General features: G+C 47.4%; 1 protein-coding gene and 1 long non-coding RNA gene across 2 annotated transcripts; one reads left to right on the forward strand and one right to left on the reverse strand.

Moving 5' to 3' along the window:
• Positions 1-1,240: 1,240 nt before the first annotated feature.
• Positions 1,241-40,725, reverse strand: LOC310842165. Its single transcript, XR_014562952.1, has 3 exons — positions 40,525-40,725; positions 4,390-4,457; positions 1,241-2,570 (listed from the first exon to the last, which is right to left on the reverse strand). It is a non-coding gene; the product is annotated as an uncharacterized lncRNA (long non-coding RNA).
• A 3,998-nt stretch (positions 40,726-44,723) lies between these two features.
• On the forward strand, positions 44,724-51,447 carry SIX3 (SIX homeobox 3). The gene is made up of 2 exons (XM_083733995.1): positions 44,724-46,126; positions 49,531-51,447. The coding sequence occupies exons 1-2, from the start codon at positions 45,300-45,302 to the stop codon at positions 49,721-49,723; spliced, it is 1,020 nt and encodes a 339-aa protein (XP_083590121.1). The 5' UTR covers positions 44,724-45,299; the 3' UTR covers positions 49,724-51,447.
• The last annotated feature ends 19,975 nt before the right edge of the window (positions 51,448-71,422 follow it).

A 71,422-nucleotide genomic window follows, 5' to 3' on the forward strand; every position in this document is an offset into this window, starting at 1 on the left:
ACTTGGCGGTTGGTAATGAGGTAGCGTTGGTGGTGGCTGGGGCCTATTGGGACTGGTGGGGTGGAAAGCAGGGAGACCAACGATAGATGAAGCCACTTTCAACGAGAGGTAGAGCCAACCAGCCTCCACTGGCCATGTCTTTCACCCTACCTGAGGCCATCAGACAAGTTTAGGGGGTACGTAGGCAGTTGCCTTACTCTGTCAAATGGTAGGGCCATCACGTCGTTCCTTTGCACCTCTCCACTTCCTCCTGTGTGTGTAGCCGCATGACATCTGGAGCAAGAAGGAGGGGGGAATGCCATACAGACTCCTGTTTTACTGTGGCAGGAGTTTTTCCCAGCCAAAAACCTGTATAAAATTGCGTAAGGTAAGTTGGGAAAACCCTAAGGGATAAACTAAGTTAACAAGCTGCCTGGGATCAGGGTATACTAATCTTCTTTAATCCAAGTACTTTTGCTTAATTGGGCTGTGGATAATGCGTGTATTTGTACCTCTCCAAAAAGGCAATGTGGGATATCATCATCACTACCTCCACTGAAAACTATTGCACTTGCTGTTTATCTGGCACATCAAGGTATTTGAGGTGTTGCATGTATCTCAGACATTCTAACATCCTCCTTGTAATTAGAGGACAAAATCCTCATTCCCTTATTGCAGTTGGTTGGGTGGGAATGATGAAGAAGTCCCACTGTGTTCAATGGGGCTTAAAGGTAAAGGTAAAGGGACCCCTGACCATTAGATCCAGTCATGGCTGACTCTGGGATTGCGGCGCTCATCTTGCTTTATTGGCCGAGGGAGCTGGTGTACAGCTTCCGGGTCATGTGGCCAGCATGACGAAGCCGCTTCTGGCAAACCAGAGCAGCGCACAGAAACGCCATTTACCTTCCCACTGGAGCGGTACCTATTTATCTACCGTATTTTTCGCTCTAAAAGATGCACCAGACCACAAGACGCACCTAGGTTTTGGAGGAGGAAAACAAGAAAAAAAATATTCTGAATCTCAGAAGCCAGAACAGCAAGAGGGATCGCTGTGCAGTGAAAGCAGTAATCCCTCTTGCTGTTCTGGCTTCTGGGATAGCTGCGCAGCCTGCATTCACTCCATAAGACGCACACACATTTCCCCTTACTTTTTAGGAGGGAAAAAGTGAGTCTTATAGAACAAAAAATACGGTACTTGCACTTTTGAACTGCTAGGTTGGCAGGAGCTGGGACAGAGCAATGGGAGCTCACCCCGTCGCAGGGATTCGAACCGCCGACCATCTGATCAGCAATCCTAGGCTCTGTGGTTTAACCCGCAGTGCCACCCACGTCCCTGTTCAATGGGGCTTACCGCCAGATAAATGCACAAAGGGTTTCAAACCTAAGTTTTCTGATTCGCAGCTCACACTGGGTTGTATCCAATGTTAGTGTTGCTCATAAGGGACCCATTGGAATCAGTGGACATGATGAACTTAGGCCCATTAATTTCAATGGGTCTGCTCTGTGCAGGACTTGGTGGTAGTGTTTGGAGTTAACTTGGAAAATTAATGGAACAGAGAATCTGTGCTGGAGGAGCACACTTTATCCTTCAGATAATCACACTGAGACTCGGAGCGTAGTAAAAATAAGAGAGCTAAGTTTATTAAAGGAAATACATACTTGATAGGAAAGTTCCTGAGGTGGAGATACAAATAGCCATGCTTGCATTTTGTCAGAAGCACGAGATTCCCGAAAAAGATGTCTCCTCTTCCAAGATGAGGATGAAGTAGCAGGAAGTAGGAAATGAGGTCAGCAACCTTAGAGTATCATTCTAACACATCAGCACAAAAATGGCAGTCTAGGAAGGTTGAAGGTCTAGATACCCTTCCCATTTGCAGTGCAAGCTGAATTGAATCCCAACACTTCCAACACTTAGTGGGGGAAAACAGAATATATCAGTGCTTGCAGATCCAGCGTGGCCTTCAGGGACATCTCCATCCACTTGTTACAGCAGCATCTGATACTAAGGACATGCCCTGTGTGGTATAATGGCTAGGGTTGGATCTGGACTGGAAATCTGAGCTTCAAGGGCCCACCTAATTATGAAGCTGATTAGATAACCTTAGCTGACCCAGCCTGGCTATGCAGAGAGCAAAAGATGGTGAAGTGCCTGAAAACGACCATCTGATAGGTCCTCTGAATAAAGGTTGAATGAGCTGGAAATGCTTAACCTGGGGAAGAGACAACTAAGAGGTGACATGACCGTCATCTTCAAATGTTTGAAATGCTGCCTCATAGATGATAGTGCATATTTGTTCTCTGTTGCTCTCGAGGGTAGGACACCAAACCAATGGCTTCAAATGACAAGGGAAAGGGTTTTAGCCTATGCAATAGGGAGAAATTCCTGACATTATGAGCTGTTCAATGGTGGAACAGAGCTATCCAGATACTATAGCACTAGATATTCTGCGTCAACAGGGGATTGGATTAGGTTACCTTTAAGGCTGGTTCATTTGTTTAGGTTGTGTGTGTTTTTCCATGTCCAAATATGGACACTTCTCTGCTGGCAGTAATTAGATTTGGGGGAGGAATCTGAACTCCAGAAAACTACTCTATGCCGTTGTTGTTGTTGTTGTTGTTGTTATCCTTATTGAAAGATAAAAAGTACATAATTACAAGTGTACAGAGTAAGATATTTTTGTTATGCAGCATTTTGCATGATTCACAAAAGTGACCCAAAATCACTTACAACACAGTATAAACACAAAACCAATTAAAACAAACAGACAAAGCCCTTTAAAATCACATCTATACATATAAAAGGCGGCTCCTACAGAACCTGATCTACTGAAAAGGGCCACAAGGACTTGAAACTATTCAGATGAAGAGTCAAAAGCCTGAGGGAGGCGAGTTTTTGCCTGGTACCTAAAAATGAATAAAGATGTTACCCTGCAAGCTGGATCAGGCCAAAGGCCCATCTAGTTCAGCTTCCTGTTCTCAACGTAGTAAATCAGATGCTTTGGGGAAGCTTGCAAGGAAGACCTGAGGGCAACAACACCAGCAGTTGCAATCTGAAGCTTCCATGGAGGAAAGGCAAGTGGTCCTATCTGCCTCTAAATGTCCAGGCAGGAGAGGTTCAGTTGCTTCCCAGCCCTCAAACTTGATGAAACTTGAATCATTTAGAAATTATTATCTCCCGAGGCATTTTTGTTGGGGATTGTAGGGAAAGACCTGCCAAAAAAGCTGAAAAACATCTTCATGTATGCGACAACGGAGGCGAGAGTTCTGGTAGCACAAGGATGTAAGACTGAAGAGACCCCAACTAAAGAATCATGGCAAGAAAAATTGATGGACTATGCAGAACTGGCAAAACTGACATATAAGCTGAGGGACAAGGATGACTGTGACTTTAAGGATGAATGGGAACCCTTTACAAAGTACCTGAAGATGCAACAAAGCGAACTGGACTCCTTGGCAGGTTTTGAATAAACATTCACAAACTTTTTATTGATAATAATCAGCTAAATAGTTTGAGGATCTATACAACACATGCAGAAAACAGCAGTCTCAGAGAAACCAAAGACTGGAACTGAAGGAAGTCGGGGGCGGGGGCGGGGGGGTTGTGTGGGAGGGGGGAGGGAGGAAAAATGGGGGGGAAACAAGGATGATATGTTTTTGGATAATATGTCTTGTTTTAATTTTGAATATATTTTTTTTTTAAAAAAGAAATTATTATCTCCGTGGATTAAGGGCAGGGACATACCAGAAGCACATGGAATGAAGCTTGACCATCACCAAACTCCAAAGAGATATGTGTAAAGGGGACTAAGGGCTGGGGAGACAGATCTCAGTTCCTACAGTCAAGGAAGAGGAAGGGATTATGAATGGAGAAAATGAAATAGCATTATCTTTCCCTGCCCCCAAAGAGCCATCCTATTAATATGCTTCTTATTTAAAGAAAGCCTAAATAATATTTATTATTTTCTGCATTTATTTGTCACTTATGGCATAAGGTAAAGATAAGGGGACCACTGACCATTAGGTCCAGCTGTGGTCGACTCTGGGGTTGCAGTGCTCATCTCGCTTTATTGGCTGAGGAAGCCGGTGTACAGCTTCCGGGTCATGTGGCCAGCATGACTAAGCCCCTTCTGGCAAACCAGAGCAGCACACGAAAACACCATTTACCTTCCCGCTGGAGTGATGCCTATTTATCTACTTGCACTTTGATGTGCTTTCAAACTGCTAGGTTGGCAGGAGAAGGCCCGATAACGGGAGCTCACTCCGTCGTGGGGATTCGAACTGCTGATCCTCTGATCAGCAAGCCCTAGGCTCTGTGGTTTAACCCACAGCGCCACCCGCGTCCCTCACTTATGGCATAAAACGTCTCAAATCAGCTTACAATGCAAAATTCAAAATACATCAAAAAGATACTTAAAGGTTGTTGACGAAAAGTGTTCGCCATGCTGCAATGTTAAAACAACAACTCCAGTTCCACCTTCCTGAAAGATGAAGAAATAAAATAACAATATAATATAGCCTTGTGCACGACAACCCTAAACACCTTTATTCGGAAGTCACACTGTCTCCAACAAGGCTTTGCTTCTGCGGGAGTTTGTACAGACTTCCACATTTACAAGGGAGTCCCCTTGAACTCAGTGGGATTTATTCCTGGGTAAACATCCTTTGGGTGTGGAGAGGAGCTGCTATAAAGAGAGAAGATGAACATGATAGCAGCCCTGGAACTGGCAGGACTATCTGTTTGTTGTTTCTGGGAATATATCCCCCAGAAGAAACGAAATAAAAACTGTTCATATTTTTGTAACTGGCAAATCTATTTCAGGCCTGGACTGCCTCCTAGGTGATGGTAGGACTGTGTCTGAATGGGGTGGAGAAAATAATTATTTTTCTTGTATCAGGAAGGAAGGAAGGAAGAAAAAAGGAACGAAACGGTCCTGCTGAATCAGTCCAATGGCACCTCTTGTTCAGAATCCTGTTCTCACATTGGCCAACCAGACCAGATGCCCCGAAGGAGGACCTGAGCACAACAGTGCTGTCCCCACTTGTGATTCAGGGGCCCACTGAAAGCTAGTGTATTGTGATGGTTAGAGTGTTGGCCCAAGATGTGGGAGATGGGCTGGAGGCGGGCAGTTTCTAGTCCCCCACTCATGAATCTTACTGGGTGACTTTGGGCCAATTACAGTCTATCCGCCTAACCTGCTTCACAGGGTTGTTGATAGCATAAAGTGGGGAGGAGGAAAGCCAGATAAGCACCTTGAGCTCCTGACGGAATTGTAGAAACTTAAGAGCTGGACTAGAGGACTCTGCGGGTCATCTAGACCAACCCCCTGCAATGCAGGCATTTCAGCTACATCATACATGACAGACAGCCATTCGACCTCTGCTTAAAAACAAAGGAGAGTGGGGATAGAAATGAAATGGAATGGAATGAATGAATGAGTAAATGATGCCATGGACAGCGGAGGTAGAGCATAGTCACCCTGGCTGGCAGCCCTAGGAGCAGCCCTAGGAGCCCCAATAAAATATTTGAAGAGGCCACTCCCCAAAAAAGTTGATGGGCATTGCCATTCAAATGGTGTGCGTGCACAGCATCATGTGATTGATTGTGCAGGGCAGGGCTTAGCAGCCCCCCCTATTTTATTCAAGTTGGCACCCCTGCTGGTGTGGGTGAGGGAGAGGGAGACGGAAAGGGAGAGGGAGGGAAATTTGCTAGCGAGTGGCCGTCTTGCCTCTGGCGTTTGATCTCCTGAAGATTGACGTACTGAACTCTTGAGCTGTCCTTTCCCGCTGCCGGCGGCGTCCCTTTCCGTCGGGGGGTGGTGGGGGCATCTAAGAACAGGAGAGGGGGTGAGTTGGAGGTTGAGCCAAACAATTCATCTTAGCGCCGCCGATCTAAAGAAAGCCAGAGAAGGACCCAAGACCCGGGGGGAGACGTGAGAGATGACCGCCTGGCTTGGTCATGAACTCTGCTTGTTATTTTGCCCCCTCTTCAAAGGTCGAGCCCGTCTACTTTTAGATGAACTTGGGCGGGCAGCGTGGCCTCCATCCTCCCCAAACAATCCCTGGACGGCGCTCTCTCTCTTTCGCTGCCCTCGCAGAGCGGGACGAGGGCAGCAGGAGGAGGTGGCCGGCCGGTGACGCCACCACCGCGCTTGTTTTCTCCTTCTGGGCCGTCGGGGGGGAAACTGGAAAAACAAACAAGGCCGCGCTGGCGTGAGAAGGGCGGGGAGCGCAAGGGAGGGGAAGAGAGCCGGGCACGTCCTCCGGGAGGAAGGAAGCAGGGTCCCCAAAGGGAGCACACAAAGGAGGTCGAGGAGGAAGGAGGAGGTGCCTAACCCCCTGGTGAACCGACGGCCTCCCCGTGGACCTGGGAGGGCTTCTCACTGTCTCCGTTGGGCGTTGGGCTCTCTGCTTGGACGCCAGCCAAACTGGGCTCCTCCTGTTCTTAGATCTTGTTCTTAGATGCCCCGATGGGGTTACGCACGTCCTCGCCACTCCCCTATCATCTGGACTGAAACGGGCAATTGGGCGGACGGTGGGGGGGGAGGGTTAATTTCTAAAGCTGGGGGCTTGGGATTCATGCCATCGGCCCCTTTTGACCCAGAGGTCCATCTTTTTCGTTCCTCCATCTTCTGTTGAGCTGGAGGGAAGGAGCAGGTGGAAGCCGTTTTGGGTCTTAGATGCGCTTTATAGACCGTACCTTTAAAGCGCACACTCATCCTGTTGTTCACTCTTCACAAGCTAAGATTCCCAGCGCGAACTACAGTTCCCAGGATTCTTTGGGGAGCAGGGATGCACCTGAATGCGTTTTAAACCCAGGACTATCACAAAAAAAACCGTTTAGTGAAACCCTTTGCAACATGGGTTGATTGCCCAGCAAAATTTTTAAAGCATATATATATATATATATATATATATATATATATATATATTCAACCTATCCAGCTTTTGGTTTATTTTGCATTCCATATGTATAGATAGGGATGAGGGTGGCGCTGTGGGTTAAACCACAGAGCCTAGGACTTGCCGATCAGAAGGTCGGAGGTTTGAATCCCTGTGACGGGGTGAGCTCCTGTTGCTCGGTCCCAGCTCCTGCCCACCTAGCAGTTCAAAAGCACGTCAAAGTGCAAGTAGATAAATAAGTACCACTCCGGCGGGAAGGTAAACGGCGTTTCCATGAACTGCTCTGGTTCACCAGAAGCTGCTTAGTCATGCTGGCCACATGAGCTGTATGCCAGCTCCCTCGGCCAATAAAGCGAGATGAGTGCTGCAACCCCAGAGTCGGTCACGACTGGACCTAATGGTCAGGGGTCCCTTTACACATATAGATGGCCTACAGTCTCCCTTATCTCCTATGCTTTTGAAAGCTGACAACAGGCATATGTTCAACAGACAAAGCCTTTCCCAGTTCGGATGTGCAGAAATGCAATGGCCTGTGGGATTTCTGCGTACCATAGAACTGTTCACAGAAATAAGAGTAGCCACTCTCATCTCAGCCCCAGGTCACCTTTTCAGTGAATCTGGTGTAATTTGCACCTTGGACCCTATCCGGATGCCTATGGGAAAGGAGGGCTAGTACACTGCAAGGTGGTTGTGGTTGTGATCCACCTCTGTAACCTCCGCCTACGAAGTATCCTGTCAGCCCTCTGACAGATCATTCACCCAGTAAGGGGTTATCCATAGAACCATAGAGTTGAAAGGGGACCCCAAGGGTCATCTAGACCAACCCCTGCAATACTCTCAGCTCTAGGAAGCAATGCGATCTGCCTTTCTCAATGGGTGGGAGTGGAGAATATCTGCTCCCATGGAAGAACAACCGCCTAATCCAGAGGCTCCATGTCTCCTAATTCCAGCTTCTGAACAAAGCTGTTATTGAGGAAGGGCATTGGGGGAGAAGTCCAGAACCCCCACTCCCCGCCCCCCGCAAGGATGGCTTGTCACATTTTGAAGCAAGTGGAGTGGGTGTTGATACCCATTAATGCCAGAACGAACATCCTGAGAGTCCCATGGACTGCAAGAAGATCAAACTTATCCATTCTTAAGGAAATCAGTCCTGAGTGCTCACTGGAAGGACAGATCGTGAAGCTGAGGCTCCAATACTTTGGCCACCTCATGAGAAGAGAAGACTCCCTGGAAAAGACCCTGATGTTGGGAAAGATGGAGGACACAAGGAGAAGGGGACGACAGAGGACGAGATGGTTGGACAGTGTTCTCGAAGCTACCAGCATGAGTTTGACCAAACTGCGGGAGGCAGTGGAAGACAGGAGTGCCTGGTGTGCTCTGGTCCAGGGGGTCATGAAGAGTCCAACAGGACTAAACGACTAAACAACAACAACAAACAAGCAAGCAAACAACTTAGGGCAGATCCACCCCACACCTTTAAACTACATCCAATGTGCATTTAAAGCCCACATTTAAATCCTGGGAACTGCAATTTCCCCCATTACAGAGCTACAATTCCCAGCATCCTTAACAAACCATGACTCCAGGGATTCTTTGGGGGAAATGCATGTGCTTTATATGTGGCTTGGAGTGCCCAGAATTCTTTTTGGGGGCGATGGAGAATGTGCTTTGAATGGGCTTTAACCTACACCCAGTGGTGTAGCGTGGGTTGTCAGCACCCGGGGCAAGGCAAGTAATTTGCGCCCCCTATCCCATGGATTTGCGCCCCCTAACCCTAACCCCCAGATGTTGTGCCCGGTGCGGCCGGCCCCCCACCTGCACCCCCCACGCTACGCTATTGCCTACACCAGCGGAAATGCATTCTTCCTCTCAAATAATTCTGGGCACTGTAGTTTACTCCTTACAGAGTTGCAAAGTACTGCAAGAATAAATTCGATATGGGTCTCTAAAGAATTGGAAATAGGAATTTTAAAAATCACTTATTTTGCCAAGAACATTATCGGATCATAATTCATTAATTTTAGAAATGCAAAAAAAAACAAAAGCTCCACTTTCAGATCTATTAGATAATCAAAACATATTACAAAAATCAGAGAAAATATTGAAAGATTATTTTGAATTAAATGTAAATCAAGGAACAGAGCTCCAGACAGCATGGGACGCCAGAAAGGCGGTGATGAGAGGTTTTTTTATACAACAAAATGCATATCCCCAAAAAAATTGAGGAAGGAGGGGAAAAAGAGAGATTCTGAAGACTCTGATTAAAAAAAGAAAAAGAATTTATAGATAAACCAAATAAGGAAAAAACAAAGCAGCCAATTAAAATGTTACAAACACACAATGCTTTTGAAGGCCTGTTTGAAGCACATTCTTCCCCTCAAAGAATTCTGGACACTATAGTTTACTCCTTACAGAGTTGCAATTCCCAGCAGCCCTTAGCAAACTGCAATGCCCAGGATTCTTTGAGGGAAAAACTATGCCTCCACTGTGCTTTAAAGGTGTCATGTGTAGACATTTGTAGTCTGCTCCTGCTGAGAGTTTGAGGGTCCTGCTCCTGCCTCTTTCCACCAGGCCTAGGGCAGGGCTTGATGAACTACAAAAGGATTGCTGCAGCCCAGCAGAGAGTGCACTTTATGTTCTTTTATTTACTTTTTTAAAAAAAATATTTTCAAATTTTATAATCACAGTAATTCATAAACTGTTTTTTAAATGTGTTTTTTAATTTGTAAAATTGTTTTTATGCATTGGGGGGATTATTCAGCTGTTTCTGTTTATATTTTGATTGTGTGTTTTGTGTTTTTATATTTTAATTTTATTTTGTGAACCGCTGGGTATATATAGGGTGGTATATAAATTTAATAAATACTAAGAACAATACTTCAGCAACATCAGGGTTCAGCCAGGCAGTGCAACGTTTCTGTTGCAGTCGCATCGAAGGTCAACGGCAGTTCTTCCCAACCCTTTCTTACAGACGTTGACCTAGCAATCAGGCCCTCTGATTCTATCCTACATGCCAGGGATGTTGTTGGGCTCCAGTTCCCATCAGCCTCAGCAAGCATGGTCAATTGTTCAGCGATCATGGGAGCTGCAGTCTCACAACACCTCAAACTTGGGTCCCCAGCTGTTGTTGGACTACAACTCCCATCATCCCCAGCGAGCAGGACCAGTGGTCAGGCTGATGGGAGTTGTAGTCCAGTCCCAAGCTGGACGTTAAGTCCCCTTGAGCTTAATTCCGAAATGAACTGTAGATAGGATCCGGCTGCAGACCGAGTGGAAGGAATCGCGCCAGGGTCAGTGGACGGGAACCTAGCTGCCCAAGTCTTGCCCAGCGCGCATCCCCACCTGAGGCCGCTAGCGAGACAACGGGGCCCCGCTGGTTTTCCCAGGAGGGTCTATGCCCCCCTTGTCTTCCCGGGTTCTCCAGACGTGCACGTGGGAAGCCGTGCCTTAACCCGCTGACCCCCAGTTGGCAAGGGAGGAATCGCTTCTGCGCGGCTAGCCCTGCTGGAGGCAAGCGGTGTCTGTCTCCAGTCCGACGGCGAGGTCCCCAAAGTGGTGGGAGAGCGCCTGGCTTGCCTTTCCTCCAGGAAGGCCTGTTTAAGCGACGGAGGCTCCAAACTTAATGCAGCCACGGGAGGTGCCTCTTTCAAACAGCTGTTCCTCATACATATTCCATTACACCATCAGATAATGCGTCCCACCACCTTCTCAATTATTCCCAGATAAACATTTTCGAGACGTTTTGACATCTGTCTTAGTGCCTGCTATTAATTTAGTAATCACGGGAGTTGGGAAAATAAATGGAAAACGTGTATGTGTGTTAGTGCGCGCGCCTGTGTGTGTGTGAGAGAGAGAGAGAGGAGAGACTTCAACCACACATCGGTCTGCAATCCTATGCGCCCTTCTCGGATGGTTCACTCCCTTTAACGCAGATGGAATCGGGGGCCTTAAACTATACGAGTTGAACCCCGAATAAACAGGAAATGGATCCAGGAGAAAGCCTGCGCGTCCACGCCCAGTTTGTGTGGGGCTAAGCGCGCCTTGGGAGTAACGCAGCGCGATCCTAAACCATGTCCGCACAGAAGCAAAAGCCTCCTGAATTCAGTGGGGCTTACAATCAGGTTAAAGTCATTTCGGACCAAAACGGAGACCGTGTGTGGTGCAGTGGTCAGAGAGCTGGGCTAGGACTTGGGTTCAAATCCCCACTGGGCCGGTCTATTTCTCTGCGTTAACAACACCCCAGGGTTGTTGTGAAGATGCAGTTGGGGGGGGGGGGAGAACGATGCACTCCGACATTTGGTCCTTGGAGGAGAGGAGACCTCTAAATGTAATCACTAATTAATAGCTATAATAAATAAAGCAAAACGCGTTCTTCGGCGTGACAGCGAAGACACAGAAAACATATAATCGCATTTCGAAGTACGCGAAGTAATAATGCACATTGCCACCTGAAAAGCGTGGGCTCTCATCCATAGCTGTCAACTTTTTCCTTTTCTTGCGAGGAATCCTATTCGGAATACGGGAATTTCCCTTAAAAAAAGGGAAACGTTGACAGCTATGATCTCATCAAAAGAGAGGGCTTTTCTTTTTTTAACGTAAAGAGTGCCTTTTCTGTTTATAGGCTGGTTGTTTTATAGCACCGATGATTATATTTTTATTTTATTGATTTTAAATTGCCAAGCGACCAGGAGACCCAGTGGATCGGGTGGCGTATAAATGCTGAAATAATTAAAAATAAAATAAAATGAGGCCCATTAAGTCCGGAGTCTGAAATCCTCTAACTGCATCGCTCTCTCCACTTTTTCTAAAGGGCAGCTGGATGCAGCCCGGAGCCTCCGAGAAGGCTGAAGAAAGAGGGAAACCACAAAGAGGGAGACAGAGACCCGCCCTTCCCTCCCCCAAGCTGACCTCTGCAGGACTAACATCTCATCCAAAACACATTACGTCGGAGGATACCCCATTCATCCATTTCAATGGATATGTTTCGGATCCGGGTGACCCGCTGCGCCTCGTAACACTCGGGAAGCCCGTTTCCCTGGGAGTCAATGGAGCTTAGAGCCAAGTCAACGCTTCGGGGACTAGAACTTAAAACCAGTTTCACCATCTACCCGGCATGTCGGCTCTCGCTGCTTCAGTCAATCCGAATCTCAGCTACGTTTACTCGGGAGTAAATTCCCGGTCGGCGTGCGCAGGGGTGCCGGAGGGGTCTGCCCATAAGGCCGCTTAGGGCTGGGGAACATTCGGGTCCCCCCTTTTCCTCTCCTTTACAGAATGGCGTTTATGGAACTTAAAGATTTTGGGCTTAAAATAATAATAATAAAAACCCTGCCTTTTCTACCAAATGAACGCCAATGAGGTTTTTAAAAGGAATTAATAAAACACAGGATGGACTACTCTGATCCACAGGGATATGCCATCCAAAAAAAAGCCGCGTGTTCCACCGCCTTTCCAGGCTTACTTCGAAATAAAATCCCCACTGATTGTTTTATTCCAGTTTAGTTTCCTCCTACAGGCAGCCCGGTTCTACCCACAGCTCAGCTGGAATGGATCGCTAGGCCTCAGTTCTATGCACACTTAAGGAAAGGTGCGCCATAGGACTGAGTGAGGCCTAGAAATCAGATCCTGGACACGTTTTCCTCTTGATTCAGCGAGGCTTACTCCCGAGTGAGCGGGCATCATCGTAATGTCGGGTTGGACTTGCGGGCGGCTCGCTGCCAAAAGAGGCTGCCAGTTCCGAGCTTCAACAACGAAGCCTTTTGCAGCGGGATGCGCCCACTTGAACTCTGAAATGAGGAAGATAAATAATGCGGTTCCTGAACGGGAGAGGCAAGAGCAACTTCGCTTCCACAGGCGAACTTTCGCAGTGTGAAACCAAGGTGCTCTTGCCCTCCCAAAACAACTCATTCAAAACCTCTTGCCAAACAGAGCAAAATTATTATTATTGTTATTATTATTATTATTATTTGTTGTTGTTAAAGCATTGTTTTCTTAGGCCATGAATACAAATGCAGAATGGAATAGGAGGCATTTGGGCAGCGATCCGCAAGCCTGTTGTGCCGAATAAAAGCTCCTTGAAGATTAAGCTTAAGGCCTACCCCGGGGTAGTTTTGCCCGGGGTCCTTCCCAACGTATTTCGATACCTTCATTCAGGAAAGGGGCGCCGTGCCTTTCGCCGCTAAAACGAAACTCTTTTGTGTCTCTATTTCCTGTCCTTAATCCCTTTTCTTGTTTTTTTAAAGAAAACTTTTCCTAAAGTAACAGCTGTTGCCCATTCTCCATAAAGCGAGCAAGTCAAATGCAGGATGAAGGTAGAAAAGGGGGGGATGGGGAATAACTTTCAAGCTCTCCCTGAGCTTTCCTGCTTCTTAAATAAACCTTTCAGCGCCTGCACCCTAAACCCGTCCCCTACATTTTTATCTAGGGCGGGAGAAACTTGCTGGAAAAGTACGTCTTTCAGTCCAACCTGCCCAGCTCAGGCTTACTAGCTCATTTTGTTCTCTTTCTTAGAAATACTTTGCTCTTGGTTGTTCATTTTCCTTTTCTTTTTCCCCCGACGTCCACAAAAAAATTCAATTACAGTTAGATGGAGAGGAAATACCCTTGCCAGTAAAATGGGGGTTTGCGTTTTGTTTTGTTTTTAAAGAAAAGCTTTAGAAGACATTTTTTAATAATAAAAAAAGACGGCAAAATCGACACATTAGGGGGGTATTTCCTTGCTAAACCCTCACGTTTATATCCAGAGGTGGGGTTTTTTACACTTCTAGAATCCCTGTTTGCACATCTGGGAAGGCAAACCCTTAGTTCCATGCACATCTGGTTGGAAGCAAGACCTCCTAGTTTCAGTCAAGGCTCGGCCCGACCTTGCCAAATAATAATAAAAATAATTCAATATTCTATGACCAAAAAAAAAAAAATTCCTTCCAGTAGCACCTTAAAGACCAACTAAGTCAGTTCTTGGTATGAGCTTTCGTGTGCATGCACATTTCTTCAGATACAATATTCTATGGTTTTCAATGCATTAAATCTTCCGGATCAAAGTCGGCCGGAGGTTCAGAGCTTCGTTCGAAACCAATTTACCCACTGATTTTCACAGGGTTTATTCCCTAATAAGTGTTATTTAGGGTTGCAGCCTGGAGAGGACATTGATTTGAACTAGATTCTGCCCCTTGGTATTTCTACATAAATAATACGCAGACGGTGGCAGACTTTTCTCCGCAACTCCAGGTCCCGAGTGTGGTTTGGCCTGCTTTGAAATTATGTTCTTTGTCGGATCTACCAGAGTTTTATATTGAAAATAAGCCCACGCAGAGATGGGTTTGCTTAAAGTGCGTAAATATACATTTTTCTTCAAGGGGACAGAGAAAGTTGCTGTAAAAGAACTTGTCAATAATGATTCCCGGCAGCAGTCTTTCTATATGCTCGTTAATCTGAGAGCAAACCCTATTGAGTTCAATGGGGTTTATTTGCAAGCAGACAGAATTGATCTGTAAGTTGACGCGAATCTCTGTGACCACATTAAGATTCGCTAACGGGAATTTGCAAAACAGAATCTCCCTGTTTTAAACGGGCCTCTCCATTGTCTGCTCCTACTTTCAATCATTCATTTCAGCCCAGCACTATACCCGATTACCCTAAACTGCAAAAAGCATCTTGAATCTTGACCCCCGGTTGTCTGTCAATCACTCGAAGCCTACCACTAACGTTCTCACGTGCCCTGTGTATTGCGCCTGCGCGGATTTAAATACATGGTTTGTGTGGTATTGTTTTGTTTTTTTTCATGCGAGTGGGGAAGATCCGTTTCACGGTTCTATTCATTTGGAAAATGTAAATCCTGAATGGAAAAAAGGCTTCCCCTCCTCCTGTACAAACGTTTGTCTTTAGCTTTCAGTGAGTCAACCCAAATAGATAAACGAGGAAGTTCTTTTCCTTCTTGCTTTAGGAAGAAGGGACATCGCTGTGGAAGTTTATTAAAATTAAGCAGGGTGTGGAGAAAGTAGATAGAGAGAATCTAATAATATATCCTAATACTAGAACTGGGGGGTGGGGGGATTTGTGAAATGGACGGGTAGTTAGATTTAAGTGGAACCAAAGTTAGCCTGATTCATAATTATTCTACGGAACTCCCTGCCACAAGAGGCGGTAACAGCTTTTGGCACAGATAGCCTTTAACGGGTATGCAATACAAATCTCTCGCGGCTATTAGCGGGATGGACTCCACCCAAGTCTGTCTTTGAATACTAATCGCCTACGGGGAGCAAGGAAAAGCGTGAGTTTTCAAAAGTATTATCCATGGCCTGCTTGTTGCCTTCCTAGGGGCCTCTGGCCGGCTGCTGCTGGAAATGGACTAGAATCTAGATCAAGAGTAGCCAACCTGGTGCCCTCCAGATTTTGCTGGACGACAACTCCCAACGTCCGAGACCATTGGCTAGACTGGTTGGAATCTGTCTGATCTCTGGAGGGCGCCCCGTTGGCTAACCCTTTTCCAGATGGACCCTAGGTCCAACCAAGGTGGCTTTTTGATGTCATCACATTCTCACACCTTCTAATCTTTCTTTGAAGCGCTTCGGAATTACGCATTTAAGATCAGGGGGGGATTTTAAAAATGCGTTTATTTCCAACCTTTTTCTCCAAGGGGCTCAAGATGATGCACATTGCTTCCCCTTCCTCATCTAATCCCCACAACCACTCTGTGAGGGGCTGAGAGGCAGTGACCAATATCACCCAGTGAGCTTCATTCGTGGCCAAGTGGGATTGGTGTCCGGGTTTCCCAAGTCCTACACTCTGCCCACCGGATGTGAAAGGTGAACTCCTCGCGTATCAATTGGTTGGTGAACAGGAAGAGTTATATATTGCCAAGAAACCACGCGTTTTCTCTTAACAGGTTTGGTCACAGGGTGGTCAAAATAATCACCCTATAAAGTCAGAAGACAATTAACAAGGGGAGCAGCCCTATCCACAAACCATTTAAGTAGGAGGATTGGCTCTCTATTGTTTTAAAGCGGATTAAGTGACAGCTTGTATAGGAGGCATAGATATGGTGAACATCTCCACCCGCATACGTTAAACTGGAGGATTTGGGAGTCAGCTAGCAGCCAGCCCCTAACCCAGCTAAGGCCAAGCACTTTGACTGAAACCAGTAACCCGTCCCTTCCAATTTCCTCCCAAACGGACTCAATTGTCTGCTATGGTCCGTAGCTTCCCGTTTGGTAAATCGGGCATCCCTGAAGCCTATCTGGGACCTCAAGCCTAATCAGGCACAAGGACTGGGCTGCATAGCGTATCCTCTTCCTGGAAGTTAAAGTGGATCATGGCCACTCTGTTGATTGATCGCACTTATATATCACCTCTCCTCAAAGGAGCGCAGCGTGGCATTCTTAGTTCTCCATCCTAACCCTCATTATCCTCACAACAAACCTAGGAGACAGGTTAGGCTGAGAGACAGGTGACTGGCCCAAGATCTCTAGGTGATTCGAACCTGCGCCCCTTCAGACAGACACCCGACCCTCTAACTACTGCACCGTACTCCTCTGTTAGACTCAAACTTAGAAAATAAGCGTTCTTTGTTCAAGTCCTTTTGCGTTCTAAAATAGAAGAGGAAAACGACCCCCACCCAAATACAGCCCCCACTCCGTCTAAGAACATACTTCGACGTTAATCCCTCTATGGTTAGTGAACGGAGTTTACTTTCAAATGAAACCACCATCTTCCGTGTAATAATTTAGGAATAAGCTCTAGTGAGCTCGGCCGAATTTCCTTTCCAGAAGAGACTTGTAGGATTGGCTGCGTATGAATTTATTAGTTATATATCTGGCACCTTGGGCTAGACGTACGTCTGAAACCCTGGGGAGCCTCTGCTAGTCTAGAAAAGACTGCCCTGACTTGGTCTAAGTCAGCACCCCATATATGTTCTGGTTATTCCAACTGTTGTTGGCCGCCTTGCGCCCAACATGCAGAATGGCGGCGTATAAACTGAATCACTCGCGTAGGGACAGGGACAGTCAGATGGCGAGGAAAGCCATACTCACAAGAATACGGGAGGTGTGGCCACCATACATTAGCTTGTTGCAGCAAAAACAAGATTTGGGGACGCGTTAAAGAATAACAAAATTCAGCTATCCGTTTGTGCCTGTTGTCGAAAGAGTTGCTTCTCCTTCCCCAACCAAATGGCAGGCTCGCTATTTTGAGGCGCGTTCCCTCGGTTTAAGGCAGAAGGAAGCATCCCCACATGGTGAGTTTAGGTGTAGTGTAGAGGGTGGGTTTTGAGCTCGACGTCGCAACGCCCTGAAGGAAATAACACGGCGAATTCTGACGTTCTTGAAGTGGTTTTTGCAATGAACGCCTTTGAAAGTCAGCTGAGGGCTAGCCAGTTTGCAGGGCGGTCCCTGTGCCCCTGGGTCCGCAGTGCCTACTCAGAAGTAAGTCCTATTGAATTCAATGGCTCTCACTTCCAGTTCAGTGGGGTTATGATTGCAGTCTCAAAAGTGCATTTACTCCAAAGTAAATGACAGCATCTTAAAAAGCAGAGACATCAACTTGCCAACAAAGGTTCGTATAGTAAAAGCTATGGTTTTCCCAGTAGTGATGTATGGAAGTGAGAGCTGGACCATAAAGAAGGCTGATCGCCGAAGAATTGATGCTTTTGAATTATGGTGCTGGAGGAGACTCTTGAGAGTCCCATGGACTGCAAGAAGATCAAACCTCTCTATTCTTAAGGAAATCTGCCCTGAGTGCTCACTGGAAGGACAGATCCTGAAGCTGAGGCTCCAATACTTTGGCCACCTCATGAGAAGAGAAGACTCCCTGGAAAAGACCCTGAAGTTGGAAAAGATTGAGGGCACAAGGAGACGGGGACGTCAGAGGACGAGATGGTTGGACAGTGTTGTCGAAGCTACCAGCATGAGCCTGACCAAACTGCGGGAGGCAGTGGAAGACAGGAGTGCCTGTCACCCAGGAGTCAGTTTCCTGCCCCCCACCCTCCTACCCAAATGTGTATAGGATTGCACTGTAATCCTACACTCTGCAATCCTGCTCAAGTTCCCATGTAATTGGGTGTAGGATTGCAGCCTTAAATCTCCTCGGATTTCGGCAGAACTCCCGCTGGGGCTTTTAGAAGATTCGCAACCCTTAAAAGGTCCGGTTGTTCGCGCCTCCCCTGCCTGCTTGCAAAAAAGAAGTGTATCCTCGATTTCAGAGCGGAGAGCGCAGCGGCAGAGGAAAGGTTGCAGGATCCGTAGTCCCTCGAGAAGGGATGGTCCCTCCCTCTCCATTTAAAAGTCTTGCGGGGACTTCAACAGAGGTGTGGATTTGCTCTGCCATCCTAAGCATGTTTCCTTGGAAGTATGTCTGGTTGTGTTTAATGGGCTTACTCCCTTGTAAGCGCCCCCGTGTTTAGGACGCGTGTCTTGATTGCGGTGTGTAGCCTAGAGCGAGAGCGCCCTTTATCTGGCGCAAATAATCCAGAGCGCTTATCCCGTATAAATCCGCCGAAGGTGCTATCCTTGCATACCCGGAAGTGAATATAATTCATTCCTATGGAACTTGAAGTGCAATTCTACACCTATCCGCTCGGAAGAAAGGACCATTGAGCTCGATGGAACTCGTGTCCAAAATAAAAGCAACCCCCCACTTATCTGGGTGGTTTGTCTATTGCTTATTATTATTATTTATATCCCGCCTATTATTATTTCTATTCCACCTTTCCTCCAACGAACTCAAGTTAGTATACATCTCCTCCCGGCTTAGGATCGCGCTGCTGTAGGTCTTTAAGAAGACACAAGATTCTTCCCACGTGGCCAAGACTTTGGACGGTGAACTGGATTTGGGTCGCTTTCTCCACAAGTGACCACCGCCGAACTGGGGCTATTTGATCGTATGAATAAACACGTACACGTATATATGCCGATTTTCTTACAGTAGGGTCCTAGCTCGGTGGTGCTTTGTATAGTCCCAGGTTCCACCTTTGACACGGCTCCAGTTAGAAAATGTCAAATGTTGATGGACAGACGGTTCTGGGCTGGTTTGACTCGGTTGAAGACGACGAATAGGCAGGATCTTTGAAGCCTTCGGAAGAGATGATGGTTCACTGCTGGAGCGCAGAAGAACTTGCATGCTGAAGGTCGTCTCAGGTCCAGTTCTCAGCATCTCCAATTAAACAGGATCAGGAGATGGGCAGGAGGACCTGAGCCTGAGACCATCACAGGGTTGCTACCAGTCAGAGTAGACGATATTGGTCTCGATAGACAACCGGTCTAAACCGATGTAAAGCAACTTCCGATGTTCCTTAAGTGGTGGGACCTGCTATGCTACGGGCCTTGTCCCGTTTAACCCTTTGTGCTATGGGGATGTCTTCCGTTCCCGGCATGAATTAAAGTTCGTTACAGCTGCAGCCTTAGATCCATGGGCATAGCCGGGGGGGGGGGCAGCTGCCCCTACCCAATCAAGTAAATCAATAAAAATACTTAGCTAACTGAGGTTCTGTGCCCCCCCCCCCAACCTGGCTACGCCCATGCCTGGATCTGTTGTTCTGCGGCAGAGCAATTGAGGTCCCGCTCCACCTCCGATGGTGGCATCAGAGCAGGACTTTCGGACCATAGCTGTCAACTTTTCCCTTTTCTTGCGAGGAATCCTATTCGGAATAAGGGAATTTCCCTTTAAAAAGGTGAAACGTTGACAGCTAGGTTTCGGACCCAAGTCCAGGACCCAACTCAGCAGTAATATACATTAGTATCTAAAGAGGGGAGCGGAGCACAAGCACATTAACTCCAGAGTGTTAAATGCATCTCTCTCTCTCTCTCTCTCTCTCTCTCTCTCTCTCTCACACACACACACACACACACACACACACACACACACACACACACACCATCTCTCTGAGCTGAGTCGTCCATCCTTCCTTCTCCCTATTGATTGCGCTCTATCCAAACAGGGAGAAGAGATGAGAATTGTATTGGACAGACGCTGCTCACTCGTGAATAACAGGTTCAGTGCTTGTGCTGGCTCTCGCCATTATCCTGTAAGTTAGTATTGAGTAGCAGTAGCTGTCTAAATAGCAAAATCTTTCGAGAGGGGGAAGCACAGCTATGACCCTTTCCAGTTGACCTTCAACAACTGCACTCTGGATACAAGGGCAGCAATGACAGGGAGGCTGTGGGAGGGGGCCTATGCCCCGCTTCCTTCCTTGAAAGTCAATTTCCACTTGCAATGATGCGATCCTAAGCATGTTGTTGTTGTTTAAATCTCCTTTGGTTCAAACTGACCTGCTGCAACCCTAACCATGTCTACTCAGAAGTAAGTCATATTGAATTCAATGGGGCTTACTGTGGGTTATTTACAGCGCAGTCAAACCAACAATGCATGCTTGCTAGATAGGCACATGATAGGAGCTCACAGAGTTTCCCTGTAAGTTTCCTAGAGAGGGCTCTGAGCGACACACCCACTGTGCCCTGTTAAGGGGAGGGACTATACATACATAAAATTTCACCTGGCTAGGCACTTCCTCTTTGCCCTTTTCCCTCTGCACGTCATCTCAGCAATGTAGAACATCTGCATGTCTGAGCTCCATTGCTCAGACTCCATTTTAAACTAGACTAAAGTATGTTTTTGTAACTGGATTACCATTTTAAGCCTGCCTGGACAAAGCTGCTGTATCTGCTACTCTTCAACAAGTATTCTGAATGAGTAAATGTTATTTTTTACATTTTAAAAGACTGTTTGTGTGACCGGAGGACTTTTCTTTTTGGAAGACACCTGTGTGTGAATTTGTTTTATGTGTGGAGATCAGTGCATGCTGATCAACACACAGTCTTCGCAATAAGGTTCTATTCCGATGGCATGAGTATCTCTACGATTGATAGTTTCTTATCTGCTGCAGGCTTCATCCACCTTCACAGCCATTGTAACACACCACTTGTTATCTTCCACCTGTTCCGCTGCTGAGGACTTCTTGGATCATTCTTTGTCTAGATCCTCCCCTTTGACCATACTGTCTTGGGTGACCCTACTGGGAGTACAAGACCCTTGACGGTTTTGCTCACAAGGATCATAGGAACATGCAAGCCCACTCACTACACAAGGTGACGATCCCATGAGTGAGTACCGAAGGACTACCACAGCTTAACTGGGTTAGGAGCCAGTGGACACAAATTGGTTTTCCTAGACGCAACCCCTTTCAGCTACTGGGCTACACGGATTTAAGTTGATCTGAGTTTTAATTTACTCAGTTGAGTTTATTTACCACTTCCCACAACCAAAGGAAGTCCAGAAGGACAGTGAAAGTGTGTGTGTTTCAGTTCTAGAACATATTTGCTCTCTTTTATGGTTGAGGTTTATGGGATCAGATTGTTAAATGATTATATATACATGTATTGTATAGCATTAGCACTCTTCCTTCCACCTTTCAAGTTGCCAAATTGTATGGTTAAAAAGATTATCCCGTTTAGACTTTTTAGATGGAAATGCAAATGTGTCGGCTAAAGTTGAGGGTGCATGGATCAGGGTCTTTAAAGCCTTCCATTCTAAGTGTGTCTTGGTGAGAGCAAGGTTCATTCAAATGAATGGGTTTTTTTACTTCCAAGTATGTTGCTAAAGGCAGGGCTATGGAGATTTACAGGGCTTAATATTGCTACTTGCTATGAACTGGCGGGGTGGGTGGGTAAGGGAAGGAGTTGGTCAATATTTTAATAACCCTTAAATTGTACGCAATAAATATACTGGTGGGAGCAGGCTGCTTGTCTAAAATGGTCGTTTTTCTTCATTGAAGAAAGATCTATCTGGTCATCTCTATTTCTGAACATTCACTGGAAAGTTAATGTGATTTCCAGATGATATACTTTCAAAGTTCCAAGAAACAACGTGTTTAGCAGGGTATGAGCACTAGGCTGCATTCCTCCATGAAACTTCCTTCTGAGCTGGCTTGGGTAGGATTGTACTGTTGGTGAGCTTTTGGGTAGAGATTAATGAGTGGATTACAAACCAGTTCTACACTCTTTTATTCCATTAGCTGCATTTCCCAGCACTTTTAACTCACATGTGAGTCCAATGAGCTTAGTGTGGATCTTGTGCAGCTTGGCATCAAAATTCTGAGAGCATCTCTTTGGAAGGAAGTCTAAAAGGGTTCAGTGGGTGTTAGGGACAGGATGGAAGGCTTGTTCAAAGTAACATCGACTGAGACATTGTGGTTGATGATATCTGTAGACAAATAGTATAGGCAAATGGATCAGTCGGTACCCTGCTGCTGAAGCCCATCATAGACCTCATCATAGCTGAGATGTATTTTGTTATGAAAATCCACGGCAGCGTATTCACAATGAGTTAAACCCTTTATGCTCAAAGTGTTGGGATGCAACTCAACTTGCATTGGAGTCTGCATGGGAAATAATAAATAGAGGAAGTTCCAAGTTTCCTACACTGTCCTGTTTAACACCTTCTCTCAGGTGTTAGACAGATACCCTTCATTTCCTCCTTCTCTTCCTTCACTTTGGAGGAGGAGACAACTTTGTGTGTGTCTCCTGCTGAGAAAGAGGAGCAAGCATGGATCTTTGTATCTCCACCTCAGGAACTTCCTTATCAAGTATGCATTTCCTTTATGAACTTAGATTTCTTACTATTCCTAAACTCAGAGTCTCAGTGTGATTATATCCAGTGTAAAGTGTGCTCCTCCAACAATGATTCAGTGTTCAGTTAAGCTTCCAAGTGGTGTGATCTCTAAAGACAATCACTAGGTCATACAGTATCTATTTACTAACAATGAAATCTCTTGACTGTCTAGACAGGTAGAAACCAATGTCCTATGCTGTTATCTATTTGGCTGTTTTGATGGTCTCTCTTCCTTTATACCCCACCAGAAAACCCACCCTTTCCATCAAAGTCTTTGTCTCAGCTCCCTTGTCCTCATCCCCAGCTGAAACAGAACTGATCTGGGCATCTTGAGAGCCAGGGATCAAAGCCCAACTTTGTCATGAAGCTCATTGGGTGACTTTATAGAGTCCTAGAATGGTAGAGTTAGAAGGGACCCCAAGGATCATCTAATCCACCCCCCCCTGAAATGCAGGAATCTCAACTAAAGCATCCATGGCAGATGACCATCGAACCTCTGCTTAAAAACCTCCAATGAAAGAGAGTCCGCCAATGTCAAATAGCTCTTACCAATCTTGAGATTAAAAGGGAAGTTTTCGTCTATATTTGGATACTATCATCCATCATTTTGATGAATGAATGCACCCACTATCCTTGGATATTGACATTGCTGTATGGAGCTGCTGGGAATTGGAGTCCAGTAACATAGAAGCATAGGGACGCGGGTGGCACTGTGGGTTAAACCACAGAGCCTAGGACTTGCCGATCAGAAGGTCGGCAGTTCGAATCCCCGTGAGGGGGTGAGCTCCCGTTGCTCGGTCCCTGCTTCTCCCAACCTAGCAGTTCAAAAGCACATCAAAGTGCAAGGAGATAAATAGGTACCACTCCGGCGGGAAGGTAAACGGCATTTCCGTGCGCTGCTCTGGTTCACCAAAAGCGGCTTAGTCATGCTGGCCATGTGACCTGGAAGCTGTACGCCGGCTCCCTCGGCCAATAAAGCGAGATGAGCCCCACAACCCCAGAGTCGGCCACGACTGGACCTAATGGTCAGGGGTCCCTTTACATAGAAGAATAGAATCATAGAGTTGGAAGGGACCTTGAGGATCATCTAGTCCAGCCCCCTGTAATGCAGCAATATGTAGCTTTCCCTGATGGGGATCAAGCCTGAAACTTTGACATCATCAGCTCCATGTTCTCAGCAACTGAGCTATCCATCTGGAAGGCCACAGGTTCCCCAAACTACATAAGAAAAGTGATCAGTGTGGTAAAGATGACAGTTTGAAGGCGAAAGAGTTACTGAATGGTGGGGAAAGGGAGAGAAATTGTGAGGGTAGGGCTTCTGCCCCAAGCATACTTGCTAGGGACTAAGCCCCCATTGGACATGTAATGAGACTTTGTTCTAAGCAAGCATGAAAAATATGGTGCTGAAAGTCAGGTTTCATGGAGACAGTGGAAATACAATGCAATCCTTTATGTGCCTACTCAGAAGGAAGTCCCACTGAGTTCAATGAAGCTGGCTCCCAGATAAGTGAATTGCAGCAACAATCCTATACTCTCTTAGCTGGGAGCAAGCATCACTGAACTCCATGGGGCTTCCTTCTGATTAGACAGGTGTTGTAAGAAAAAAACTGCTCCTTTTCCCAGTAAGGGATTGTGCCGTTAGTCTGAAAAGATCGGGTAAAGTCCATTCAGCTATCAAATCACAGTAGTAGTGTCTTCCCCACAACTGTTCTCTACCGCCTACTCTTCATCTTGAAAATTATTCTCCCCACTTTCCTGGAAGCTGCCAAGAAATGGACCCACTACCTCAAAGTCATGCACAGATTCCCTGCCTCTCCTCAGAGTATTGCATGTTCAAAGGGCTTAGGAACCAGCTGGGGAGAGGAGGGGTGAACCTACTCACAGGCCAGGGGAGGGCATGCCTCACTCTGAAAGGGAATGTCCTAACTCTGCCACTATCCAAATTAAAAAACAACACCACCGAGACTTTCTGTCCTAACCGTTATGTTGGAGTAGTACCTCTTCAATGGTGCAATTAGGCCAGCATTTCCAGGGCATGGCTTACTCTAGATTATTGCTCTGTCTTCACTGGCAGGCAAGGAGTGATCGGTTTTGCTAGGTGCTGAGTCAGTCAAATATATTTCTTTCTGTATCTGTTTCTTCCTGGCCAGGATTCTTTCCTTTAATCCTCTTCTCTTGCAGTTGGTAATCCTGGACAGATGATGTATTATTGCTGCTGCCCTGCACAACATTTAGCACTCTGTCTGTGCTTATTAAGTGTCCTAGTTCAATAAGTGTTATGAAAACTGAATGTTCTGCGCCTAAATGACTGAGAGTCAGTATAGTGTAGTGGTTAAAGTCCACTAAGCAACTTGGGCTTGTCGATTGAAAGGTTGGCTGTTCGAATCCCTGCAACAGGGTGAGCTCCTGTTGCTCTGTCCCAGCTCCTGCCAACCTAGCAGTTCGAAAGCATGCCAGTGCAAGTAGATAAATAGGTACCACTGCAGCAGGAAGGTAAACAGCGTTTCTGTGCGCTCTGGTTTCTGTCACGGTGTTCCGTTGTGCCAGAAGTGGTTTAGTCCTACTGGGCACATGACCCGGAAAGCTGTCTGTGGACAAACGCCAGCTTCCTAAGCCTGAAAGCGAGATGAGCGCCACAAGCCCATAGACTGGACTTAACCGTCCAGGGTCTTTTGCCTTTTTACCTTTAGTGGTTAAAGTGACAGACAAGAACCTAGGTGACCATGAAGCTCACTCTGTGTGAACGTGGGCCAGTCACTATTTCTCAGTCTAACCTACCACACAGGGTTGTTGTGATGAAAAAAATGGGCAGGAGGAGAGCTATGTATGCCACCTTGATTTCCTAGCAGGAAAGTTGGGATGTAAGTGCAAAAAATAAATTAAATAGAATAAATAAGAAGAGCCCTGTGGATCAAACCAAAGGCTCATCTAGTACAGTGACCAACCGATGCCTTCAGGAAGACCTAATTGCAACAGTGCTCTCGTTACAGATAGGTAGCTGTGTTGGTCTGCCATAGTCAAAACAAAAAAAAAAATCCTTCCAGTAGCACCTTAAAGCAGTGTTTCCCAACCGGTGTTCCGCGGCACACTAGTGTGCCGCGAGACTTTGCCTGGTGTGCCGTGGGAGGGAGGCGGGCTCCATGTGCTTAGAGCAACAGGCTGCCGCCCCAAGCCTCGCGCGCCCGACGGGAGCTCCTGCCGGGTGCGCAAGGCTTGCAGACACTCGCCCGAAGCACGGGGCACCCTCCGGAGGGCTCCGCGTGCTTCGGGCAACAGGCTGCCGCCCCAAGCCTCGGCGCGCCCAGCGGGAGCTCCTGCCGGGCGCGCAGGGTTGCAGACACTCGCCCGAAGCACAGGGAGCCCTCCGTAGGGCTCCCTGTGCTTCGGGCAACAGGCTGCCGCCCCAAGCGGCATATAGTCAATATAGGCACAGAGTTAATTTTTTAAACATTTTCTAATGGTGGTGTGCCTCGAGATTTTTTTCATGAAACAAGTGTGCCTTTGCCCAAAAAAGGTTGGGAAACACTGCCTTAAAGACCAACTAAGTTAGTTCTTGGTATGAGCTTTTGTGTGCATGCACACTTCTTCAGATGCCAGGTATCATCTTCTTCAGGTATCTGGAGAAGTGTGCATGCACACGAAAGCTCATACCAAGAACTAACTTAGTTGGTCTTTAAGGTGCTACTGAAAGGATTTTTTTTTTGTTTTAACAGTGCTCTCCTCACTTTTGACTCGCAGTAATTGGCTTGCAGAAGTGTCCTTTCTCCAACAGCCAAGGTAGAACATTGTTAGCTTGGCTAGTAGGCATTGATCTCTTCAGCTATCCCATTATAGATGGGGAGGATACTGGCAGAATAAAAGCTGAACAAGAGGAGAAAGTTACTTGGGCCTCTCTATGTGAATAAAGCTGGTAGGGGGAGAAACACGGCCTATCCAACAGAAGTGTGTGGGGTCCTTAGCTCAGTAGCAGAGCACATGCTTTGAGAGCAAAAGCTCCCAGATTCAATCCCAGGTATCTGCAGTCAAAATCACTGCCAGTTTTGGACAAAAGTTCTGCTCAATATTATGTTCATATGCCATATAATTTGCCTTCCTGTGTTGCACATTTATGATCTGATCCCAACAAACAAGCGAAATGGAAGTTGTGAAACATTCCAAATACATGGTAGCTGCAAGTTGACCCTCTTGGTCTGGGATTTGGAGAACAGTAGAGTGAAGTGCCACCTGTAAGAAGAGCCCGGCTGGATAAGTGCAAAGGTTAAGACTCACAGAGCTCCTGTATTCCTAGAGAAGACAGGTCTGTGTGATGTCATATCCCCTACTTCCTGTGGTGGGAAATAGGACAAGGGATCTTAATCTTTTCTCCTTCCTCCTTGCCTCAGTCTCTCTCTTCCTTTCAAGCCAGTAATGTGAGCAGACGTACATGCCTGGGCTCTGCTTAGAGCTCAGGCTCTATTTTGGAAACTAATTTTGTAACCAATCAGTATTTTTACCTGCATATTTGCTGCCTAAATTGAAATGTAAGTAGATCTTTTTCTTTCTTTTTTTTACTAAAAAGTGGTTCATTCTTAGTAAAGGGGACAGAGAAGTGAAAGATCAGCTGACCACAAATAATTGCCTAATTCTTATCTTCCAGTAAGTTGCCAAAGCACAGAAGTATTTTTATTCTGCTATAAAGCAGTTCACAGTCTGTTTACTCTCAAATTTCTCACACACAAAGGGACAGGAAATTTAAATTTACAGATTTAATCTTCAATCAATCTCCATCATTGATGAGGCCTAATACCTGCATAATACCTAAAAGACAGCTGAAACCCATAAGTGAAAAAGGCAGGGAATTGTTGTTGTTGTTGTTGTTGTTGTTATCTCTTACCATTTTGTGCCTTAAGACACTTCCCTGGCCAGCCTTACCAGATGCAGCTTGTGCATCCTGTCCCACTGCTTTGCTTATCATCCAGTCTGATGAAGAGGTCTGGAGAACTCAAAAACATGACTAATGTTTTGTAATATTTTGGCTGATCTAAGAGAGGCAATGGAGTTGTCTATTAGGGCATGTGAGGCACTGTCCCAACCACCTCTGCCTTCCCTCATCCATCTCCCACCTATCTACCTTCTTAATAAGCAGCCCAGAGGGGGCTGGCACTACCTGTCAGGTTCCTCTTCCTTAGGCTCAGTTGCCCTTGTAGACATCAACAGGGAGGAGGAAGGGGTGGGAACTAGAATTAGTTGGCTTGGCTCTGCCTACTATTTGGGCTCCTTGCATTTGGCCCCACTGCATTCTCAGTGGGCACCAGCCACTACTGAATAAAGGCATTGCGTTCATGAGAATGTTGTCATTTCTTATTCTTGTATCTTGTATCTCATTAATCTACTGGCAAAAGTATTAAACTGACTTCTATAGTGTATTCTATGAGGGCCAAAGACCCTTCCCAACAAAAACACCTTGCTCTGGGGCACTCTACAAATTAAGACCACAATCCTGTTCAATTTTTTCTGGGAGTAAGCTCCATTGAACCCCATTTTAGAATTTAACTGGATACTGGATCCAGCTTTTCATTAAAATCCCTGATAGTCCCTCCTTGATTCTCCTTGTGCAAGCAGCTCAACCCTACCTGAATAGGGCTTTTCCATTAAGGGGAGATAGATTAAGAAGGAGGTCTGCATGGATTTCAGCTGCTGGACAAAAAGATGCTGCTCATTATGAAGTTAGTGCTGCTGCTTTCAGTAAAAAAAATGTGGTATCGGTGTGCTTCTTGAACCTAAATGCAGTAAGCAGAAATAAATTATGTTGGAAAATTAATGGATGAAAAGCTGGGAGCAGATCCTGCTGAATATGTGTTTAATAAGGGGCTAAGCCAGGGATGGCTAACCTGGTAATCTCTAGGTATTGTTGTTGCACTACAACTCCCATTGTCCATAACCATCTGCAGTAATGGCTGGGGCTATTGGGAGCCGGCCTCCAAGTACATGTGGAGTACCATATGGGTGAAATAATCAGTCTTGGTTAACTGACGCAAAAGAAAGGGGGGGATTTGCCCTGCCAGACTTGAAACTTTATTATGAATCAGCAGCTTTCTGCTGGTTGAAGGACTGGCTGCTTCTTGAGAACACAGACATTTTAGATTTGGAAGGTTTTAATAATCTTTTTGGGTGGCATGCATATCTGTGGTATGACAAGGTTAAGGTTCATAAAGGTTTTAAAATCCATATTGTCAGGAAAGCATTGTATAATGTTTGGATTAAATATAAAGATTTGTTGGAGAACAAAACTCCAAGGTGGCTGTCACCAATGGAGGCAAAGGCATTGAAAAAACTTAACATGGAGTCTAAATGGCCAAAATATTGTGAAATCCTAGAACAGGGGGTGACAAGTGGAAATTGAAGAGTTTTGAGAATCTAAAAGATAAAGTGCGAGATTGGCTTCACTATTATCAAATAATGGAGGTTTACAAGCAGGATAGGAAAATTGGTTTCCAGGTGGAGAAGTCAAAATTGGAAACAGAATTGCTAGAATCCAATACTAAGAATTTGTCAAAAATGTATAACTTGCTGTTGAAATGGAATACGCAAGATGAAATGGTTTAATCAGCTATGATTAAGTGGGCGCAAGATATTGGTCATAACATCATGTTTGCGGACTGGGAAAGGTTGTGGACCACCGGTATGAAATTTACGGCATGTAATGCCTTGAGAGAGAATATTATGAAAATGATATATAGGTGGTACATGACCCCAGTCAAGCTTGCAAAAATTTACCACTTACCAGATAATAGATGTTGGAAATGTAAAGAAAATGAAGGTACATTCTTTCACCTCTGGTGGACATGCCCAAGGATCAGGGCTTTCTGGGAAATGATATATAATGAAATGAAAAAGGTATTTAAGTATACCTTCTTGAAGAAACTAGAGGCCTTTCTCCTGGGTATGGTTAGCCATGTGGTGTTAAAGAAGGATAGAACTTTGTTTTTGTATGCCACAACAGCAGCAAGGATCCTTATTGCAAAGTATTGGAAGACCAGATCTACCCACTTTGGAAGAATGGCAGATGAAAATGACAGACTATATGGGACTGGCGGAGATGACGGGCAGAATCCGTGACCAGGAGAAGGAGACAGTGGAAGAAGATTGGAAGAAATTTAAAGACTATCTTAATAAATACTATAAGATTAATGAATGCTAGATAGACAGGGGTTTAAAAATAATGTGGTTTTCAGAGACCTTGACTAAGAAAAGGAATGCAATTAGTAAAAAACTCCTGGGAAATAAGGGAATGGATTTGCTGATTGGATAATGAAATTAGGATACAAAACGGGGAGGTATGAGGAAGTCAGGGAAAATAGGTTGAGAAAATAAGATTTGAAATTATACCTTTTGTTTTGTCTTTGTTTGTTGGTTTTGTTTTTATTGTTGTCTGTATTGGTATTTGTATGTTTGTATTGGAAATTTTAAATAAATATCATTTTAAAAAAAAGAAAAAGAAATAATCAGTCTTGGTTCTTGTTCTGAATGGGACTATTTTCTGTGTAAGTGCATCCTATGTTACTTAGAACTAAATGTCATTCACCATAGGCCTGCTTGAATAGTGTTCAACAGCCCAATCCTAGGTACCCAGAAGTACTCAGAATAAGGAAGTTATTAACAAGTCCTTAACAGGGTTTTCCCCCAAGTAAGGGTGTATAGAGTCGCAGGAACCTAACTCTAATCTGAAAGGTTCCAAGACACAATGCCTTCAGACCTGGAACATCTTATTTCTTTTCTTGAAGTCCCAGCTGCTGTATCTGCTGCTCTTCAACAAGTATTCTGAGTGAGTAAATGTTGTTTTTAGCTTTTGCAAGACTTTGTGTGGTTATTGCTTTAAAGGGGGAAATACCAGGAGAATCTACTATGCGTTAGAGCATCCTGGATTACTTAAACTAAAAGGCTAAAACTAGTCTAGCAAAGCTTCCTTATTTCAAGCTGTCTTCTCTGGATATCGATTTCTGATATCTAGTCTTGTGTGATACCAGACATAATATGGGTTCCTCTGTATACAAAATCTACACAGCTGTACTTCCAAACTCCAATTTTACATTTACTTAAATAGCTACGTGTAAGAGTATGTCATGCAGGCAATCTATAGATATGTGTACAGGCAGAAAGAATTGTGTGTGCATGTAGGGGCATGTTACATCATACACCTGTGCAAATACCTGTAAAATTAAATTTTGGGCATAAGCACGGCCGGTTTATGGAAATTGTTACACATGCAGTATATATATGTTAGACTACATGCGTGTGAGTCTAAGCATACTTAACATGCATGCCAACTCAGAAGTAAGCTGTGCTGACTTCAATGGAACTTCTCCTCAGGGTAGCAAACTCATAGGGTTGCACTTTTACGTGAGAGTAACTCCAGTCAAATCCATTGGGACTGAAACATCTAGAAGTGTGTCGGAAATCGCTTAAAGGATCCCTGCATGTTTTGCGAATGGTGAACACCAAGACAGGAGAAGAGACCACATGTGAAAGTGGTCCAAAAATGCTGTTTGCTCTTGTCAATTTGTCTATAGTCTCCCACATACACCTACTTAGACAGGAAAGAGATAAGCCCTCTGAGTGAGTTGGATGAGACTGAATCTCCCCAGGTTCCCAGCTTCACCCTCCAGCCTTGAGCATCCTTCCCTGGAAAGTCCCTGGAGATTAAGAACAGAAGAGGAGCTTGTTAGATCAGGCTCAGCATCCTTTTCCTACAGAAGCCAGCTGGGTGCCTCTGGGATATAGGAGCCAACTCCAAGGGGGCCACCCCCCCCCAAAGTTGATGAGTATTGCCATTCAAATGGTATGTGTGCACCACGTCATATGATTGATTATGTGGGGCGGGGCTTATCTGGCTCCCCCCAATATTTTATTCAAGTTGGTACCCCTGCTCTGGGAAATCTGCAAGCGGGACCCCAGCTCCTGCACTTTCCAGCACCTGTTACTCAGAAGAAGCACAGCCCTGGTGGCCCCTAGCTAGGGCTGTTAACTTCTGAATGGACCCGCACGCTCCTGCTGTACGATCTCTCTGTCGCGCGCGGGTCCGTGCCTCTTGTCTGCCTCAAAAGCTGCCTGCCACCATCGATGTGTGCAAGGCAAAGGCACACTGAAATAACTATTGGTGCGCCCTGGGGGATAATGGCCTTTTGCAAAGAAAGGAAACAGCCAGATCGCTTCCGAAAGATTCAACCTGCCCCTTCTCTGGCTTGGATCTGGGGTGAGGAAGAAGGTGGATCGATGGAGATGGAGGTGAAAGCTCCTATGGATTTCCGGATACCCTGGAGGGAAAAATGGGGAGGGGGGAGGAGGTTCCTATGGAAGGCAGGGGAGCTGTTATTGTGTCTCCCACCAAGCATCCATTGCTCAGTCAAACGGGCCAAGCCAAAGTGCACGTGTGAAACGCAACTTTCGTCCTCTCCTTCTCCTCCTCTCTCCCCTGCACCCCGCTCCCCGTCATCCCTCGATTCTGCGTTTTGTTTGGCTCTCCCCCCCCCCCGCCCCAAACTTTGTCTTCTCTGCTGACTGAGCTCCTCGTATTAAGCCGCTCCGTCTCCTTTCTCGGCGACTGCTAAGAAGTCAAGAGCGATTCTCGCAGCCCCTGGCCTTTCATGCCCCCAGCCTGTTTGTTAGCCCGCTGAGGCCCGCCTTAAAAAGTTTATAGCAGAGGAGCAGGAGCGTCACGAAAGACACTCAGTCCTCCCAGGGGTCCGTGCATGGTACTTTGTGGTTCTTTTGGAAGGAAGGAAGGAAGGAAGGAAGGAAGGAAGGAAGGAAGGAAGGAAGGAAGGAAGGAAGGAAGGAAGGAAGGAAGGAAGGAAGTTGGAGGGGGTTACCCAATAAATAGATTAAATCCATCTCCCTAGATTCGAATTGCTGTATTTTATGGCTGCCTAACTGCATTCGGATGATCTATTTGTCTCCCTATTTACATGCTGAAGCTGATTCAGTCACGCTCAGAGAAGAAGACCCTCTGAAACCAACGTCCCGTCAAACCAGTCTCTCTTAAGTCCATTGCTTTCAATGGGTCCTTCTCCGAGCGTGACCTGTTTCGCAGTCAACCCGTGTATTCTTCTCAGATAGGAATTATCAGGGTTGCGGTCCCCCCCCCGCCCCCCTGAATTCATAGCGACTAATTTGTAATGAAATCGGAGCCTCCTCTTCTGTTTATCTAGATCAGTGTCTCGGGAGCGCTTTTTTTCATTTGAAACTCAAAGAAGATTGCACCTGATTTTCCGGCCCAAGCCTATTTGTTGAATCCAAACAGGGATTGTGGGCTGCGCCTCTTGATGCAACATTCTCTGAAGCACCTTTCAGCGGCTCACAACTTTTAAATACCTTTCTTTCCTTTGACTGCTTTAGAAGGCGTAAGAGGGAGAGAGAAATTCCTGGAGATATTTCCTCTTCATATATGAAATTCCCCTCCCCACCGTTCTCTTTCCTTAAGGAAAAAAATATCCAATTTCCCTGCGCTCTTTCTCTCACTCCCTTGCTGATGATGTGCACACATCTTTTTAAAAAACGAATAGAGTACAGAGCAATTAGCGGTTTCAGAAGACAGAATTGAAATTTCACAGAAATGCACCTTTAACTGGGAATGCGTGTGTATGTGATTGTTTAGGACCTTTGATAAAGACGCATGCCGTGTGCACAGCGAGAGCAATGCTTTTGCTACATGCAGGGTGCGATCCGTGTCATATTGTTATGATTATCACCGGATCCACAAGCAGACTCGTGACTTCCCTTGCTCTCAACAGATTTCTCGGGAGAAAATTATACCACTAAAAGCAATGGCATCTCAGATCGGTTTAGAGCCTGCTACTTTATATATATATATATATATATAGAGAGAGAGAGAGAGAGAGAGAGAGAGAGAGAGAGAGAGAGAGAGAGAGAGAGAGTGGAACAGTTTTTTGGAGTTTGGAGTGTGTAGACATGCACATGTATCAATTATCTCTATCGTACAGATATAAATCAGGCACACAAACACGCCTTTTCTTGTTTTTCCCCCTATTTTATTTTAACCTAATATTCTCAGTAATCTAGCCTGACTGAACTAATATGTGTGGGCATATGGATCCTGAATTTAAAATGCATGTATATTAATATCACATCCTCAACATATTGACTTTGAAGCATAAGGGACTCCTGATTATAAAAAACGGAACTCATTTACTGACCAGCAAGACTGCCTAGGGCAGTATCTTTATGCCTGAAATTTCCCCTACGTTTCATGAATGGTCATTTCCCTGACACAGCCGAAGATGATCAGCGTTCTCTTTGGGGAGTTTTGTCAAATATTTGTTTAGTCCTGAGTAAGAGCCTTACAAAAGTTTCCCAGTAATCCAGGACCGAGCTTGATCCGCTAAACGGGGGTGTGCGGTGTCAAGTGAATGGCAATTTACATGATAAAGAGGGCAGCCCATTTTGTTCAGGGTGGAACTGTTACTCCTGGGCCGTCGTCAGCGAGAATTTGAACACTTTTAGGAAGAAATCATCATCATCAATTGATCATGCGTCACCCAGTTTCCTTCTCCCCAAATCCTTGCATGTGCTAGGAGTGTTAAGATTTTGAAGAACCTTGGACGCTCCTTGACAGCGAGCCAAAGTGAATCACGAGTCATCCCCATTTACTTCAATGGAAGAACTTAGCCAATATTCATGCCTTTTCCTTTGAAATCAATGGGACTGAAAAGTGCTTTCCTTTGGCTGAGTCCTGACCTGAGGTGGTGGTAGCGGCGGCGGTTGTTTTATTATTTAAACATAATAATAAAATGTTTATTTTCAATTTTCGTGGGAACACTAGTTTATATATGGGGATAGCAAAGCCATGCTTTCACCCGCTGCGTCAGAAGCTCCAGTGCTTGTGAAAGATCGCAGTGACATCCACAACTCACTTCAGCCGATGTCAATTGATTCTGTAACACAGTGACCGTCTCAGCTTAAATGTGCTGTAGCAGGAGAGAGGTGTATGGAGGCATTATCTTGGCTGGCAGGGTTACTTGCAATTTGGAAGATATTTTCATTTAGTTTCGACCTTCCACAGCACTGCTGATTAAAATAAATACAGAGATGGTGCGGAGAGAGGCGACACACCTGCGTGCTCATCGCGTTATTCCGGCGCCCTCCAAGAAATTCACACATTACAGCGTGGTGTCTGCGTGGAGTTCAGTGCGGAATCCACCCCACTCTAGAGCGGTTATATTGGCTTGTGTAGACCTATCTTGAATAATTTCACATACACACAAGCACTAACTTCAGCCACACTTTGGAACCTTCCTTTGAAATATCTTGCAGTTACGGGACTTGCCACGATCCCGAAACTCCTTACTCCGAAGCAGATTGATTAGCATTTATACTGTACGGCGCCTCCCCGGTGCTCCGACATAACAGCGGCATTCTGTGTGCGCTTAAGGGGTGTCCCTCCTAGTGAAATCAACATGACTTACTTCGGAGTAAGGGTTTATGGCGTCGGGGCAACCCGTATTTGCAAAAGCTTCTCAAATCCGCACTTGCCCTCTTCTCTCTGCCTGGGGACTGTTCTCTTTTCGTAAAGCTTTCTGGTGGAGGAAACAAAAAAAGCAGCTGATTTTAAGCGGGGTGTCAGGAGGGGTGCGTGTGGAGGTTTAAGCACTGCACTCTTGTTCTGGGCCTTGATTGATCCGCTGTCGGTACCACCCCCACCCCCGGGGTGGAAATGTTTATGTTACCTTTTTGCCAATCTGTCTAGTTCTTCCACCAGTCTTTCAGGATTGTACTTTTCTTGCGTTGGAAAGCTTTGGGGAGACGGCTTAGAGGCCAAGCTGCGCTTATATAGAACACGGACAACTTGCCTGCCAAAGCGCTCTTGGGTTTGTTTGCAGAGCCTGGTTGTGCCTAGGTGAAATGGGATGGGCGAGCCAGGTGGACAAGTTAAGGAACAACCCCCCCCCCCAAAAAAAAATCACACTCGCCATGCTTGCAAGGACCAAAGGGGAACTGCAGTTCAGCCTCTGGACTCTGTTGGTTCGCCGCCACCACCGCCCTTTCTCTTCACAGACATGAAACGCGGATATGGAAATCAATATATAGACAGTACGGAGGGCAGATAATGGACCAGGATCGGCGGATGTAATAATCTGCATTTAGAGCTTGCTATTGTTTGAATCGAGCTCTCCCCGCTCTCTCTCACACACCCCATTAGCACTTGCGGCTTTTCTGATATTTGTGGTAGTTGCTTTATATTCTTGTTGTACTTTGGCAAATCCAAGGCCCTAAATCCCCCCCCCAAAACAAACATACACCCAGACCCGCGAGCTCCCACCCCCAGTTTGGGGGTACTTTCGGGCGAGGAAGAGAATGGCTGGCATTTAATTGGCGCTGCCCTCTTCTAGTGGCTTGGAGCTCCTCTGTGCTTTGTTACTTTTGGGGAGGTGTGTGTATTAGAGGAAGGGGGGAGCCGAGGGGGAGGAGGAAATCAGGCTAATCAAACCTTTTGTCATGGCCAAATTCCCCCCTCGGGGTCTTTCCAAATATTTGTTTGAATAATTTACCTCCAGAATAGAAAAAAATACTAATTGATTTTAAAGGGCGGCGCGCCCGCCCCTTCGGAGAAAAGCGAAAACGCAGCGCAAAGACTCTTTAACTGCTGCAAAGTTCCCTTACGGAATGTTGGAGCCCCGGATTTAAAGGGGCCACGTCCCGTTTCTTTGGCCGACGCAGCAGGCGCCACGCGACGGCCCCGTCCCCCTAAGGGTGCTGGTCCCAATCCAGGGAAGGTGGGTTCAATCTTTTTTGGGGGGAGTTGGGGAGATCAGTCCCTTCGAAATGTAGGGTGGGGTATTTCTGCCTCGTCTCACCCGTGACGCAATATGGCCTGGCGGCCGCCCTGCCTTAAACTCCAGTGTACCTACTTAACAAACGCACTTCTGATTTAAAGTGGCTAAGCTTGGGTCGGAATTCCCACTGAAAAGAAAAGCCAGGGGTGGCGTCGGGGCTAGAGACAAGCGCTGCCTACGGAGATGGTGGGTTCAAATCTCTGCTCAGCGATGACGCGCTTCGGGGCAGGCACCCTCTGCGCCTGAGCCTACCTCACAGGGTCGTTGTGAGGGCCAAATTGCACTGCCAGTCACGGATTGCTTTAGACGGATCGGGCCCACCGAGCGTCGTCTCCCACCCCCCTCCCCGAGACCCCAGAGCTGCGTAAACGTTCCTCTTCGACGGCGCAGAAGGCAGGAGGTGGCGTTGGTTGGATGAGGTGGGAGCCGGCAGCCCAGGGTAGTTGTAGTCGAGAGCAGGGCGGCGAGGGCGGAGGGGCTGCAGGTTCAGCGCCTGCTCCCCGCTTCCAATTCAGGGCCGGGTTTTGATGCGATTCATTAGAAGTAACGAGTTGACATTAGGTAAATCGGCATTGAGGGAGCTTTTCTTCCAGTGTATGGCGAAGCTTCATTACAGCCATCACTAACAAGGCGTGCAATCGCTCTGATTGGGCAGCCTTCTTCCAACGGCGGGGCCTCGAGCAGGATGCCCCCCTAATGAGGGTCACTGCCAGAGATTGATAAGATATTCAGGGTCCCCCCCCCCTCCTCCCTTCTCCTCCTCGCGCCAGGAATTTGGGAATTAAAAGAGAGAGAGAACAATTTGGATGGAAATCGTAGTACTCTGGTTTTTCTTGTTTAGTTCTTGTTTGGAAATCCGGAGGAAAGTGGAGAATCGGACTTCAGCCATGCCTGTGCTTTGCCTGCGCTCTCTCGGCGTCTTCCTTTTCAGGCCTGTGGACGGAAGAAACTTCTCTGGGCTGCCAGACCTTGTGCGTCTTTCCTTGGGCTTGCTGAGCGCGGAAGGGCTTGTTTCTGTTTAAAACCCAGCGTAGGATCCGGCTAACACCGTCCCCTACGTTCTTGCATGGGAACGTTAACATTTGTCCTCCTCCCTGATGGCTAAATCATGCGGCGGCTATCAGTCCCAACGGCCTGGCTGGCCCTTGTCAGCCCTTGCCAAGAAGCCTGAGCGTGTCTTCTACTTAACATAGCTAAATTACAGCTTCTAAATTAGATTACGGATCTCCCTTGCACCGATTGGTGCGGCCTGATCCGGAGCCACTCAGAAGTAGAGCCCCGCTGTACCTGGTGATATTTACTACCGAGGATGCGTATAACAATAGCATCCTTAAAGTACGTTTTCTTTGGAGTAAGCAATAGGTACTGTCTTCCAGTAACTGTAACTATTCTTTAAAGTTTACGCCTGCACTGATATATGCACGCACGCGTGTGTGTATGTTCAATAACAAAATTTAACGATATTCAAGACCGTGCAGGGAAACGATTTCCAGGTTATGGCTGCAGTTTGAAACACAGTGACTTAGGAGATCAGTTCCACCGGACTCAGTGGGATTTACACAATCAGGATTTTGCCCGCAGGACTGGGCACCATTTTCTGATCCTAAACACATGGGACCATAACCCAGTGGGCAGGTGAAGCTCGATCCCAGGATTGTTTACTCGGGAGTAAGTGCCACTGAGACCAATGCTGCTCCCCCCCCCACGTATAATGGGACTGTAGCCTGAAGCCAGTTTAAGTTCCACTGAAATAATTGGGCCGCTCCTAACTCTAAATTGAAGCCATAGGGTGCGGATAAGTCTACAATTTTATATACACTTACCTGGGCGTAATTACAAGTAAATAAGGATCAACACTTACTTTGGAGTAGCTTCGTTTGCATAAGATCAGTCTGAGCGCCTGACTGTTAGTCACTTGGGACTGAATTTCTAAGTGCCTGCATTTAATCAGGGGGTATTGTTACTTGAGATACAGTCCTCTGAAATGTGCGTGAATTATTGCGAAGCATAAATTGTTTGGGATCCCGAGTAACCGGGGAAAACTGCAAACCTTCAGACAAGCAAACCCAAGGTCCCCGTGGGGGAAAGTTGGGTGGGTGGTTGAAAATAGTGCAGAAATCGGAAGACTTGAAGCAAAAGACATTCCACCTGGAATTAGAGTGCCCTTGTCAGGAACTGGAAAAAAAAGAACTACCCGGACAAACTACCCGGAGAGAGGGTTCGTTTTCGAGTCAGAGAAACAGGATTTGCTACCAGAGCCACCTTTTTGAAAACGAGAGCTCTGAATTCCTGCAACAAACTCATTGCAAGGGAGTTGGAGAGCGCTGCTTTAGAAACGCAACTATTCCTTTTAACAGAAGAGCAACTTTTTCCTCCGCACAGAATTTATTGGCTTCAAAACTAGGCATACACACACGTTTTGCATTCTTCCTAACCGAAACCAATTCGGTTTCTTTGTCACTCTGAATAGCACAGTCCTACACGTTTGTCTGCTTAGAAGAAAACCTCCCTGGATTCAACCACTAGATAAAAGAGTTTAAGGCTGCAGCCTTAACGTCGATATTACCAGCAGAAAAGAAATACTGAAATATATATATATAAAGTTTCCCCTTGAACCTTTGGAGGTGGCTTTGAGCCAGTTAATACAAACTTATCCCCACCAGCCCCCCCCCGCCAGAGTCCTTTGCCTTCGGTTTTTACACCCGCGTGCACAACACACCCTTCACATCAACCGGATTGAATTACAGCTGCCGAGTGGGTCAAACTTAAGAGGACGTCTAACATATGTATTCGTTTCTTATTTATTCTGAAATGGGGAAGGGAGCCTTCTTCTTTTTAAGGATATAATTGCACCAGGACATAATCACTGCTTGCTATTAGGTAATTCAATGAAAACCCTGTTGTTGTTGTTGTTGTTGTTGTTGTTGTTGTTGTTGTTGTTGTTGTGTCTAGGGGTGTGTGTGTAATTGTGACTGATCTGAGTTTTCCTTTCCTTTTCCATTTATTCCGGTTTCCCTTTCTTAATTCTTCCCAACACTTTTTTAATTTCCAAAGGAAGCCTAGAATTGTACTTTAGCACACAATCTGAACACACACATAAAAGCAGGGGAGAGAATCTGACCCGCCTGGTAGGTCGTTCCGGACAGAATCAGGATTAAAGGAAGGTGGGGGCTGCAGGAAAGAGGGATAAACTGGGAAGCACAAAAGAAAGCAATCCCGCAGACAAGGAGAGACACCCCCCCCCCATCCCTCAGTTATTACATTTGAACCAAAGGAGCTTGGAGTCCCAAGACAAGGCGCGTTGGAGATGCTAAGTGTTAAGATGACGCTTTCAGGATCCGCACTTATGGTATCACGCTCCATTCACACAAATGAGATTTGCCTCTCGGTGGCGCGGGATGGCATCCACCGAGTTGCCCAAAGAGAGACTGGATTTTACAGCAAACACGCGCAAGAGGGGCGCCGCCTCCTCCCCAGACCCTGGACGACCGGGAAGGAAGCCCCATTGAATTCAAAGGGACTGACTTCCGAGGAAGACAATTACTTGGGAACCCGCTTCCCTCAAATTAGGTGCTCCAGGTAGTTCCAGCACTGGGGAAATCGTCTCCGGGATCTAAATGCTGAAACAACCCCTTCCAAACGAGTGATGAGGTGGAAGAGCGGTCAGAGACGGTTCCCCCCCCCCCACTCAGCGCGCCCCGCCATCCTGTCCAAAGCACGTTATTTGGGAAGCAAGCCCCACTGATCTCTCCCGGGGAATTGACTTCTGTTCCTCTTAGCCTGTTCAAAATGAGGGTGCAAAATGCCCTTTGGTGAAAGGGATTGGGGGGGCGGGCAAATAAATGCAGAGCCCCAAGGAAGGAGCAAGCGTGTCGAAGAAAAGACAAGCAGGCTGCGAGCAGAGGCGTTGTACCCGTTACGACCTCTCTCCTCTCTCTCTCTCTCTCTCTCTCTCTCTCCCTCCCTCCCTCCCTCCCTCCCTTCTCCTCCCCTCCCGGGCTCCTTAGCAAAGATGGGGATCGAACTCCATCCCCGAGTTCTTAAGCCATCGGGTCACGGAAGTGAGATGCGGGGTGGGGGTGGGAATGGATCTTTAAAAAGAAAGAAAACATAACCCTGAACAAGCAAAAAAAAAAGCAGCAGCTTTTCCAGTGGGACCTGAACGTATGAATTAAAACAAAAACAAAAACACAACCATCCCCCCAAACAAACCGCCACTTACAGGATCCGGAAAGGATTTTCAAGGTCAGCATGGCTTGCTGTCTTTGGCCCGGGTGAAGAGGCGGAAGAGCGGACGGCTCGGCTGCTGGGATCTTTCCTCCGATCACTCTTTCTCTTTTCACCTCCTCCTCCTCCTCCTTCCTTTCTGTCTGTCTCTTTCTCTCGCTCGCTCGCTCGCTCTCCGGCTCCAGCGGCTCTCAGGCTCAGCAGTTTGCTTGCAAAAAAAAAAAAAGGAAAAAAATCGCCTTTCCCCCCCCCCCCTCTCTCTCTCTCTCTCTCTCTCTCTCTCTCTCTCTCTTTCTTTTCCGGGGGCTCTGTGTTCGCCAATTCCATTGACAGTTTTCAGCCAGCAGCTGCAGTCATTAAAAGGCATTTACACCCTGGCCTCCTCCGTACAAAGATAGCGCGCCAACAATTATCTGCTTGTACGTTTAAGGACAGGAGAATGTGTCCCTAACAGGCTTAGGCGAGGGGAGATGGAGAGCTCCAGTCGCTTTGCTTAGGGCAAAGCCTATCCTCGCTGTCCGCCCCCCCCCCCACTCCCACCCGATACCCGGTAACAATGCCCAAAGTTTGTCCGTGCGCTTGTGTGCGCGCTCGGGTGTTTGGGGAGGATAACCTCAGCAGGGGCCACAAAGGCACCGGTATCCAGAAACGAGGTTGGGGTCGGCATTGGGGAGATGGCTGGCGCTGCGTTAGAAACAGAAGTCCGGGGCTGTCTGCAGAAAGTCGCCTTGGGGACGGCCGAGCTAAGAATCAACACGTCTTAGTCAGAAGAAGAAGACCCGGGCTTGTTTCCACCTGCTGAGATGTCCTTTCATATTTTGCCCCTTATCCATCTTAGTCCCTTGTATGGGAAAAGGAAGCCCACACTGCTTGTGGGACGCATCAGCTAGGGAGGGCAGAAGCTTGTTCCATCCGATTCGTGAAGACTCAAGAGAAAGATCTGGGCATTTATTCTTTTCAGGATGTTTCTGCGCTAGGAGAGAATCGGAGCTCAGCTGAGAAGTGTAATAAACCCCGTCTTTTCCCCATAGTTTGTCGATTAAGCGCCTGAAGGGGCTGGGTGAAAGTTAGCGGGAGAGAGAAATACAACTTCTGTGTGGGTCCCCCATCTCTATCCCCGCAACCCCAAACGCCTTAAGTCGAAGTCAAACCCATCCGTGAACCCCACGTTTAAAGTGTATGGAGACCTTTTGCTCGAGAGAGGCAGGATTCGAAGGGCGGCCCAGGCCCAGGCCCAGGCCCGTTTACTCCGAAGGAAGGCCCGTGGATCTCAACGGGCCTTAACTCTGGAGCAGACACGTGTAGGATCCAGCTGTTACGAAGCTGTCCCGCTGAAAGACACGGACGGGCACGAAAGGTTCTTGGGAGCAGGCAACGTCTGGGTTGGAAGAAGGAACAGTTTGGAGACTAGTGGTAGTTTTTCTCCCCAACTGCTTTCTTCCTAATCGTGTAAGACGAACAGAGCAAAGAAAGAAGTCTTGCCCCGCTTTCCCATTTCCCGAATCATTAACCTCATTTCTCCCCCTTGTCTATAATCCGTTACCTATAAGAGAATGCTTGCAATGATGAGGTGCTCTGTATAACCCTACTCCCTCCCTCTTTTTTTGCTGAACACGATGGTGGGCAATTCCTGGCTTTCATAAAACCGACCGCGTAAGGCTGAAATTTGAGCTGGGGCAAGGGAGTGAGGATGGCGAGGGAAGGATTCTTCAGCTCCCACCCCAGCCCACCCCTCCCGGCAAATACGTTAACAGAAGTGTTTAAGTACATCACTAAAAATTAAGAGGGTGACTTGTTTTCATTAGGAATATGAACCAACGTAGCACACCCCCGTTGACAGTTTGCTAGAGAAGTGATGAATACATAATCCAGCCAGGATCTTCCAGTCCAATAGCTATTCCAACTGGACCTATTCATCTGCCACTTGGCATTTATTTCATGGGGGCTGCGCAGTGAAAAGATCCCGACCAGTTTGGGAGTCCGGTTAAAGACTCTCTCTCTCTCTCACTCTCTCATTGCAGCATTGAGAATTATGATGATGATTATCCCCCCGAATAAGCCAAGTCACGCGATGTTTCCCCATTTTAATTGTACATCTGCCCCCACCTCTTCCCTCTCCGCTCCCATTGATGTCTGCAAGGAGTTTGGGCTCCATGTCTCACCCCCCCCTAGCCCTCCCCCCGTACTACTAGATCTGCATCGGAATGCAGAGCAAAGTTTCTCTACCCCCCCAGGTTTTTTTTTTTAAAGTTTTGAATTCCTCAATGATTCTCCCCCCCCTTCTTCTTCTAGAAAGACGGCTTAGGATAATTATTTCAGCTTTATTGAGGGCAGATTAGGAAAAGTCTGGATGCTGCGTTTCAATACGCGTTCTACATGCCTTGACAATGTCCGCATTGTTTTGCTACTGTGTGTGAACCCATTCAAAATATACACTTTTTAACACCAACCAAAGTCCTGTCTAAATATACACAGTAAGGCTGGAAAGACATCCATGACCCGTACAAATCTCTGTAAATCACACTTCCATAGCCGCAGCTACCAAACAAAAGGAGTTACCAGCTCAAGATGCCGATTAAAATCGCCTTAAAAGGAACGCACCTAAAGGATAAATGGAGGCAGGCGGCTGGACGGAAAAGGCCGGCTTAGCTTTAGGGCCAGAGATAAGCATGCAGCGATTTGTTTTCACCTATAGATATAGGTGTAAATATGGGGTTTCCACCAGACTCCGCCCTCCCCGAATATTTTGATTACTCTTCGACCTTTAAAAAAGAAAGAAAGAATTGAGACGGGTGAGAACCCTCCGAAGAGATGCAACCAATCCTTAGGATATTATATCAGGGCAATATCCCCGGTGGGTTTACGAAACTCGCTTGGGCAGGGCGAAAGGTCTGCGGGAAGAAAATCCGTGAGCAGCGTCCAGGGGCGCGCGGGGGAGGGAATGAGGACCAGTTTGGGGGAAGTTCTGGGCTGCAATCCGAGCCCACCCACCCGGCCCCTGAAAAAGAATTCACCAGAGCGTAATTATGTCTGCCACAATCCTCAAACAAACAAACAAACAAATAAACAAAGAAAGGAGGCTTGATCCGAGCCTCCTGTGGCCCCGCGCGTCAAGACTGCGGAGGGTGGCCTGTGGTGGCCACATTCGGAAGCCAGAGCTCCACTGGCTGCGTGGGGCGTTTTCTCCCGGGTGAAGGGCGCGTGGGAGCTCGCAGCCGGATTTGGAACTCAGTCCCGTCGGCCTCAGTTTCCCGCGGTTCTTTCTTGGGACTCTCCCAGCACCAGATCCCGGCGATCCAAGGGAGAAAACGAGTTTGGCAAAGTTTTGTCTTGTGATGCCAGCCTCTCAGAAACTCAGAGCGGGGTGGGGTGGAGGGCAGGGGAGAGAGAGGGAGAAGGAGAGAGGAAAGGAAGCTCACCCTCTCCTCCTTCTCCCTCCACCCCACTCTCCCCGCGCCTCCCCTGCATTTAGATGCTGCTCCTGGCAGGGTCAGCGGCCTGAGGATGGGCCTAATGATCTCATCTAGCTTTTCTTCCCCGGCGCTATTAGTGCTCAGATAGGCAGAATGAAGCGCAACTACGTGCAAATCATGTGTAAATGGTCTCCGTTCGGAGCCCTTTCTCTCGAAGACCGAGCTGAGGGCGGGCTGGTTGGCCCAGGTCTCTTCGTTTTCTCTACTTTCTCCCCGCTTTCCTCTCGCTTCCTTTAGCTCGAAGGGGGGTTCTCCTGAAAGGCGGCGGTCATATTCCGCGTGTAATTGCTGATCCCATTCAAACGAGGCGCTGCGCACTGCCTTGCGCATCCGCCTCCCACCAAAGAATTTATTTAAAAACCATTTTTATTTAGGGAATGGAATGGTGGGGAGTGTTGTAAGGGGGGGGGGGAGACGCAGCGAGAGACGTGGAAGTGCTAAGATTAGGAGTTGCGAAGATTAACACACATACACAAGCTTTCCTCCGATCGCCCTCCCCCCCCCGCCCCTCCTCCGGGCTGGCTGGCTGGCTTCTTCCTTCCCAACTCCCCTCCCCTTCGCCTTTGGGCGCCGTGGTAAGAGCCCTTTTTCTTACGTAGTCCCCCATGATTGGCAGGCCTGACAGTGATTGGCAGGGCGCTGCCATGGCGACGCCACAACGACACCCGGCGGGCCAATAGAAAAGCGAAACAAAATGCTTCGGCGCTGCACTCACGGTGGATTTAGGAGAGATATTATGAGGCTGTTGTCATTAGGGCGATCGCGGCCGAATCACTGAATCGCTTTGCGCCTCGGCGGCGGCGGCGGCGGCAGCGGCAGCGGCGCCCGGGTCGGGAGGTGTGTGTGTGTGGAGAGAGCCCGCAGCAGCGCGCGGATGCCTGCCCGCCCGCCCGCCTGGGCACGCGTGTGCGTGTGAGTGAGCGAGCGAGCGAGCCGGTGCCTGCCTGCCCGTGTGCGAGTGTGTGTGAAAGGTGGTGGGAGTGAGTGAGTGTGTTTGTGTGCGTGTATGAGAGAGAGAGGGGAGTGCGCGCGCGCGGCTGAGTGCGTGTGTGCGTTTGGATGAGGGTCTCTATGTGGCTGCGCGTGCGGGTGCGGGTGTGGATGCGCGTGGGGTGCGTGATCCCCCTGTCCCTCCCCTCTTCCTCTTCTTCTTTCTCTGCGCCTTCTCCGTCTTCCTGTCTTCCTTTCTTTTCGCTTTGATCCAGCTCCTCTCTCTCTCTTTCTCTCTCTTTTCCTTTCTCTCTCTTTTTCTCTCTCGTTTTCCGACCCCCCTTCCCCGTCCGCCAGGCTGGGTCCCATGGTGTTCAGGTCCCCTCTAGAGCTCTATCCCACCCACTTCTTCCTGCCAAACTTCCCCAGCGACCCGCACCACCACCACCGCTCGCTCCTTCTGGCCAGCGGTGGCAGCAGCTCCGGACCTGGAGGAGGAGGAGGAGGCAGCGGCGGTGGCAGCGGCGGCAGCGGCAGTGCCGCCACCGGTTGTAGCGGAGGATCCGCCGGTGGCGGCGGCGGCGGAGGAGGCGCCTCTCGAGGAGCCCCGGAAGAACTGTCCATGTTCCAGCTGCCCACACTCAACTTCTCCCCGGAGCAAGTGGCCAGCGTCTGCGAGACGCTGGAGGAGACGGGCGACATCGAGAGGCTGGGCCGCTTCTTGTGGTCGCTGCCGGTAGCGCCGGGGGCATGCGAGGCGATCAACAAGCACGAATCCATCCTGCGCGCCCGGGCGGTGGTGGCCTTCCACACGGGCAACTTTCGAGACCTTTACCACATCCTGGAGAACCACAAGTTCACCAAGGAGTCGCACGGCAAGCTGCAGGCTATGTGGCTGGAAGCGCACTACCAGGAAGCCGAGAAGCTCCGCGGGAGACCTTTGGGCCCCGTCGACAAGTACCGCGTGCGCAAGAAGTTCCCCTTGCCCAGGACCATCTGGGACGGCGAGCAGAAGACGCACTGCTTCAAGGAGAGGACTCGCAGCCTCCTGAGGGAGTGGTACCTCCAGGACCCCTATCCCAACCCCAGCAAGAAAAGGGAACTGGCGCAGGCCACCGGCCTCACCCCCACGCAAGTGGGCAACTGGTTCAAGAACCGCAGGCAGAGAGACCGGGCGGCCGCCGCCAAGAACAGGTCAGTGCCAGCCGGGGGCGTGTGTGGGGGGTTGAGGCTTGAAGGTGGGGGTAGGCAGCGGGAGTGCGGGGATCACACAGCCAGGACACAAACCCATGTCCATCCCACGCGGGGCCAGCCTTGCCTAGATCGGACGCCTCGCCTCCTGCAAGTCTCCCAAGAGTGAGAACGCTACCCTTGACCCTTTGAAAAATCGCCTTTGGGTTCAGTTCTGCGTGTGTGTGCGTGTGATATGGGGGACCTTAAATCTTGTCCTAGAGGGCTCGCTGGCTTCAACAGCAGGGATAAGGAAGTCAGTGGGCTCTGTTAAAAAGCAAAACGAGGCCCTTAGAGGGTTCCCTCCCCACCTGGGAGCTATCAAGGGGACTATGCTCCTCACACAGCCAAAGACAGGGCTCGCTTCCCCTTCCCGAATGGGCTGCTCAACAGAAGCAACTCGATTCCGCCACCCGTTCAAAGTTTCACATTCTTTCCAAACTCCATCCCTCTCCTTCACAGTTCTAAATAGGACAGCTCGTCTCTCAGTAAAATGCTTTGCAGTTTTCTGAACGCAGAATGTATGTCTCTGTGTGTATGCGTGCGCGTGTGTGCCTACTCTAACTAGGGATCCAAAAACCACAAAATAAAGGGACTTTATCTGCAGCCGAGTCCCCACACCCAGTGGAACCAACTGAGAAGAATGGGTGTAAACCCTCTTAGCTCTGGATGGAGCTCTTAATTTAATTAACAATTTCATTCTCCTTTTCCCACGTCCTCTTTCTTTTTGTTCATAGATTGCCTATTATTTTTACCGCCATGATTGCTATTGCTACATCAACAATAACAACAGGGACAACTCCTCGCAGCAAAATGCAGAAGGGGTGCGGATTAGATGTATTTTTTTTTTATTTGTGCCGTGAAAGCTGTATTTGGCAACTTAACTTTTCTCCCCTCCGCCCAAGCTATAAACAGTTTAAACAAACATAATAATGCGAAGCGTTCTTCCACAGAGCGAAAAGAAGGCAGCTGTTCCTCTATTGTTCTTATTAATTATATAAAAAAACAAAACAAATTCATTTGCCGAAAGGAAGACAGGAGAGAGGGTGGGGGCGCGGGGGTGCGGAAATAAAAATAAAATGACGGGAAAGCAATTTTTTAAGCTATCCGCCCTCTCCTATCTCTGTTTCCGGATGTCATTAGTTTGAGTTATGCATGTTTATGAGTATGTAAATAAATATGCAGGGGTTTGTGTGAGCAGCCCTGATTTTATTGTGTCGGTGTGCCACGCAGAATCTTCTTGCCATTCCTTATTGCTCAACGTGGCTTTAAGAATGTTGGGGTTTAAATAATAGCTTTGAAAATAAATAAGATCACAAAGAATTTTAAGGCTCCCATGAAACAATGCAGAAAATATAAACAAAGGGTGGCACTTTACCTCCTCCAATTGGACTTTCCCAGTTTATATAGCAATGTATATTTTGGTAAAGTTTAATCTGAAATGTAGAGCAGGGGGTTGAGGGGGAAGCAAGAAAGCATAAAAATAAAATAAAAAACCACCTTTCAGCTTCATCAATGGAGGGAGAATAGATCGACTCATAACGTAGAAGCCGGAAAGTTGCTAAAGGTTTGGGTTGACTCACCGAGTTGTCAGTAGGTGACTAGGAACTGTAAGGCAGCGGTGGAGGGACGTGGGGGGGGGGGAATAAGTAAATAGTATGGAAATAAAAAGTGCAGAAACGCAATTTAAATAAGTAATATATTTAAAATCACTTCACTGTGGAGGTGAAAAGGGGGATTAAAATCTTACAGGATCCAGTTGCCGAAGGCTGTCTTTCAAAACATTTTACAAAGGATTTCAGGGCTCGGCACAATGTTTGTTTTGTTTATTTGTTGGCTATTTTCTTTTGCCTCTGATCCTACACTTTTTTAAAAAAAAATGCACTGGCCTTTGGGGGTGTGCAATCAACTTCTCAGTGTACTCAGCGCCCCCCACCCCCAGCTCTCTTGATCTGAACGGCTCAAGAGTTCATAACCGTCCAGCGCCTTGTGTGTTAGTATTCAGAATATTCTGCTGCGGTTGCAGATTGTTTTTTCGCTGGGCTTGGTTTCCCCAGCCACCCACCCTATAGAAATCCACTTAGTTGTTGACTGTTATAAAGAGCAGCGGCCGAGATTCCTTTGTCTCTTGGCAGTCTGTATGTTTCCAAAGGCAGTCTGAGAATTCGGCCGTCGGCCCCAACAAAAGCAATAAATAAATAAAACTATAAATGCATTGCTGGAAAATACACGTGTGTGTGTGTGTGTGTGTGTGTGTGTGTAAGAGAGAGAAGACTGAGCAGGCAGATGACTTGGGAAATGCTGCTCTCCGGACACCCTCTCCCCACAAAACAGTGTTCTCACTTGGTTTGGGTGCTTGTTTATTTTATGGGGTTTTTTTTAAGTGTTGCAAGTGCGTATGTATGTCTGTATATAGGTACGCATTTATTTAAGTGATTCACGGGGGCTATCTGGGAAGGCGCCACCCTTTGCTTCTACAGACCACCGTTTGTGACTGTCCACGTTTGTTGTTAGGGCTGGACTGTCACTCAATGGGGGCGGCGGCGGCGGCGGCAAATGCGCTAGAGGTTAGATCGAGGCCCACAGATGGCCGCTCCTCGCAAGTGAAACAGGCCACAGGGATAGAGATAGTGTGAGTAAGGGGAGCGTTAGCTTGAAACGGACGAATATTTTGCAAACCAACACGATAGCGGCCCGTTTGTGCGTTTATGTGCCTGCCGTGGCGTCTCTCTCTGTGTGTGCATTTCTGAACGTGCCAATTGCTTTTCTACGCAAACCCTCTGTCTTCTCCACCCCGCTCTTTTTAAAAATATAATTACAGCGTTTCTTTTACTCTGTGCTTTGAAGCGACCTTTTCTCTCCGAAGTCCCTTTGCTTGCTTTTAACTCCCCCCCCCCACAACAACCCCCCCTCTCCTTTGATTTGAAACACTTTTTGCGGAGGGAGAGGGCCATTGCAGGCAGGAAGCTGGCTTGCAGCGCCGCGCTGGGCAGCAAAGAGAAGGCGGCAGCGGGCCCCGTGGCTGGCCTGAGATCAGGCCGAAAGAAAAGAGAGAAAGAGAGAGGGAAGGAAGGATTCTCGATGAAGCAGGCTAAGCGGTTGTTTGAGGGAAGGGTTTACTGGAGAAAAAGGGAAGGTGTCTCCGGATAGATCCGGATTGTTGCGCCCTCTTGCCAAGCGCCTTTGGGATCCGGGTCCCCTCCCTAGCCATGCGCTTTTACGCGCCTGGATTGCTGCGTTCGAGGGCCGCGTTTTCGGGGAGTCTCGCCTCTTTTCCTTTCTGTGTGGCTTTCCTTTCTGAGCAAGGATCTGTGTGCTCTTCCTTTGTCTCCCCACCAACCCCCAACCCCCAACCCCGCGTCCTGCAGGCTCCAGCACCAGGCGATCGGACAGAGCGGCATGCGGTCCTTGTCAGAACCTGGCTGCCCTACCCACAGCTCGGCGGAGTCCCCGTCCACGGCGGCCAGCCCCACCACAAGCGTCTCCAGCCTGACGGAACGAGCCGAGACGGGCACGTCCATCCTCTCGGTAACCTCCAGCGACTCAGAATGTGATGTATGATAACGGAACAAAAAACAAAACAGAATACAAAAAAAAAAAAACATAAAAAGGAGAAAAAACAAACCAACCCTTAAAGGAGGAAATAAATAAATAATAATAATGATAATGATAAACCAATCAGGAAAAAAAGGCAAAAATAACTCCCCCCTTTCTCCACCAACCCACCTACCTACCCCGAGCGAGCGAGAGCAGCCGCCCCCCTCTCCGAACTGCCCCGGCCTCCGAGGAAAGAAAGCAACAACGAGCCGCTTTCAGAACACTCGTAGGCAGAGCAGCGAAACAACGAGAGAGAAAATTACAAAAAGACCTTTAAAAAAGTTGTTGTTGTTGTTTTAAAAAAAAGGACTTAAAAACCCAAACCTTTACCAAGCAAATGATTGAAATAAGAAACAAACCATCCACTTAGGCAAAAAAATAAAAATAAAAACATAAAGGAGCAAATCACAAGTTGGACAGTTGCTGATTCTGGAGCGGGGGGAGTAATAATGCTAATACTCATACTTTGCTATTATAAATATTATTATGGCGAAAGGAAGAAAGAAAGGTGACATTTGTATTCTTTGTAGGACGGAAGCACGTTCCAGCTCTACTTTTCTTTTCCTCGTTTTGATTTTATTGTTCGCGCTTTCCCATGGACAGCATCTCACCCATTTTGCATGACGATGATTCAATTTGTATCTGGGGAAAAGGGGGGGGGGATATGCTATTCTCTATAATAAATGAACAAAAAGGAAAAAAAAGACTGGGGTGTGGGACGGGAGGAAAACTCCGATCAAATTTGTACAAAGAGAGAGAGAGAGAGATGCTTTTTAAAAAGAAAAACGTTTAAAGGAACTCTTTGAAGAGGGAAATAACAAATGTTTATCGCCTTTTTTGTTGGGTTTTTATCAATCTTTGTCTCTCTGGATCTGTAATCCCAACCCCCCCTCAAAGTCCAAGCGATGGTCTAATCTAGATGCATCCCCCCCTCTCCTGCTCCGCCTCCTCCTTTTCTTCCCCCTCCGTCGTTGTTTTTATTTTATTTTTATTTTTTAAGAATTTTTATTCTTTTGTTCAACAGACAATCATTTTCTTCGTAAGCACCTTTTTTTCTACACGTCTGTCACTGCCTGTGTGGGTACTGGTTATAAATGTGGAAAAAGAATAGTTATGACTGTAACAGATTTTTATTTTTATTTCAAAATTTTATATGAATTATGTATATCTTAACGATGCGGTCATTCCCCCCACTTTGTAATATATGTGTAGAAAATTGCTTGTATATTATATTTGCTCTTCTCTTTGACTTTTCTTCTCTCTGTCCCTTTGCCTTCTTCTCCCTTGCCTCTTTCTTTCTTTCTTTCTTTCTTTCTTTCTTTCTTTCTTTCTTTCTTTCTCTTTCTTCCCCCCCTCCTCCGTCTTCTTCTTCTTCTTCCTCCTCCTCCTCCTCTTTTTTTTTAAAGAAAAACATTTTCCCTGACTTGAGTTCCTTGCACAAACTTAGTTGTCAAGAGGTGATGGACTAGGTTTTCAAAAGGGACCTCAACGGTAGACGAAACGAGGCTTAGAGTGCCACTGTCCTCCTCTTATGCAAAAGCATTTTTGAGTATTTAAATAGCAGCTTTGGGGGTCTCTTCTAAAACTCCACGTAGGACACTTATACCACTGTTTCCCTTACTGCGTGTTTATCTATATGTACAAACTTTCTTAAAAAAAAAATCAAATACAGTATTCCATTTTTCTTATCTATTCAGTGACGTTGGTGTTTTTCCTCTGCTGCACGTAGAAACAGCCGCAAAGAAATGCTGTTTCGTTTTTTTTAAATCTCTTCTCGTGTTGATTCAGTGATTCCACCCCTTTATGCAAGCTAGCAAGCCCGTTAAGCCGAAGCACTCGGAGTTAAGCCAATTTTTGCTCCCTTAACTTCTCAAAAAAAGAAAAAAGAAAAAAAAATAGCTTTCTCTGAAGTAAGTCCCGTTAGGTCCGGTAGGACTTCTCTGAGCTGCAAAGGTTAAGCCCCTGAGCCTAGCTTGCTCGACCATATAGTGTGCCTGTGGTTTGCACAGGGCTAAGAAAGCTGCCCGAACCTGTAACCTCATGCAAATTTACTTGGAAATAAATTCCATTGACTTCCATGGTAATTTCTTCCAAAGGAGTGTATGTTTACGGATCGGGATGCAAGCCTGCAAGGCTACTTATACAGTGCAACCCTAATCATGTCTACTTAGAAGTAAGTCCTATGACATACAATGGGGCTTACTAGCTGGTCAGTGGTGTTAGGCTTGCAGCCTGCTAGAACCCCATCGCAATCCGTGAGGCTTTCTTCTTAGTCAATATTCTTGAGGTGCTGGGTGCGAAATTGCGCAGAGTGGGCATGTACGTTTGTACCCAGACAATCGGGTGCTTGCACCACTGTAGATGGGTGAGTTGAAGCGAGGGGTTACTTGGTGTTTTCTCTCCTGTGTGGCATGTTGCTCTCTGATGAAGGACCTGTGAGAAAACGTTGGGACGCCCCACGTTCCGGACAAAAATATAACCTGAGGTTTGCGGGGTCTGAAGTGCGTGCGTAAACGTAGGCATATGTGCGTGCGTATAATTCCTAGCCCGCGCTCCCTTCTAACTCTAGGCTGCTCGGATACTCTTCCTCACTGTGTGACACCAAATCAATTTTCCTGCAAGTAAGTGGCATCGACCTAACTGGCGGTCCTTACTTCGGAAGAAGCACGGGTCGAGAGGTTCTGCTTAGGCGCTTGGGCTGGAAAGTGGGCATTGACCTCGAATCATCGGCAGAACTTCTCTCTTGCATTCTGCACCATTAGGAAATGGCTTTCCAACACGGTTTCTCCATCGTGTTAATTTCCTTTCTCCCTCCCCGCCTCCCAAATCAGTTTGACGACTTTTTAATTTGTTTTGCTTAAGTAAACTCCAGAGTGCAGTTTAGGACACTTTAGGGTGTTTGGGTATTTTGGGGTGTGGGGTGATGGTGGGGGTTTGGGGGGGGGATGAGGGGTGTCTGTAGCTTTAAATGCAAACATGACAACCAAGCAGCCGTCCGAAGCCACCTCACAAACCCCTTCTTCCCTAATCAGTTGTCGGCTCCTCCCCTCGAGTCCTAAGTAGATGGTTAATGTGTTGAAAAGAGCCTTTCTCTGCCCTCGCGAACAGGGGTCCCGCGTCACCTTTGGCGCATTCAAAAGTTTTCGCTTGGCCCCGGGGCAGGTTAGTCAGGCGTGAATTAAGAAGAGGTGAATTCTAAACTTGTTTTTACTTGAAAATACAATTTTGAAACTTTGATTGGGATTAAGGAGCAACGTGCCTGGAATTTTTCTTGACCATTTCCAAACTCGTTTGGGATTTCCGAATTACATTGCTCCCGTGGCTTGTTGTGAACGGACGTAGGGGGTGGGGAAGCGAGTGCGTTTGCGTGTAAATGGGACTTTTTCATTTGGGGAATTTTCTTCTTCCTGCTAAGCAGAATGCGGAGCGTTTGTGCGTGTTTGATCGTGGGATGTAAACCGCATTCCTAGTGAAACCCCGACCCTCGCCACCTTACACGCGAAATTAAGGCTTGCAAGCCTATGCCCGCTTGCTTGGGAGTAAGCCCTGATGGACTTACTTTTAAGAAAGGGGTCGTGGGATCAGGTTTGGCACTTGATCCACCCGACGTGAAAGCCCCACTAATGTCCAGCAGAAGAGGTCGAGACACGTGCTTCCTTCTTTCTTTGACGGGACTTGGTCTGGATCGTGACCCTGTTTTATGTGGGCCTTGCGTAAACGTGGTTTTTAAACAGGACTATCCAAGACAGAGAGAAAGGGGAGAGAGAAACCTACTTACTTTGATTGACTTTGACTTATCCGTTTGTTAGGAATATCATGATTTCGAGCTTAACCGAGGTAGGAAAGGTTTCTAAAAGACAGAAAAGCTGGTATGTTGCAGAAATAGTAAAGCAATTCAGGAAACTTATTGGAATATTGAGGGAGGGGGAGGAACCAGGCGAGAGGCAGAATAACTCTGGTCCTTGAAAGATTTGGACCCTGGATGTTAAAATGTTAAAACAGGAAGCTATCCGCTAAGTGCATGATGCTTATGAAGGTGTATTTCAGCCTATCGCCACCTTGCAGGGGTTCATCCAAAGTCCTGTTCCACTATCAAACTGGTTTAGAGTTGGATGTTTTTTGTTTTGTTTTGTTTTGTTTTGGTAAAACCACAACAGATACCCATTTTCCCGGTTAAATCGAATTACCTGCAGTTCAAACAGATTAGAACCAGCAGCAGGGACTAGTAACCCCTTGATCCTAAATGCTTCTCCTTGGAAAGCGATTCTGTCCGTGTGCTCAGGATCGGCTCAAATCCAAGCTCTCGGATATAACGATGCTTCCCCCTGCCCCCAGACATTGGCGTAAGCTAGGAGGGCTCCCGATCCACGCATGCTTAAATCTCTCTGTGTTCCATGGGACTTACTCTCAGGTAAGTACAAGTAGAACAACAGCCATAAAAACAGCGACCTTATGCCTGGGAAGTCCGTCCCATTGACTTCAGCCCATGTAAGCGCGCGGAAGTGTAGCCTTGGGTCGCATTCACTTCCAGGGGTCTAAATCAGCCGAAATGGATTTGCTGCTGGCCCTTAGCTCTGGTTCTGAATTGAGACGGTAAACTTGAGCTAAAGTCAGGTCTGGATCACTTACCGCACCCTCCTCTCCTCGCCTCCTCTTATGTTCATTGTAGGAAAAGCGGAGGCTGAGATCTTACCAGCTCGCATGCCAAGGGCAAGGTGTTAAATGTGTTGGCCGAACCACTCAGGGCCGCCACATTTCATGCACAGGATTTTATTTCTCCCGTTTCCAAGAGTGAACCCACTGAAGTAAGTTGGGGGGCACCCCGCTTTGTCCCTCCAGTAGCCCCGAAGACCAGGAGAAATCGGAGGGCGAGGCGAAGGGCTCCGACCCCTGCAGTCTCATCAAAAGGGGGGGGGGAGTCGCAAGGGATGGCGATTTTCTGGGTCCCACAACGTTTTAACAAATTTGAGTCAAACCCGCAAGACTAGTGCCTTGACCCAAACTTCTTTGTGGGGGCGTCCTGAGATTTTGCTTTCACTGCTGGAAGCCTCGTGATTTTTTGCGTGAGAAGTAGCTTGAAATTATCACAAGATGTGAAGGGGGATCGCAGAGACCCTGTTCTCACGTTTTATTTCGGATGTTTGGGGTCTGCGGCCTCAGACTAACCACGTTTGTCTTGATGTCAGTCTCTGGCTTCCTTCCAGGTATGGATGTTTAGGCGCCTTTTAGCCAACCGGGTGCTTGATCCGAAGCACATTTGGAATCCAAAGAAAGTTAATGCGAATCAAAGCATGTTTACGTAATGGGTCTTAATTAGGGCCTACCCCTCCTGTTTACAGGAATTATTTTCCCTGGTGCGTTTGGAGGTAATTTTATTAAACAGAGTTTACGTTTCTAGACTAACGCCCCCCCTTTTTTAAAATATATATTTCGGCGCTCGGAAACCATGTCTATCTCTGGAACAGTCTCCGGAACAGTCTTAGGGCCAGGCAAGATGGTGCGAAATGTTTCCCTCCCCTTTTTATGGTGAGTCGCCTATTTTGTTTTCACCATCAGGCGGGATATAAATTATTATTTAAGAATAATAGTTCAGGCGGAGACTCTAAAAGCAGAGTCCCTCCGCAGACAGAACAACCATCTGGAGTCCTCTTGCAAGTTTTACAGCCGCCGGCTCCTTTATCAGAAGCGACGGATTTGTTGTTTTGAGTTGCCTTTCAGAAACGAATTTCTGTCTGTTTTCTTTGTTGCTTTGTGCCGTTGGATGCAGAGGCCGCGCAAAGGTTTCCCACCGAGCCCACAGCCTATGCGTGTTTACTCGGAAGTAAGCCCCACTGTGTGCACCGTGGCTTAGTCCAAAGCAAGGCCGCCTTGGACTCCAAACCTTGCTCGGGGGTGGATGGCTGGCTGGAAGGAAGCAAGCAAATCCTCTTGAAATCGATGTAACTTACTTCCAGGTAAATGCACTTAGGACTGGGTTGCTAGGCTGCGTCTTCTTCTTTCTCCGCTCGCTCGCTTTTTTCTTCCTTCCCTGCTTCTTGCAAGACACAAGCGCCTTACTCCGAAGTAGCACCATCAAGTGCGGCCTGGAGGATTTGGGTGCTTTTTAGCCCCCGATCCCAGACAACGCTCAAGTTAATGAGCATTTCCCCCCTCCTGCAAACGTTAGTTTCCCCCCACCAAGCTGATAAACGAAGTTGCTTTAGGATTTGCATTCGAAACCTAAATGGTTGATTGAGGTGTAAATCTATGAAAATCTGCATTAAAGCCTTCTCTCTCCGGCCCCCGCTTTGCTCTCCCCACCCCCAACTAAAGCCATCTGCCCTGGGAAGATAGGGCCTATCGAAAAACTCCAAACTGGGGGGCTTACCTCTTCCCCCCTCCCCGCATCTCCTTGATTTGGCCGATCGTTATCGACAAACCCCTTCTCCTATATTAGTTTATTATCCGGGACAAGCTGGACTGTTGATTAAGATGAAATTACTCGGAAGCTGAAGTGCGTTTGATCAATAGGCAAGAGAGAAGCCACAAGACCTAGCGCGCCAGATGGCAGACAAGGCGCGCAGCGCCAGAAAGCCCCGACGGGGCAGAGCGGCAGAAAAGCACTAGGGGGCGCTGCAGAGAGGGGTGGGGACGACTTAGACGGAAGTCTAGGTTTCCGGGCTTGGGAATTTGGGTCTGGGTTCGTACGTGTGTCAGTGTGGAGTGTGATTTCTGTTGCTGCGTCGGGGAAAAACCCGCTCCGCTCGCGAAGGCACGTTCCCATGTCTGGACTGACATCAAATGTCTCCACCAAACTAGTTGATTACACCGGTTTATGGCTATAGATTTCTATAGGCACTTACTTGGAGATGACTTGTGGAATTGAGCATGCATAGGATAGGATTTTAATTTTAATTTTTTTAAAAGTCCAGACTTCGGCTAGATTCGGTTGTCAGGTCCATACGATCTCCCCGCTTGGTCTCTCAGACGGCTCAAGGTCCTCCTACGCCCAAGAAAGTTAAGCATGAATATGTGGATTTAAGTCGATGTTGCCCCACTGACTCAAAATCTTGCTGCTTTGTATGGGGTGGGGGCTTTAAGGCGACATGGTCTACCTAAGGCGAACGTAGGAGAAATTTTCGACGGTGCTTGGTCGAAAATTTATTGGCAACTCTTGAGTTTCTCCATTGCATACCGCCTTTCCGCCAAGGCTTCAGAAAGGGTTGATGGTTTCAAATTTTAGAATACACAAAAATATTCTCAGGCGAACGTCAGGAACAACTACCTGCTTTGGGCTTCACTGCTTCAACCACTGTTCCTCCATCTTGCCGTTTGGGTCGGGATTTCTTTCTTTCACTATTTAATACTGACTTATGAGTGACAGTTGAAGAAACCCAAACCCGAGATTAGGTCAGACCTAATGGCAGAGAAAAGAGGATCACAGCGGGCTGGTGCCCAGGGGAAACATCATCATCATCATCATCATCATTATTCCCCCCATCTTCGGCTTTTCCCAACAGGTTGAGGGAGAGACTCCGCTTCAGGGCCAGTTCTTCTGTCTGCCCCGGAGCCTGCTCCATTCGTCTGTGTGTTTGTTAGTGTTACAGTAAATTCTCCATCGTTCAAGCTCAATGGGAGCTTTTCTTCGCACTTCAATGGACGATTTTTGTTTTGTTCTTATGAAGGTCTTTATTTATGCAGGCGGATTAATGCAGGTGTCCGGGTAGGTGCTAGCGGCACGTTGTGTATGCACACCTATCCAAGTAGATATGTAAAGCCCTTTGTTTGGCGAGCGTGGGTGTCACCTGGAAAGCCCCCCTCCCCCTTGAATTCCCCCCCAGCCGCGTTGGGAGCTCTCTTTGTGTGCCTCTATCCGGCCTCGGCGCACACACCCCAACCCCCATCCACTTCCTATTGACGTGGGGGGGCGGCGGCGGCCGCGCTTCTGGCTCAGGATCGGTTTTCGATCCTCTCCCTCTCTCGGCCTGATCAATTACAGCTGGCTGTTGCGACGGAGCTGGCCTCGCCTTGCCCGTTTTGGCTCCCTCCGTCTCCAGCCTCGCCGAGGAAGGTTAGAGTCTCGGCCTGCTGCAGTGAAAAGAAACGGGGACGTTGGTGCCCTGGCATGGCTCTGATTTCCTCGGTTAGCTGAGCACAACTTTTCTATTCGTGTTTATTCATGCAGGCCCTCATTGAGCTCCACACTGCGCTGCGCTGCCCTGGATTCAGCGTGTGGGGAAGGAGAGGGGAAGCGCAGCCGCAGCAAACGCTGGGGAACACACACACACACACACACACACACACACACACATACACACACACACACACACACACAGAGAGAGAGAGAGAGAGAGAGAGAGAGAGAGAGAGGCCCCACCACGCATAGATCCCCTCTCTCCTACACCCCCCACGTTATAGCAAAGAGAACCCCCTTTTCCTTCTCCCCCAGGCCTGTCCCATTATAGCAGTACAGTGGTACCTCAGGTTACATACGCTTCAGGTTACAGACTCCGCTAACCCAGAAATATTGCTTCAGGTTAAGAACTTTGCTTCAGGATGAGAACAGAAATTGTGCTCCGGTGGCGCTGCAGCAGCAGCAGCAGCAGCAGCAGGAGGCTCCATTAGCTAAAGTGGTGCTTCAGGTTAAGAACAGTTTCAAGTTAAGAACGGACCTCCGGAACTAATTAAGGACTTAACCCGAGGTACCACTGTATTCCACCCCCCCAGCCGACTACCCCAAACACAAAGGATTATACCATGCAAACAGACCCAAACTCACACAGCCCTGCCCCTCCCAGATACCATATCACCCACCCATATCTCACTCACTCACTCACTCACTCTCACACACTCTTAAACCAGCCTCCCAATAATCCTGGCAACTATAGTTTACGCCTCATGCTTGGGGTGAGAATGTGCTTTAAATGTATGGCGCGCACTTAGCCCTCTCGACCTCCTGCGCCCAACGCAGACTCAGAGGCCCACTTCACGCGCACCGTAGAAACCTCGGCCTTCCGCACCTCCTCTCCACCCGAGTTGTCCACCCACCCACGCAAGACTAATTAGAAAGAAGTTAGCAAATGTAGAAAGGGGAAGGGGGCTGACTGCGGCGGTGGAATATCCCAGCAGCACCCACAGATTAATAGGGGAGGAGAGAGAGAGAGGAGTTGCTGAGGAAGAATATTCCAGGAGAAAGTTACCTCGGGGAGCGCAACTCCAAAAACAGCCGTCAAAAACCAGCAGACACAGATCCAAAGGCTCCTGGAAGTCGGAGCTGGACTTTGTGTAGAAAGCTGCTTTAAGCATCTGGAGGAAGCAAGGCTTCGGAATACTAGTTTCTGGAGACCGCTAGAGAGCTTTTGTGCTCGGATCCTGCTTGTGGGGTTCTCACGGGCATCTAGCTGGCCACTGTGGGAACAGGATACTGGACTAAATGGGCCATTGGCCTCATCCAGCAGGCTCTTATGAGTTTCCTTTGAGGAAGAGGAGTTGAGGCCCTGAGGGGCTGTATTTCAAACAGGGGTGGGGTGGGGGGATGAGGAATGGGATTTTAAGAATGGCGGTGAAGTGGTCACACCTGCCTTGGCACCTTTGTCTCAGTCTTGAAGCTCAGGACAAAGAACAGCTTGGAAGCCCACTTTTCCTCCAGAAAACAGGCCCTTGAAAGGCGATCTGGGTTCCAATCCTGCGCCCATTTCCCTGGGAGCGAGGAGGAATGGAACTTGCTTCTGAGTAGGCGGACGCATGAGGGAGATGTCAGGTTGCAGCCCTAGGAAGGAAGTCCCATTGAACACGCAGAACTTGCTTCCAAATGAACATAAACGGGGACTGCTTCCAACTTCTTGAGAGGAAGATGCATCAGATTTAAATAGCGGGCATTATATTTTTCTTCCCACCCCTCCGGCGAAAGAAAATAAGACGGGTCCTCTCCTAGCAAATCTTACCCACATTGTAATAAGGCTTCTCAGATCAAGCCGACATCCGGGCAAAGAGCGGTTCTTGCATTTCAGCTGATTCAGATCCGTGGGACTAGATCGGCTCTTTAGTCAGTCGGTTCAAATGGGCTATGCTTGGTTTGCTTCGCAGGATTTGCTGTCATCTACGGGGTCTCTGTGTGTGTGACCTATTTACTCCGCACCGCTCTTATTTAAGTCTCTATGATTTCTCCGCTATATATGAGTTGCGGACTAGTGCCTAACAGGCTTGTTGCGCATATAGACAGACACCCCACCACCACCACTACGTGAAGATTACAAGTACCTCTTGTAATATCTTGTTTGAACACCCAACATTCTTTTGAAAGTCTAAACTGGGTCAACTGCAATAGTTCAATAACATTGAAGGTGCCTGTATATATTCTCTCTCTCTCTCTCTCTCTTCAGTCTGTGTGATAAAAAAAAACATTCTTTAAGACTATTGGGATTTAAAACTGTAATTCTATTAAATAGTAATTGAAGGGTCGCGAGAGGCTATGATACAGGATCAGCAGCGTGTAAGCCGGCCGTTTGAACTTTAATTTGGAATCATAGGCAGATGGGATCACGGCCTCTTTATATGATGCTTGCAGATTTAAAACTAGCCGGCCCGGGAAAGGGAGGGGGGAAGGAGAGAGAGAGAGACTGCAATGCAGATTCATTCATTAAACATGAAAGGTTAGTGCAAGAGAGGAGAAACGTTTAGACGTTTAGGTGAAAGCCGGAATATTCTCTCCCCCCCCCCCTTCCATCGCACACCTCCCTTCCAACTGTCTCGCTTACTGCTTTTCAGCTGCTATTATAAATAACTCCGGCTGGGACCTCCACGGAGATGACTTATACCCTGGGTTTTGTTTGGCTCCGTGTTTTATCTCTGCATCTTTCACGCGAGTGTCGCTTCTTCCATGCCCCTGTCGCATCAAAGCAAAGTGATGACTCGCTGGTCCTGGAACAACCTGGTCCACAACTCCCAGTTGTGCAATCCTCTCTCAGATATGTCTACTCAGAGGAAAGTCTCGCGGGTTCGGATGTAGTCAGGATCAGGGGTGCCAACCTGAATGAAATATTGGGGTGGGAGCAGGTAAGTCCAGCTGCGTGGCAATTCCCATCAACTTGGTGTGTGTGGGGGGGGTGTCCCGGCCCCCTCAAATATTTTATTGGGAGTTGGATACTATGGTCATGATGGTTGTCTGTGGTCACTAGCTCGAAAGGTCAGGAAGAAATTAGAGGAAGCAAACTGCTGGAGGACAGGCCTAGACAGGGCTGATGGAAGTTCCATCTTCAGAGGCGATGGTTACACACCATAAATTTAAAAGCAGGCTCGGGACACCAGACTTTCTCCAAAGAATCTGACCTGGGGGCTGTCGTTTGCTCAGGGTGCTGGGAACTACAGCTCTGGATCCATTGGGTAAAGCTATAGGCTTTAACTGTATGGTGTCTACTCAGCATTCTGATGTTTTGAGGACAATCAACAGCCCTGGACATAAGCTTGTGTAGAACTAGTGTGGAATAGTAAGCAGACTAGGACTGGAGAAGACAGGGGTTCAGACCCCTATGATGAACTTCACTAGGTGGCCTTGCTTGGGCCAGCTTCCCTAGCCTAACCCACCTCACCGGGTTCTTCTGGAGAAGAAATTGAGGGAGGCGGAATTGTGAGATCCGCTTGGTGTTCCTGGGAGGAAGGGAAGGAGATGAAATAAACAAGAGGAGGCTGAATGGAAGCCAGGGATGGGGAACCTGTGGCCCTGCAGATGTTGATGGGCTCCACCTCTCATCAGCTCCAGCCAGCATAGTCAATGGAAGGATGAGAGCCGTGGACCAACATCTGGAAGTCCGCAGGTTATAATGGCAGGTCTAGAGTGGAAATTTTGCCCGGGGGACGGGAAGTGATCTAATTTAGCGCATTTATTTTACTTGTCTTTAGTAAACAAAGCTTCCACCTCACCTCTGTGCTAGTAATGATGCGTTGCCTCCAGTAAGGTTCTTCTCCAGTGTTCGCTTGCAAGTAATTCGCCCGATCCACCGGGCAGTGTTCTTGCACAACGGCCTCCCTCTCTGAAACGGCTTGGGAGCTGAACCAGAAGAAACTCGACGTCTTCCTTGCGCGGTGGAGGCAAGTGATGCGTTTCATTGCAGTGGGACTACACGCCTAGCAGAACTTCCTGCGTGAAAAAGAGAGTGCCATCCCTAAGGTGCCCGCCTTCAAAAGTCAAAGACGAGAAATCCTAATCTCCCGAAAGAAAAGCGATCATTTTCACAGTCGACATCTTGCAGGGCAGAAACGCACAGAGGGTTTGGGTGCGCTCTGTATTGTTTCAACGCTGATGACGCCTAAGCCTGGCAAAGGTTTTGTTTATCTTTATAGCATTTGCATCACGATTTTACTTAGCGGTTGCGCTTCTCCACGCGTGCCTCCACTCAAAAAGTAAGACCCATCGAGTTCGCGCCCAGGGAGATGTGGATAGGATCGCAGCCTAAATGCAGCCAAAATGGTAATGATCACAAATCTCTAAAGACAGAATCTGCAACCCTAGAACACTTTCCTGGGGAATAAGACTTATTGAACTCGGTGGAGATTACTTTTGAGTAGACACGTGTATATTCGCGCTCTTATTCTATTATTCAGCGCTAGTCCTACTCAGAGTAGACCCACTGAAGATTTCGGACACGACCAAATTGGGTTCATTCATTTCAATGGGTCTACTCTAAGTAGGGTTTAAGCCCTTCGCTTTCTATGCAAACGGAGTTATTTTTGCGTGGAGGGGGACTCAGTTATAAAAGTTTTGCCCGGGCAGGCGGGCCACACACTTCAGTGACAAAATAGGCCCCGGAGACTTCATAGCTAAGGGAATGTATGAGGCAGAGTCTCTCCCTATGGAAGCGCAACGCTTTATCCACAACACCCACGACCAATCAAGGTCTTAATGAATGTAAGGAGAGAGATGCCTGGGGTCACAACCATCTTTAGCGGTAGAGCACACGCTTCCAGTTCAATCCGCGGTGATTTCGGCAGGGGCAGAGAGAGAACCCTGGAGAGCCGCTGCCAGTCCGTGTAAAGCATATTTAGCTAGATGGGCCAATGTTCTGACTCTGTCTGAGAGGCAGTTTTCCTGTGTTCCTTTGTTCATCTGAATCCCTCTACCTCCCCCCCAAGTGCTATTGGATGGGCTGGCTGTGATATTTTTCAACGGCGGGGTTGGGAAGAGAAAAATAAACTCTGCACATGCTCAGATGGCTGAAAGGATTTCGCGCCCAGATCGGCTTCTGAGACTAAGGCCAGGATCAACGAACTGCATCCTGGTGTGTTTCTTTTTTGGGGGGGAGGGGGAGAAATATTCCTCCCACCACAAACAGTGGCAAGAAGCAAGATGTTTCTCGCAAGATTTGGGGTACCACCCCTGTACCTTCACTCTCCGCCCTTTCTTCCGCGCATTTAACATCTCCCTTCGACAACTCTGCCCCCTGCTCTTGTTTATTTCTAAATATTTGCCAAAGCAGTCAGTTTAGAGGCTAACCTAATTAACACCCCCCCCTTTCCCCTAGCTCATCCAGCGCGAATCGTCTGCGCAATCCCTGGCGCAAAAAGAGCGGGGGCGAGGTGGGGGGGGGGGAGAGTGTCGGGTTTTTCTTTATTTAAAAAAAAAATACTCCGCTTTGGGGTCGTTTGTGAGTTCCAGGAGATTACGGGCTGGAGCCTTTCCAGATCGTAGATGGTTTTAGATGTTGAATTTTCCGATGAGTATTTACCATCATAACTAATTTAAGACCATTATTAAATAGAAATTCTCAGCAGGGCTCCTTAATGATGGAACACGTTGCTAATTAGAGAGTTTACGCTCTGTTTTGGCGAGGCGGTCTAGAGGGATAGGGGTGTGCTCGGCATGCAAAGGCAGGATTACCAACCAGGGAGGGAGCGAGCGAGCGAGAGAACGAGATGGGGCGGGGGGCGAGGCTGGAATGAGCAAACCCACCAAGCCTGAACATTTCAATCGTATGATTAGAGAGACAGGCGAGGCTCGCCTTATCTCCGCAGCAGCGCGAGGTAACACGAAGCACCGTCGGCTTCGTGTTACATTCACACGAGCACGCATCACGGGGACTGCAGAGGGAAACGCCTATCTGCTATCTTGCCCGGTCTTTTTAGGACCAGATTCGTTGCAAAAATCACAACCTTCAGCCAGAGCGCCTTGGTACTGCATGTTAAACTCCAATGCGTGGTTAGATGACTCGCTCTTTGACTTGAGAATGTGTGCAGGTGGGGCATCACGTTTTTTCAAAATGAAATAGAATCATAGGAGCTGGAAGGGACCCTGAGGATCATCTAGTCCAACCCCCTGCAATACAGGAATTAAAATCCAGCTGCCCCATGTGGGGATAGAACCTACAACCTTGGTATCATCAGCACTACGCTCTAAGCAATCATGTCATCCTAGTTAAGAGCAGAACAACAACCCAAACCATGTAAGCAGAAAGCTAGCGCAGCATGGAGGGGCCGAAATGACGAAACCTTGGTAGTTTAATACGTTTCCGTCTGCAGTGAGGTTATCAGTGAAAGGTCTACAGCAGAATGAGGTCATAGAATGGACTGCACCACTTGAGATGCAAGTGGGGAATGCCAGTCTGGAATGCTTCCTTATGCAGAAAAAAGGCTTGCAGATAGAGAGCCAGCACGGAGTTGGGTTAAGCAAAGCCTTCTCCAACCCGGTGTTGGATGAGAGAGGTGGTGGTCATGCACTACAACTCCCATAATCTCTGACCATTAGCAATGATGGCTGGTACTAATGGAAGTGGGAGTCGAACAACGTACCTGTGTGCGTGTGTCACAGTCCCCAACATCCTTGGCTGGTCCAATTTCTGTTTGCAGAGAGTTCTGTGTGCGGGTATTGAAAATAGATGAACCCTACCCCCCTACACCTGAAGTGGTGCAGTCTGTCTTTGTCAGAATCCTGCTACCCCTAGAATCCCACCTTTCCTTCTGTTGCTTGTGAAGACCCAGCCCACACCTTTAACTGGGGATTATAAAATGTTGATGAGAAAGCAAATGATGTTGAGGCGCAGGTGAACCTGCCTTGGACCCTACTAACTTTAACTTAGGTATCAAAACTTTTCTGTTAAGTTAATTTAACACCCTTCATCAAGAGATTCCAGGACGGTGCTTTCTGCTGGACACCTAAAAGCAGGAGGACTTCGGATACTTATACTTTACACTGGGCATTTATCAACAGTTATCATACCTTACAAGGGATGTGGGTGGTGCTGTGGGTTAAACCACAGAGCCTAGGACTTACTGATTCGGAAGGCTGGTGGTTCGAATCCCCGCGACGGGGTGAGCTCCCGTTGCTCGGTCCCTGCTCCTGCCAACCTAGCAGTTTGAAAGCACGTCAAAGTGCAAGTAGATAAATAGGTACCTCTCCAGTGGGAAGGTAAACGGCGTTTCCGTGCGCTGCTCTGGTTCCCCCGAAGCGGCTTAGTCATGCTGGCCACATGACCCGGAAGCTATACGCCAGCTCCCGCGGCCAATAAAGCGAGATGAGCGCCACAACCCCAGAGTCGGCCACGACTGGACCTAATGGTCAGGGGTCCCTTTACCTTTATCATACCTTACAGTAATAAGATATCCCTCTCTGCCACAATTACCGTTTGTAATCATAAGCTATCCATGGTGTCCCACAGGTTGCAAAAGTCAAGTCTTTTTCTGCTTAGAAAGAGCCTGTTCAGATCATCAAATTAAGCCCAAGGTAACTTGATTGCCCAGTGGAATGGTTTTACAGTGTTGGACCAGGACCTGGGAGACCAGCTGTCAAATTGCCGTGAAGTCGTGAAGCCAGCTGGGTGACCTGGGCCCAGTCACTCTTTCTCAAGCCTCACCTGCCTCACAAGGTTGTTCTCGGGGTAGAATGGAGGTGGGGTGAGAATTGCCACATTGAACTCCTTGGATGAAAGGTGGAATATAAATGTAATAATAATAACACCATGTTCTTTTTAAAAAAACATTTTATTAGTTTTTTAACATATCATTTTCAACAATTATTAAATATACTTTTATATCTTATACAATTTTTTTGACTTCCATCAATCACATCTGAAAATTTTCCAATCTTTTCTCTTAATATACATTTCTTACTTTCACTATTACATTTAAATCTCATAACTAATGTCTCTCTTCTATGCAATATTTCATATATTTCTCCTTACAAAACTTCTTGTAGTCCTACTAGCATAATTTGTTGATTACAGATGCTCTTCAAATAGTTCGTATATTTCTTCCAATCTTCTGTAAATCTCTGGTCCCGCAGGTTTCGAATCCTTCCTGTCATTTTATCCAGTTCTGCGTAGTCCGTTAATTTTGTCTGCCATTCTTCTTTCGTCGGTATTTCTTCTTGCTTCCATTTCTGAGCCAACAATACTCTTGCCGCTGTTGTTGCATATAAGAACAATTTAACATCCTGTCTATTAATATCCTCACCTAATAATAACAACACCATGTTCAGTTGGTTAGAGCATGGTGCTGATAACAGCAAGATTCCAGGTTTGATCCCCATATGGGACAACTGCATATTCCTGCATTGCAGGGGGTTGGACTAGATGACCCTCAGGGTCCCTTCCGATTCAAGGAGATTTTCTTGAATAAATAACTAATAAATAAAGCACTAATGTAGATAAGTGGTTGACTATAGCCCCACAATATCTATTACTAATGCACAAATTGTTCGAATGGGGCACTGTATGGGGCAGGTCAGACTTCAGGCTTGTGGGATATGTCTTGTTTGTTTGCTAGAACCCTGCAGCCGACTAAATGGATTTGTGTGTCGTGGGGTGTGGGACATAAAGAGAACAGTGTGCAGCCCAGGAATTTATTTTCAGTTCTAAAACTGAGCTCACAGTCCTAAAGTTTGTGCACACACTCTTGATTTCCCAACCCCAACTTTCTTCTGTGCAACAGCCTAACAGGGAGTGTGGTTTTTGTTGCTAATGTTAAATAAACAGGAATCAGGCTGTGTATACATTTAAATCCCTGGAAAAGACCCTGATGTTGGGAAAGATGGAGGGCACAAGGAGAAGGGGACGACAGGACAAGATGGTTGGACAGTGTTCTCGAAGCTACCAGCATGAGTCTGACTAAACTGCGGGAGGCAGTGGAAGACAGGAGTGCCTGGCGTGCTCTGGTCCATGGGGTCACAAAGAGTCGGACACGACTAAACAACTAAACAACAACAACAAATACATTTAAAGACATTTGAAGCACATTTCCCCCCTCCCGTCATAGAATTATGGGCACTATAGTTCGTTAAGGGTTGCTGAGAATTGTAATGCTGTGAGAGGCAAACTACCATGCCCAGAAGGGGTGCTAACTTGAACAAAATAAATTTTTTTTGGGGGGGAGGGTAAAGTCCTGCCCTGCATAATCATTCACAAGATGCGGTGCGCACACACCATTAGAATGGTAATGGCCATTAATTGGGGTGCTGGTCCCCTCATATATTTTTTTGGGGGGGCAAAGGTCCCTCAGACCCTAGGAATTGGCTCCAGTGGCTGCCCAGAATTCTTTGAGAGAAAGAACAAAATTTGAATGTGCTTTAAAGTGCCCGGTTACCCAAACTTTGACCTCGAGCTGTTTTTGGACTACACTTCCCATCATCCCTGACCACTGGTCCTGCTAGCTAGGGATGATGGGAGTTGTAGTCCCAAAACAGCTGGGGACCCAAGTTTGGGAAATCCTGGTATCTTGTGTACACAACTTCAGAATCTATGCTGATCTGCTGCAAATCACTCCGAGGTCTACCAGGAGATCCTATTTTGTTTCCTGCTCACCTCTGGGTTTGGTGCCACATGAACAGCTGTCTCTGTGTAGCATCATGTATAGTGCAGTTGCTTCAGTGGTGACACTGAGCATTGGAAGGGAAAGTTCAAACTGCCCTCTAGATGTGAACATCTCCGGGTGGCCTTGTTCAGCATAATATGCCTTACAGCATTTTATGCGAGAAGCCAAACCTGCTCTGAGCACTAAGGGTGAGGATAGGGTGGGTGCCATTTTTACTGGTCTGGAGGAAACTTTCTTTTGTAGATATATGAATTCTTTTATACTGGTGCATAGTAAAGTTAAACAATGGCTGGCTCAGGGAGAATGATTGTTGTGGGAAATGATGCCTTTAGATCTGGGACAGGGAAACCCATGGTCCTCTAGACATTGGTGAAAACCAACTCCCATCATCCTTACCCACTGGCCACCACACTGGCTGGGCTTGATAGAGGTTATAATCCAACATAATCTGGAGGGCCCTACCTTAATCTTCCCAGCTGCGAACCACTTTGAATTCTTTCACAGAAAGATGGTATATACATAGCAATTTAAAAACAAACACCAATGCACTTTCCTGGCCAATGTAGTATTTCTCTATGTGGAAGATGGATTTGCCAAGTGCACGAATTCCTTTGTGTGAAACAATTATAAGAAAAAAACCCTATTGAATAGGGTGACATTTTGATCTGTGTTGCTAACACTGCTATTATGCAGTCTACAAATGAAACTGCAACGAACACTCTCAAAATACGCTGCTTGTGTCAGTCTGAACTGCATCCAAGATAGCATAGACTTGCTGAGCGTCTGTCTCCCATCACTAAGGAAGAGGAATATAAAGGTATCAAAAAGGTTACCTGGCAGGTGTTTGACCTTTCTGAGTGATGGTAACCACTGCAACCATTTTCATACTGTTTCAGGGTATAACACATGGGTAGGCAACTAAGACCCAGGAGCCTGATCCGGCTCAATCACCTTCTAAATCCGGCCCACGGACAGTCTAGGAATCAGCGTGTTTTTAACATGAATAGAATGTGTCCTTTTATTTAAAATGCATCTCTGTGTTATTTGTGGGGCATAGGAATTTGTTCATTCCCCCCCAAAAAAATATAGTCCAGCCCCCCACAAGGTCTGAGGGACAGTGGACTGCCCCTCTGCTGAAAAAATTTGCTGACCCCTGGTATAACAGGTAACACTTGGTAATGTGCCAGGTTGTGAAGGTAAAGGGACCCCTGACCATTAGGCCCAGTCGTGACTGACTCTGGGGTTGCGGCGCTCATCTCGCTTTATTGGCCGAGGGAGCCGGTGTACAGCTTCCAGGTCATGTGGTCAGCATGACTAAGCCGCTTCTGGCGAACCAGAGCAGCGCACGGAAACGCCGTTTACCTTCCCACTGGAGTGGTACCTATTTATCTACCTGCACTTTGACGTGCTTTCGAACTGCTAGGTTGGCAGGAACAGGAACTAAGCAACGGGAGCTCACCCCATCGCGGGGATTCGAACCACCGACCTTCTGATCGGCAAGTTCTAGGCTCTGTGGTTTAACCCACAGCGCCACCCACGTCCCTGTGGCATGTTGTACATTACCCCTAGTGTCACAGGTTATGAAAGCCAGTGGCTTCTTTATACCTAATGGTTGCAACAGTGAAAAGCTGGGGCATACAGCCAACCATGAATCTATGATGTTGGAACGGAAGAGGAGCCCTGTTGGATCAGAGCAAAGGTCAATCTATTCCAGCCTTCCCATGGTGGCCAAACAGGATGTCCCTAAGGAGGGCATGTATTGCTCTCCTCTATTGTTGATTCGCAGCACCAGGCATTCAGAGGTATACTGCCCCTCCTGCTGGAGGTTCCATTTAGCTGACCTGGCCAATAGCTGCTGAAAGATCTGCCCTCCGTGTCACCCTCCTTTATAGGCATCTAAACCATGTGGCCTTAACCATATCTTATGAGAACGAATTCCACAAATTTATCCCGCAGCGTGTGCAGAATGCCTGTTCTGAACCACCCGCTGATCAGTTCCATTGGATGGTCTGGAGTTCTGCTGATGCGAGAAGGGGGTGGCAAATTATTTCTCCCGCTCATGCATAAATTTAATAAAGCTCTGTCATGTCCATTATCTTCCCGAATCTGTCTTTTCTTCTCGGTTAGAAAAGAAACCTGTAGTATCAGTGTTAAAATCTCTGCAACCCATGGTGGCCAAGTCCTCTGGAACAAAGGAGCAGGAAGCAAACTACCCAAAGATGTTCTCTATTTCCTGTTCTAAAGGGGTTTCAGGGCTACGTTGGCCTGCCAGCTGTGCCATCTTTGGCCTAAAGAACCCTGCTACTCCTCCTAAGTCTGCAGTGGCGGCTCCTGGCTGTTGTAGATGATAATGGTAAGACATTTTACTTGTAAGTGTTATAGACTCAGCTCTAATCTGCTCACTCATTCATGCATCCATTCATTCATCTTTAAAAAAAAAATGAAAGAGAAGGCTTAAGCACACATACCTAAGAGTTTCCTTCCAACACCCCTCCAAAGCAGAGACAGCCCATTGTGTATGTAGGATTCCAAGATCGTCACCCCTAGTGAACAGCAGAGTTGGCACTGCCCCACAGGCCTCAGTCTGCCCTCAGCCAGCTCCCACTTCCCCACTTTCCTTCTTACAACTAGTCCTATTTGGCTGCCTTCCTCTTCCATAGTCTCAGTGTTGCCCTTGTTGAACTCAGCAAGGAAAAGGATGGGGACAAAACTAGAATTAGTTGGCTTGCTGGGCTCCCTGCCTTCTGTCCTGTCAACTCCCAATGGGCACCACCCAATATGGGTGAAGAGGCAACCCTGGATTTCCACAGTATCTATCAACTATCCATCCATCCATCCATCCATCCATCCATCCATCCATAAGGGAGTTGCTGCAGCTGGTTCTGGCTTACTGATGCAAATACATGTTGCACGCTGAGACGTAAACTTAATCTTAGATGTGTGCCTGAGCACTGCAAGAACAAGCATGGCAGACACTAGACAGACTTCAGACGTGGGATTTGCTTTATTTTTTATTTTTTTTCTACCAGAACCCTGAGGTCAGGTGCAAAATAGTGACTCAACTGGGCAGACATTCACTAAGAATTAAGGAACATGCTCAGCTCAGGAAATTATGATCACAAGTCCCTTCACATATAAATCTACTCCCAATAGCTCTTTTTCAACAACCCTATTTCGGAGGGGAAACACTTTGTACCTGTTGCCCTTGTCAAGTCAGAAACCATTGCAATTCACCCAGAGATCTGTCAGTAGATCCTACTCTCTCTTCTGCCCACCGCTGACCATAACGGACAGAGAGGATCAGGGATCCAGCTTCACATCAGTCCTGAAGCTTATTGGGTCACCTTCTACCAGATTGGTCTATCTCACAGGGTTGTTGTGAAGATAAAACAGCGGGGAAATGAAATATGCCACCCTGAGTTAATTGGAGTATGTTTCTTTTTTTTAAAAAAAAAACCATATAAAACTAAAATATGACACGTGACGTTGCTCCAGAGACTTGGGTTCTCTAAGGAAGCCCCCCCGGATGGCCTGCGCCTCCCATTCCAACAATAACATGCGCACGTGCTCAGTTGAATTCCGGAGCCTCTCGCTTTTGTCTCTTTCTGTGTTGCAGTGCGGGCTGTGTGTGTGTGTTTTGTTAAATAACACGGAATGCCACTGGGAAGAAATCTGGCCTGTGTTCTCTGGGGCCTTTCCCTCCACCAGCCCCCCTTTTAAGTGTCATGCAACTTCCTCTCCGCCGTCCTGTGTTGCTCTCAACCTGTTTGCGGTGTGAACAGAGGGAGAGAGTTCACTCCTTGTTAGCGTAGCGTGTGCACTTGGGCGTTAGGGCAAAGCCTTGTTTTTCTTCTCTCACTTTTTTTTTTTTTTATCTGAGCCTTGGAG

Source organism: Podarcis gaigeae (assembly GCF_964106915.1).
Source record: "Podarcis gaigeae genome assembly, chromosome: 3".
Taxonomy (NCBI): Eukaryota; Metazoa; Chordata; class Lepidosauria; order Squamata; family Lacertidae; genus Podarcis; species Podarcis gaigeae.

Bases quoted from the DNA above. Each gene is read 5' to 3' on its own strand.
- SIX3 (XM_083733995.1), top strand. From the start codon at position 45,300: ATGGTGTTCAGGTCCCCTCTAGAGCTCTATCCCACCCACTTCTTCCTG. The intron at 46,127-49,530 runs GTCAGTGCCAGC...CGCGTCCTGCAG, and splicing joins GCGGCCGCCGCCAAGAACAG to GCTCCAGCACCAGGCGATCG.